At 44.6% G+C, this 71190-nt stretch overlaps 3 protein-coding genes across 4 annotated transcripts; 1 reads left to right on the forward strand and 2 right to left on the reverse strand.

The window, feature by feature from the left end:
- Positions 1-2829: 2829 nt before the first annotated feature.
- SCO1 (synthesis of cytochrome C oxidase 1) lies at positions 2830-17188 on the reverse strand. The gene is made up of 6 exons (XM_068530322.1): positions 16858-17188; positions 15699-15789; positions 12922-13119; positions 12087-12179; positions 8552-8667; positions 2830-3762 (listed from the first exon to the last, which is right to left on the reverse strand). The coding sequence occupies exons 1-6, from the start codon at positions 17140-17142 to the stop codon at positions 3628-3630; spliced, it is 918 nt and encodes a 305-aa protein (XP_068386423.1). The 5' UTR covers positions 17143-17188; the 3' UTR covers positions 2830-3627.
- Positions 17189-17241: 53 nt separating this feature from the next.
- On the forward strand, positions 17242-29103 carry ADPRM (ADP-ribose/CDP-alcohol diphosphatase, manganese dependent). Of its 2 annotated transcripts, none has more exons than XM_068530320.1 (4): positions 17242-17303; positions 23501-24118; positions 24959-25075; positions 28487-29103. In XM_068530320.1, the coding sequence occupies exons 2-4, from the start codon at positions 23518-23520 to the stop codon at positions 28795-28797; spliced, it is 1029 nt and encodes a 342-aa protein (XP_068386421.1). In that variant the 5' UTR covers positions 17242-17303; positions 23501-23517; the 3' UTR covers positions 28798-29103. The 2 variants fall into 2 exon arrangements, with proteins under 2 accessions (XP_068386421.1, XP_068386422.1); XM_068530321.1 differs by having other exon boundaries at positions 24959-25071; positions 28487-28747.
- A 2469-nt stretch (positions 29104-31572) lies between these two features.
- TMEM220 (transmembrane protein 220) lies at positions 31573-46100 on the reverse strand. The gene is given in 7 exon segments (XM_068530706.1): positions 31573-33076; positions 39657-39716; positions 41035-41158; positions 43038-43098; positions 44996-45025; positions 45725-45865; positions 45867-46100. Coding segments are annotated over 7 exon segments (786 nt in total). The 3' UTR covers positions 31573-32940.
- Between the last annotated feature and the right edge of the window lie 25090 nt (positions 46101-71190).

The raw sequence follows: 71190 nt of genomic DNA on the forward strand, positions 1-71190 counted from the left end.
CACACCTGCGGGGGAGGAGCCCGAGTCCGGCCAGCTCTGAAGGTTACTGGCCGTGTGGTCCCCAGTTCCACGTCACCATTCCCAGAGAACGAAGTCTCTCCACCAACACACCTGAAATGATGCCATCAGTCAACAATGGTGAGGGGACACCTGAAGTTTGCCCTGAAAACTGTTTTTTTTTTTCCCCCTCTAGTTAACCCACTACCTAACCTTGGCAAGAGGGGGCTATTTCGGGCTACCTTCAAGTTCAATAATATAATTATACAAAATACAACAAAAATAACAGCTACATAAAAACTGAGCAGCACCGTGCTCGTTTAACTTAAGTGTTCATAACTGGAGCCTGAGAACACAGCCTGAGTGGGTCCTTAATACTCTGGAATGATACCCACCCAACACTAAACAGCAGTTGCCTATGAGGAAGGTGGGGGAGTGCTGGTTAGAGACACTTGAGCTTGACCTGCCATGTCTAATTTTTTAAAGGAACACATTGGTGGATTTCCACTACAATAAAAGATTAATGTTGAAGATCCAAAGGAAATGCATCCAAATAGTTCCCTGGTGGTGGAACAATGGTGGTTTAAAAATTTCTTCAACTTTTCTGTATATTCCAAATTTTTATGTTATAATCATGGAAAGACAAATAAACTTTAAAGTACATTCTCAAATGAATAGAAAATACCTAAGTTCTAAAGAGGGTATTAAGGAACATGTGGCTAGAGGTTAATTGTACCTCATTAATAAATAGGAATAACCACCCATATCTTTACAGAGTAATGTAACTCAGAACTACGAGTAAAAAGTATCAGCTAAATGGATGAAAAATGCTTGTGTGACTGCTCTTTGAAAGGGTAGCTCTCTCTCTCACACACACACAATTTAAATTGTGCTATATGCAAAATAAAACACTTCTTTAGAGCACTATTGGTGATTTGAAAATTTTAATTTAACCTTGTATTTAAAAACAATGAGATATTTTACAATCTCTCATGCAGATGCATTCACAATTTCAAATCACGTACTGGGTTCACGTTAGCTGTCCAACCCACACGGGCTTTCTACTGGTATTCAGTGAGTCTCGGCTCTTACACCTGAGGTATCAGCTACCTCACAGACAGCCAGATGCAGAAAGTACTTCCGGGCCTGCTGCATGGACGGCATTCTTGTAATTTTCAAATAAATGCCATTTCTTAAAATATTAATTCCACTGAAGGGTCCAGCAAAAACACCATAACCCACCCAGGTCAAGGTCTGCAAGTGGCACTTTGCTGAGTGGCAGCCTTGATTTTAATTTCCCGAGATTCACAATGGAAAGGTTGCCCCATGGGTACACATTGCCCCCGTTTTGTCTGGATTCACAAGGTCCCCATGAGCGCCCCACAGCACTGGGACAGGCAGGGACCTGACTAGAAATTGGGACCCAAGTTCTAATCTAGATTCAGGAGTGAAGCCAGCACCTTAATCTCTGGGATTGTCCGCTCATGAGTAGAGAGATTTGTCATCTGAGGTGCCTTTCCCTGCTTCTAAGCCTTTAAACTTGACACTGGAATGAAGAGCAAATAAAAGCTTTCTTCAAAAGCTTCTGTTCCTTTTCTGGATCATGACACAAGCTCTAACCTGCAACAGCTGAGAACGAAGACTGAACTTTCTCCGGCACTAGCTGCTGCAAAGTGATCCACACAAATGTTCTGTGGCTTAAAACAGACCATCTTTTTAAATGTCTGGCATTTTAGATACTTAAGATCTTTGTTACATGAGAGTAGTCTTTTATTAAGTTCCTCACCTTCTTGACAAGGTTCCTAGGAAAGTCATTCCAAACCAACTACTCCTGAGTTGAAGTTTATATAAACTAAATCTTGGTATTTTTTTAGTAAGGGAACCTAAAAGGAGAATCGCACTGTATGAGTTCGCTAGGGCGCTGTCACAAAGTACCACAGCACCGGGGCTTGAACCACAGATGTTTATTGTCTCAGCAGTTCTGGCGGCTAGACGTCCCAGATGAACGGGTCGGCAGGGCTTGTTTCTGGAGGCCTCTCTGCGTCTTCACGTGGTCTCCTCTCTGCCTGTGTCCCAATCTCTTCTCGTAAGAACACCAGGCATGTTGGATGAGGGCCTTCCCTAAAGGCCTCATTTTAACTTTATATCACCCTTTTAGAGACTGTCTCCACTGGGTTAGGACTTCAACGAACACATGAATCTGGGGGAAAGTTCAGCCCATAACCACTACAGAGTTTATGACTTTTCTTTTTCACATGCCTTGACATAAATATCTATAGTAGGTTTTAACGTAAGTATTGAGAATTTAAAAACCAAAAGATAGCGCCATGTCACGTGCACAGAGCACAGAACTGATGTGCAAGGAAAGCCCATGTCTGATGAGGCGCCACACCTGTTACAGTTTGTTGAGACTTTCAGAGGCTTTGCAGCAGCTTCAGGTGGAGAATGGTGATAAACGGTCAAGTCCAGACAGCAGGGAAGTTAAATTCAGAAACAAAAGCCAGCATCTTCCTGAATGGCTGTCTGCCTAGCACTTTGTGGATGGATGCACCAGAAGATGACGCACCTAACTCACCCAGATCCAAACCTGCCCACTTCCACCCTCAAAACCGTCTCTCGAGGCCCCAGTCCCCCAGCCACCGCATCGGAGGCACCTGGGGTGGCACGTGTGAACGCAGGTCTTTGCATCCTTCCTCAGCTCGGTGAACCCAGCCCTGGGCCCGGGAACCTGCACTTTAACAAGCACCCACCTACCCGCCCCCTCGAGTCTGGGGGGGTCTCAGCCCAGAGAGCTATAAGCTGCCATCTCTGCACCCACGAGAAAGGCCATGGTTGTCCAAGCTGCAAAACTGAGCACACCTTTATTTCAGACAAGTGCAATCCAGTACAGGCAGGAAGGTACTCTGTACACACTCATGATTTGTATCCTCTTATACCCATTTGGCAGGTCCCTGAAAGCCTGGCACATCATTCAGCTAAAAATCACATGAAAGATCCCTAGGGAATCTGATCTAATGGTCTGCCCCAAACAACAGATTTTCTCTCCACTAGTAAAATCAGCACCTGCTGACAGGGGAACACAATGCAAACCTGACAGTGATTTTCATTAACAAGCAAGACTACACTAATGCTTTCAAGCATAAAGATCAACTGTGAATGTCAGAGAGCCTAATTTGATTGTTATCAGCCACCAAGAACTCAAAGAGGAAAGCAAGGTCACTATGGAAGTTACGCTCTTCCTGGAAATTCACTACAACCTGACAGAGCAAGAGTCCAAGACACTGCAGAGACAGCCACGCTGATCAGACGGCCCTGCTCACGTGGAGAGACCCCACGGCTGCGTCTTTTCCGGCTGTGTCCTTCCCTGAGGTCCATTCTGCTGGCTTCACGGAAACTTCGTCCTCTGGTCTCAAGGCGACCATTTGGGAGACTTCTGGTTGTAATCGTTACAGTTCCAAGAATCCATCCTTGCTGAACCCAAGAGTAGCATGCCCTGCCCAAAATTTAGGTGTTCTCCTGGTACGAAGGCCATTCCGTAGGCTGCATGTATATACATGTAAGTATCGGCCCCTATGGGAGACAAAGCTTCCTTCCTCTTTAGCAGAATAGCGCACGGCAGCACTGCTTTGGCTAGCTCTTTTTCCTGTGTTCCCTCATGTGCGCAGCAATCGAACCAGCTATTTCTGCATTCTTCTTGTTCTGGCCAAAATAATCTAGAAACTCACCATCTGGTCCAATCAAGTACATTATGATTGTATGATCCACCTGCAGAGAAAAGGGGGGGGAAGGAGAGGATGACAAAAAGTTCACCAAAATAAGCTGCTTATTTTACTGAATAAATGCTGCAGGATAAGAGACTTCACATTACTAGTTAAGCAACCTTTGTAGCATCTATTATTTATGGAACAGGCCTAAGTCTATTATACTAAGTACACAGCGAGGAATTATCTAAAATCTTTCCAGAAACGTGCCGACTGTTGCCTGACACGTCAGCTAGAACTTGGAATTCTTTTGGTTCAGTCCTTAACACACTCATCCACATAATTTCTGAGAAAAGAACGCACTTCTAAGAAACGGCCACTGCCAGCCTTCATTAAACAGCCAATGCTTGTGGAACAGCAAGGCCTGCTTGGGAAGAGCCTACATTTATGAGTAAAATATTTCATCTGACCCCTTAACCATACTATAAAGAGACACCACACGGGATTAAAAGTGTTGGTGAAAAATACTTTCTTTATTAAGTTCTTGGGTATATTCTTTTATGTTTTAGGAAGAACTGGTTATCATTCAACAGGCTAAATTCTGCTTACCATGTTATATTACAAACAAAAACAGAAAAGTAACCACTAAATATATAATATATAAATTCTAATACAGTATTTAGTCCTCATATTAGTGACTCAGATGGAAACATGAGAACGAGTGTTGTCCTCCCCTAAGAAATGTTACTACACTGAACAATCCTACCTGAAGCACATCACCCAGAAGTTCCTCAGGAGCCGTAAGTGCTACACCCCCAAGGAGTTACCTTAAATCCATTATCCACTTTCATGGCAAAGTTCTTAAAGTGTTCCTAGCTCCACCTAAAGTTTAGACTAGCCATCAATTTTTTTTAGTTATATGCTTCCACAAATCCAATTTTAAATGAGTTGAAGACTTGGCACTTAGAATTCTTGGAATTTATTCCAGGCTTGATTGCTGTTTGGCAAGACAAAAAGAAAGACAGGAATGCGATCATACATACCAAGCTGGAGACACCCCACATGTACCCAGACACACATGATGTGTCTGTTAGGTTATCGTGCTTTTATACACACACATTCATAAAGAGAGAGTAAATGGAAAGAGCCACTTGCTTATTCACATAAGGAAAGAATGCAGACCCAGAGGGCTCAGACAGCTGGCGATCTTGAGGGGGCTGCGAGTAATTCACTGCGGGAGGACAGGGAACCCACGTTTCTCCAATTGTCTGACAGAGTCAGAACCAGGTCTCCAGGTGTCTCTTAAAGCCCTACTCCACAGCTTACACCTCTCTTTCTCCCCATTTCTTCCTCTTTCCTATTCTTTCTATTCTCTCTCCCCCTTAAAAAACCAGAATTTCAGCGTGTGTTGGGCTTATTTTATGAGTGTTCTTCACATAAACTACTTTCTAATACATAATAAAAATATCGTTCTACACAAACTGTCAAACTTGTCAGTGGTGATCACGTCTCAGTGTTCACTTGGGTTGTGGGCATAGCAAATCATATGTAAATAAGAATGAAAGAATACACAGTAAACGTATACAATGAAGTCTTCCACTCCTTCCAGACTCCCAGAGTCCCTCAGTTCTCCTCAGAGGGCACCACTACCACCAGTTCCTGCTGTTATTCTTCCAGAGAAACCCTCTGCGTCTATTAGTGTGTCGATAACCACCTATTTCTTTTTAGACAGAATTAACAACACACTATACTTGTTTTCTCACTTAGCAACATACTGGGCGTTGTTCTGTATCAGTACATATATAGTAGCCTTTTAAAGAATGGTTGCTTGGTTTTCAGTCTTTTTTACAAACAATGCTATAGGTTATCTCTGTAGGACAAATTCCAAAAAATGGGGTCTCTAACCTAAAAAGTATTCCACTTTAAAGGCTGACGACACTGACAAACAGCCTTCTTACGAGGGCGTATCAGTTTAATTCCCATCAACAATGCATGAAACTGCCAGCCGGTCCAATTTCACTCCAACACTACAGCATTTTCTCTTTTCCTAAATTAGATTTTGACAATATCTTTGGCCTTTCTGATCTAACAGGTGAAAAATGGCATCACACTATACAATTCACATTTCTTTTATTGTGAATAAAACTGAACATCTTTTCTTAGGTGTGAAAGCTATTTGTATTCTTTTGCAAAAGTATTTCCTAATTAGTATTTAGAAAATAATGTAATACGACACACATAACGCAATGATGTGCACATTTAGCTTTCAGTGGAATCCTAAACGTTTGTAACCTGGGTTACATATACTATGGGTCAGAGGATGCCACTCGTATTCAAAGCCAGAAGCTCACCTCTGTTGCTATCGAGATTAAGAAAACTTCATTCCTTTATATCTCAACCTTTAAGGTACTCCCTCATTCCCTACATGTCCTTAAATCTTAAGAGAAGTTTCCCATACCATCTTGCGGATGAAAATCTGTAACCTCAAGGGACAGAAGTCATACTAATGAAAAACCCAAGAAGCTGGAGAGTGTCTCCCCCTACTGGCTGATTTGGCAAATGTACAGCAGCGAACTCACTGATTCTTATCAAACGTCACATTCTTATGGCAGTAGACCAGTATTTATTTGTCAAAATGGGGTCTGGGATGGGTTCTAGAGGATCCAAGAATCTCCATAAGACGTACATATCTACATCTTGATTTTTAAGACTAAAGAACTTAATATCCATATTCTGGATTATCTGCATGGCTACCTTAGAGTGCAAATCTCAGTGCCCAAACCTTATTTATGTTTACGAGCTCCCTGGCACCTCGCTGTATACTGCTGCTTACGGTCAGACAAGAAAAAGATGCATTCTTACTAAGTCAAGAACAACCAGTCCAGGTAGGCTACACGATGAAAGGTTTCAAAGTAATTTAAGTAAAAAACCACGAGGGGCGGCTGACTACAGAGGTGGGTGTCTCAAATCACATTCCTGTGGTGAGCAGCGCTTCGGTTTCAGCCAAGTATCTCTTATTACGTTAACTGAATGTTTTACTTGAGTTTTATAAGTTGTTTGCTCTAATTTTTAAAATTTATTTTAACTCTAGAATTATGAGCTATAAGCAACAAGACTAAAGGGTGTTACCTAGTTTACAACTGTACGTATGTAAACAATTGAATAAAACTATTCAGCACCGGAAGTCAGACGGACTAGCTCAACCGCTCCCACTACCATCACAGGTTAAACTTCAAAACCAGTCAATACAGCTCTCTTTCATAGGAAGAGTAAAGAATTCTGAAAAGCTCTTGTTTCTCCACGGCTTCCTTTCTGCTCTCCTCTCATTCTTCTCATGCTGCTGGCGTGACAAGAGGAAGCCACAGTAGGGTCCCTCTACTTTCCTTAAACTTAGGGTGTAAGAAGAAAATGCTCACTTTTCTTGTCTTTTTCCCCCTTGAACCCAAGTTTCCCTAAGTCTATGAGGCACCAGAGCTAGAAAATAAGATTACTGTGTGGGCTTAAGGCAAAGGGACCAGAAACGTGCTTTTAATTTAGGCCAAAGGCTACAGTGCTGGGACTTCCCTGAGGGCGCAGTGGTTGGGACTCAGTGCTCCCAGCGCATGGGGCCTGGGTTCGATCCCTGGTCAGGGAACTAGATCCCACACGCATGCCGCCACTAAAAGTTCGCGTGTCACAACTAAGAAGCCCGCCTGCCACAACTAAGACCCAGCACAACCAAATAAATAAATAAATAAAAGATTTAAAAAAAAAAAAAAAAAAGCTACAGGGGCACATGTGCTCCAGGTTCAAAAGTGGTGAGGAAATCACAGTGGGCCATAGAGACAAAGCACCACAGTGGGATGTCCCCTCTGCATGTCACTCTTGGGAGCTGGCCATGGCGTTGCTGGAAGAGAGCAACGACTCAAGATCCTGACCATCTTTCTTTCTACAAAACCAGCTCTGCGGCTGGAAAGGCTCTTATGATTAATCACTTTGTCTAACCAATACTATAGAGAAATTAGAGCATGACAACTGAGGAAAAAACCTGAAATAATACTAAAATACAATGTCAACTCTTCACGTGATAGGGAAAAACGTCCACATTGAGAAGGAAACTGGGTGCGTAGGGGTGGCGCTTATGCTTCACTGTGAAACCACTGACGAGAAGAGGAACAAGGTGACCCAGGACTCCTGGGCAGCGCCGATGAACGTGAAGACGGCTCTTTAATGTAAGAGCTACAGGAGAACAACCTGATAGAATTTGTTCATCATTAAAAAAACTTTATCAAGTACCTAATTATGTAGAGCATAATAGCTGCAAACGCAACTAAACACAAAATTATGCAAACGCATAGCTGGTATGAAAAGAAATCTTATGGGAAGTCTAGCTGCCTATGGCTTTCTTTTCTCTTGCTTTTCAGAATTCTTACTCACTCAACCCCAAAACGCAGTTCCCTATGGCCTGACACTACTTCTCAAAAGGAGTATATTTCTTATACCTCTTCATTGAGGGCAGAGAGAACCAATACAATGTTTATCAACTAAAATGAGCTTTGCCCCAAACGATTATATTATATTCTATTGAATCTAAGATATTCCTGATTTTATATTGCCCTATAATTTTATGTGCCACTAGAAAAGCAGGCAATTAAACTCTAAGAACAATGAATATAAATTAAACAATCATCCTTCAAAAAATATATATACTTCTTCTATCCTTTCAAACATCCCTAATTATTAAGGAATTTGCTATGATCTCAGATTATCTTTCGTTTTAATTTCATTTTTTAAAGCCAGTCGTCACGGAAAGCTATATGAATGTCTGGGACCTGGGAGCCTGTCCAGGTGTTGAAAGCAGTGCATTTGCTTACTATGTAGTCCTCATCTTCGTCCTTGGGGCCAGGGCTGTAATACACTCTGAATGCTCTGGCCATTTGATCGATCTCTTCTTTTGTGCCAGTTAAGCCAATCAGTTTGGGAGAAAATTCTAAATAAAAAATGAAAAAGACAGTGAAAAAGCAGCAAGCAAAACAACCATCCTTACACTTCAAAAAACAGTATCAGTTATACAGCAGCCCTACTGCCACTTTCTTCCTGTGAGTCCCTAAACATTTCTTCATGTTTCAAAGAAAAACAAATTCACATAGAACAAATGAAAATTCTCCTCTGTAATATATGTCACATTCACCAAGATAGATCACACTGGAATTAAACTAGAAATCAATGGCAGAAAGATATCTGGAAAATCCCCTAACGCATGGAAATTAAACACACTTCTAAATAACACATGGGCCAAAGAAGAAATCTCAAGAGAAATTTAAAAAATATCTTGAATAAAATAAAAATGGAAACACAACTTATTGAATACATATAGTAGAAAAGAAGATCTAACATCAGTAATATGTTTCCACCTTAGGATCTAGGAAAAGAGCAAATTAAATCCAGAGTATGCGGAAGAAGAGAATTAGAGCAGAAATCAATGAAACTTAAAACAGGCTATTAATAGAGAAGAACAATGAAACCAAAAGTTGGTTTTTGGTAATATATAAGTCAAATCCTTTCATGACTAGTAAAGAGCTGGAGGGAATATATTCTAATTATTTAAATCACAATTTTTGTTAATTTACTGGTTCTTAAATATTTAGCTGTAGTTCTGAGATATGCTGAAGTTTAAAGATATTATTATGAATTAAGCACAACAGTTTTCCATTGTATCATATGAGAAAAAAGTTTGCTGACAATTAGTTCATACCAGATCAAAATACCTGTATCTCATTTTCTAACACATAATCTCACAGCATGCATTTGCTATTAAGTTTTTGGAATTTATGTGAGTAAGCTGGGGAAGTCACTTAAAACACCTGGATTCATCAGACTACTGAGCCGAGTCCAACATTTAACAGCAGTACCTTCTTCCAAAGGTAGAGGAAGCCTATTTTTATTCTTTGGACTAATTCATTCTAAATTGAAAAACTGCTCAGACACTGAAAAAGCAAGGTAGCTTGTTCTTCTTCCCTACGCTCTGACTAAATGAAGAGAAGGTGAGTGAAGCCTCAATTAGTTGCACATCCAAACCTTTTCAAAAAATTGTTGAAATTGCAGTAATTTTCTAAATACCAACTTAAATATTTAAAAATCCCTCCCAAATGCATAGAAATGATCACATCATCAATCACTGTATGTACCTGCTGATGAAGAATATTACCGTAAGGTTTTGGTATTTCCATTAGGTACGGCAACTCAAATGTCTACTCATTTGGGGATTATCTAAGGTTTGGTTAATATGTGATAATAAACAATTGCCAGTATGACACACGTTTAAATTGGAGATCATTTATCACCCAATGAGTTATACCTGCTTTTTACTGCTTTAGAAAATAACGATGCTATTGCTCAAATTTCTGACATACCTGTAAACTGTGGACATAAATTCTGCTTGTATATAATAAAAACTCTAAAACTTCAACGAGAAAACAAACCTTTGTAACCTTGGGTTAGGCAAAGATCTCTCACATATGAAACCAAAAAATTATCTATGAAAGAACAAGCTAATAAACTGAACTTCATCAAAATGGAAACTGCTCTTCAAAAGCCATGGCTGACATGACAAGCCACAGACCGGGAGGAAATATTTGCAAATCATACACCTGATAAAAGACTTGTATCAGGACTATAAACAATAAATAAATAAGTAAAAATAAACAGCCCCATAAGAATGGGTAAAAGATGTGGAGATGCTTTACCAAAGAAGACATACAGATGGCAAATAACGGCATGAAAAGATGCTTAATGTTAAAAGTTATTAAGGGAAATGCATTAATAAAACCACAATGAGATATCACTAAGCATCTACTGAAGTGGCTAAAATTAAAGACTGACCCTACTAAGTGTGCGAGGATGTGGAGGAGCTGGAGCTCTCATACACTGCCAGTGGGAGTGTAAAAATGTACCACCACTTTGGAAAAAAGTTTGTCAGTTTCTCAAAAAGTTAAACATTCACCTATCACATGACCCAGCCACTCCACTCCCAGGTATTTACTCAAGAGAAATGAAAGCATGTGTCCACACAAAGACGTACGTGTACATGAGTGCTCAGCAGCTTTATCTGTAATAGCCAAAGACTGGAAATAACTCCAATGTCCATCAGTGGGATATTACTCAGCAATAAAAATGAATGAACTACTGACACATGCTACAACATGGATGAATCTCAACATAATTACACTGAAGGAAGTCATTAAAAAGAAAGAGCATATACTGTATAATTCCATTTACATAAACTTCTAAAAATGCAAACTAATCTATACTGATGGAAAGCAGATCAGTGGTTGCCTGGAGACAGGAGGTGGGTGCAGAGGAGGGACATGAAGGAGGAATTAGCAAGGGCACATGGAAGCTGCTGGGGGTGATGGATATGTTCACTCTGACTGTGGTGATGGTTTCCCAGCTGCACACATGTGTCAAAAGGTAACACACTGTGCACTTTAAGTATGTACTCTTTTTATATGTCAACTATCTCTCAATACATGAGTTAAATAATAAAATATACAGCATGTCTTACGTAAGACACATTTTAAAATAACTCAAAGTTTTAGTGGATATGCATTAGAAGGTATCATACAATAAAAATAAATAGAAAACTATTCATTAGTCCTTCTGACCAGTAGCTTATATCAATTCCACCATAATTAAAATGGAAATTCCTGATTTTTAAGCACGGCATGTTCCACACACTAGTACAACAACAAAACCTGTCTGATCAGATTTTTATTCTCATCACTTTTTTCAGCTGAAGAAACTTGAATTCAGAGAAATTACCCAAGCTCATAAGAACCTAAATATTCATCCTTAATTCTACCATAATTTATAGTCTTTAAAAGTACCTTCTAATAGTTTTTAAGTGCATGTTGAGATGTTTGAATTGAAATTCTTCCTTAAAATGGTTATAAATGTGTTTATCATTAATATTTTAGATTTATAAAATATATACTATGAATTCAAAATGTGCTTACATTTAATAATTTTTCTTTAATCTCCCAATGAACATACTCCCAGAATGTCTGTCTGTCCTAATTTTACAAAGGGAAGAGTGAGGTACTGAGCTGGAATCAGAAGCAATGTGTCCCCTCAATTCAAGGGTCTCTTTACTTTGTTGATATATGAAGGCCAAGTTCAATCTTTCCTCTGTGACAAAATAAAGAGCCCTGCACCAGGAACTGAGAGGCCTCTTATTTATTTACTTACCGGCCACAGTCACAATTCTGAGCCTCTTTTCATCCACCTGTAAAACTGGTGACAGTACCATATGTCCCCCGTATCTTACAAAGCATTCCAAGGTCTGAATAAGCTGATCTTTCAAAAACTTTAAGAGCTAAACAGATGTAAAGTATTGTGAATAAAACACACCTTTTACATAATTTGCGATGGCTTCTTTTGTGTCCCTCTCCGGGTCAATAGTGATGAAAAGTGGAGTTAAATCTGGCAGGGTTGGAATACTATCTGAAAGAAAGTTCTCATTAATCAGTATTCACATTCTAAGGGAAAAGACAAACAGCAATCACAGTAGCGTGTAGGGAGTGCTACAGCAAGGTGTTAAGGCAACACAGAGGGACATCTAACACGGATGGGGAAGGGGACGGGAAAGCCTCCAGGAAAGGCAGATATATACACATCTGTGGTGCAATCAGATAGATATCCTATCAAATACCTGCACCCCTGCACACATGCTGTTACTCAGAATCACATCACGTGTGATTCCTGTCTCTTAATCCAATGCAATGTTTGTAGGATTCCCCCGCCCCACCCACCATTTCTCAAGGGCAGAGAAACTATTAATAAGGACTGAATATCCTGGAACAGTTCATTTTAAGAAGGATGTACATCACAGACCATACCACAGATTTCCTAGTCTAACCATCAGTCACCAGGGAAAAAGCAATGGCAATGTCAGTGATGAAAGGCTACAAAAAGAAAGGGACACAAAGCAGAGTTAAGGGAGACCCAGACCACACCAACATTTTTAAGCAACCTAACATTTAGCATCAAAACAAGCTTCCTTTGGTAAAGGATAAGGTCATGGGAATCACAGCCACTAACAGCCTAACACTGAGATTTTATGTTCTCACAAACTGAATAATTACAACCCTCCACCTAACAGTAATATGAGAACGTGAAAAGCATAGTAACATTAGGGACATCAAGTAAACACATACTTTTTTATACGAAGAGATGGCTTTCTTACCTATTTCATCCACAACTTGAATCATTTTTTCTAGTTCTTCTGGACAGATATCAGGGCAATGAGTGAAACCAAAATAAATCAACACCCATTGACCCAGGTAGTCCTTATCAGTTTTGGGCTCGCCAGTATGAGCTGTGAGGGAAAACGGGCCCCCAAGTAAAGGCTTTCCGATGCTTCGCTGCCGTTCCTTCTCCAGCTCTTAAACACACACGAACACACACCGAAGGGGAAAAAAAAAGTCAGTCTAACCACAGGTACTCAAATGCCTGATCTGCGGTTCACTCTATACTACTGACTGAGGGCACAAAATGTGGAAGAAATAGCCTCAGTTTTCAAGAAGCTTAAAAAATCTTTTAAGAGAAATAAGCATAAAACAATAAAATAAAATCAAACGCTATTGTATATAGTAAGGACTACAGGAAAAGAAAGTGGTAAAACTATTCTCTTCCTCTTCCAGAACAATTCAGTCCTTAGCCATTAGGTGTGGCCACGACGGGGCTGAGGGCACAGCAGAGCAGAATGTCTGAGCCCAAGTGGGCGAGGTGGGTGGCCTGGCAGTGGGTGTCTGAGCCTGAGTGTGCTGAGGAGGGCAGCTGCATGGGGAGAGGACAGCAGTAATGGGAACTCAGTTACATACAGGGGCTTGACCAAATAAGTAAATACATTAAAGAGCTACAAATGAAAAGGGAGTTAGAACAATGGAAGGAGAGAAAACTAGAATGAACGCTGAAGTACTGGAAAGAAATGGGAGGTACAATACAAACTTATAGTTTCAATATAGATAGATACAGAAATAAGTATAGATGTAAATAAGCACATCTCTCTCCTAGCTCTGTCCACTGAAAGGACCCAGGGGCGGATACACCCCAAGAGCAATGAGCTCATATCCTGACTTCTAATATCCTCCTCCACTAAAAGGAAATGAGGCTTTTAGAGAAACGGCTGATACCAGGACTGGGGCAGAGAAAGTACACGAACCTAGAACATCCTTTTGTGTCAGAATTAAGTTCGAACCCAAAGCACATAGGAGGCATGTCAAAAGGAAACAGAAGCCTGTGTCGAAGGGGCTCCCACTGACCAATCTGGGACAATGTGAGCGTCAAAGCAAAGACAATAATGGATTACAACTCACTGGCTTGCTAGGAAATCATGAATCACACTGATATAAATAAATGAATTGAGAGTTTGATGGGGAACAGAATATTTACATGTATAAATACATAATATTTACATGTGTAAATGTACATCACAAAATACACATTAATTACATTTTCAGTAGAGAAGCCTGACAGACACCACCTTAATCAAGTGATCAAACTGAACTTAAATCAGTAATGGGACAAACTGAAATCATATGACACCTGACTAAATGCAATGAGAACACAGCGTCCTGAATCTAACCATGAGGAAACATCAGACAAACCCAAACGAAGGGACAGTCTACAAAACAGCTGGCCTGTAATCTTCCAAGCTGTCAAGGTCATGAGAGTCGGGTAAAGGCTGAAAAACTGTTACAAACTGAAGGAGACCAAAGAAAAAACTAGGTATGAGGTGTGGTTCTGAACTGGATCTTTCTGCTATAAAAGGAGGGCATCAGTTGGGACTTCCCTGGCTGTCCAGTGATTAAGACCCTGTGCTTCCACTGTGGGGGGCACAGGTTCAATCCCTGGTTGGGTGTATTGATATTAATTTTCTGATTTTGATGGCTGCATTGTGGTTATGTTGGAGAACGTCCTTGTTTGTAGAAAATACACAACAAAGTATGTGGAGATGATGAGGCATCATGTCAGCAAATACTCTCAAACAACTTAGGCACACTTTTAATGCTGTTTCATAATACAAGTTTTTATAAAACAAAATTATTAACTGAAGGTGAAATTCCAAACTAAAGTCAAAAGAAGCTTGGCTTTTTCTACAATCGTCTCTACCATTACTTTCCTAGTTTGTCAGGTTTCATTTTGAAATTGAAGGAACTTAACTGCTTATTAAAATATGAAAATCATATCAATAAAACACTGCTTGTTACACAAAAGAAAATACCTGTGTATCAATATGGATCTTATATTCCTAAAGTTCTAAAGCCTATGAATTTTCACTCCCAGATGTAAACATTATCCTTTGTATAATGTCATCAAAAGAGACTCTCTAAAGAATCAAAACAGAGTAAGTGATACTTTAAAGATTTACTGGAAACTTCTAAAACAAATCTTAAAAGTCCTGAAATTCACTAAAATATAAAGTTCTTGTAAACAGTTTCTAAACACTCCGAGTGTTAGTCCAGAGCAGTTCCTTGCCGTGAAATTCCCTCTGGCCTGGCAGAACCTCACCTAGTGAATCCTTCACTTCTGTGTCTGTTTCACTGTCATGGGTGCCTGAGTGGCTGGACTGCACCTTAGTCATCTTTGCACCCTCTGGACTTCTTACTATCTACATCCAGATCTGTCCACAATAAGTCTTTTCACATGGTTAGACAGTGGTGCCCTGAACAGATAAGACAGTGGAAAAACAGGTGAAATCCAAATAAAGTTTGTAGTTTAGTGAACAGTACTGTATGAACTTTAATTTCTCACTTTTGATAAATTAGCCATAGTTATACAAGATATTAACATTAGGGGAAGAAAGGTGAAAGATACATGGAAACTCTGTCATTTTTACAACTCTTCTGTAAACCTAAAATTATTTCTAGATAAAAAGCTTAAAAACAACAATGACAAAAAGATGCCAGTCCACAGCCAGGAAGGATTTTATTCAGCGCTGACCAGATGATATCTACTTACTCTCTGTCTTTTCTTTCTTGAAGTACTTCATCCCAGCCAGTAAAACTCCTCCAATAGCAAATGTGATGGCTAAGGACTTCCAGGAAACAGGCTACTGGGGCAGAGATTTCAAAAATAAAAATACTAGAAAGATGCAAACATTTAATCACACTAAATTTATTACAGTAGTTTTTAAGATACCTACACACAGGCCTCGATCTTGTTAAATGGACAGCATGTTTCACGTTACTTTGGGATGAGAAAATACTGAAAGTTTCTGGGGATGCAGTTGCATCTGGGCTCCTAACACAATTACAAAGGCACTTCTTTCCAAGGGAAGGTTCCCTAAGTCGATTTCTTTTCATGTGGAAAAAAAGACCCAAGGCTCAATCAAGCACCAAGATTGTTACCACGTGTGACCCAGATCCCAACTGCTGATTTAAAAACCAGTTAATCACCTGCTTGTGCTGATATTGAGAATACACAGAAATAAACCAAATAAATTTAGGAGGTTAACCTAACTCTGGCTTCCAAAAGTAACAAAGCCAAAGTAGAAGACAGCTAAAAGTGGAACGTCTTGCAAACTGCATCATTATTTCTTTGTACTTTTTCCAAGTCCCAAGATAAAATAACTCATTAACCTTCCCCCAGCTCCGAAGACCACTTCTCTTGTCCATCACTAGAGCCTAGTGGCTCTTAAGTTCTTCGGGGGTCAGAACTAGAACCCGGGAGAAACCAAAGAAAAAAGGCATATCCAGCACGCCACTACGGCCCACATGTGCTCAATTTCAGCATATACACACCAGGCCTACCGAAGGGAGAGCCAAGTGATAAATAATAAAAATGCTCTGACGCTTCAATCATGGGAAACTTAAGGTTGAGACCCACCCCCCGCTTAGAACACCTGAAACTTATTTTCTTGGCGCAAAAGCTAACTAAAATCCAAGCCCGGGTATCTAACCACGTGGAGAGGGTGGCGGTTCTGAGGTTCTCTTTACCGCAGAGGGTCCGTGCAAACCGGAGGGAAATGCGGGATGAGATTCTGTGACCCAGGGAGGTCAACCGGCGGAGTGGAGGACAACTTGAGGCCGAGTGGTTTCTGAGGTTATGACCAAGTGGGATGGGAAGGGCGCGCAGGGTTGACTGTCGAGCAAAGGCAGGGCTCCAGGTGTGCACTCACCCGGGGCTGCGAGGGACGCGTGGGGTCTCCGCCGCCCTTCGGCTCCGGTCCTGACGAGCCGGGCGAGGGCGGCCTCGCCGTGCTGAGGAGCCGGCACCGCAGGCAGCTGCCAGCGAGCCCCGAGGCCCGCCACGCCTCCTCTGGTGGCGCGCGGAGCCGCCCCAGCATGACCTTCGCGGTCCCCTCCCCGGGGCCCCAAACCCCGAGTCCGCGAGGCAAGAGAGACCAAAGTTTGCCACCTGGAAGCCGCATTATTCTGCCGGGCGCGCGCAACAACCCCGCCATGAGATCGAGAGACCGCGCCTCCTTTGCCCCGCCCCTCGACTTCCGGTACCGTTTCCGCTTCCTCCGAAAGGGAGGGAGAGCTAGTCTTTCCGCTGCGCTCGATGGTGACGCGGTCGCCTAGCCGGTAGTCTGGGAGGCCTTCGCCGCGGAGTCGGCGCGCGGTAGGTGGTTCCTCGCGGCTGGAGGCGGGGCGGGGCGGGGCGGGGCGGGCCGGGCTGGGCTAGGCCTACGCGGGCGGGCGGGCGGCAGGGCCCTCGGGAGCTGGCAGGGCCCGGAGGAGGGGGCCGCGTCGGGGACCGGGCTGCGCGGCGGGAGCTGGGCCGGGAGGCCTGAGTGCAGCTCAGGGGCCTGGGGCTTCGGCGACAGCAGCCTCTCCTCCCCCACCGGGTGCCCCCAGCCTCGGAAAAGAGAAAACGGCGTCCGGAGGCGGCCGGGACCGGGCAGCCCCCGTCCCCAGCCTGGAGGCCGGTTGTTGACCGCTTTGCACCCTTAACGTAGAAGCGGACCCATTGCGCTTGAAATAATGTGCGACTTTTTAAACACATTTGCTGATTAGGATATTTGAGCGGTTAGGGTGACAAGGACTAGTCAAGTATGACTGAACTGCCTGGGACTTATATTCCCAGGGTACAAGGAACCTGACTAGAAATACCGGCCCTGTACGGAGTGGTGTCTCTCCTGCGTCGTGTCCCAGCCCTTGACTTGGGCTCTCTGGGCCCTAGGATTTCTACAAGCCTGTATTTACATAAGCCCCCTGTTAACTAGGCGGAGAGCGTTCGTAGGCTGACTTTTCATTCCTTGCGCAAGTTTAACTCGCGTTCATTCTGCCTTGCCTTTGTTTTTGTCTCAGCATCTGCAGTGTTAATCTCTCTCTTCCCCGCCTCCGTGGCAGATGTGCAAAATACAGAAAAAGGAGAGAAAAAAAAAAAGCTTTCTAACGTCCTTAACTTTGGATCCCACTCCCCGGGGCCTTTTTCAGGGCTTCGGCTGAGCGGAAGCATCCGGTGCCTGGTGATGGTGGCCCCGGGGCGGGGTATTTTTTATGAACTGGCGTCATCAGCCAGTGTGCTCCCTCTGCTCGCCCACCGGGAGGTTTGTAGTAGTCTGTAATTACCTGTGTTTCTTGATTCCTGAATTGAGCTGGAATTCTCTGGAATATCGGCTCAAAGTAAATGTTCAGCACTTCAAATGATTTTTAATCAAACTGATTTTTCTGTCTTGAACTTGCCCATGCTTCAGATCTTCTCCCCCCCTCCCCGCCTTATTTCTCTGTGTTTGTTTCTCCAGGGAGAAGGTAGTCCTCAAATTAACAAAAAGACACAAAAGTACCCTGCTTATTCAGGCAGTGAGTGTGTAAAATTATTGTTCACCTCTTTGCTCAGTTGTAGGTTAATTGATCAGACAGCCGTCAGATACATTAAAATTGAATTCAGGGTTTTTTTTTCAGCTGGTCTGTTAACTTCTATTTGCCAGAGTGATTGTTTTAATAGCTGGACCCTTTATTTGTTTACCAAAGCATTTTTATACAACTTCTTCATATTAAATTTATAATGTTAAATAAAATACTAGCTTCTAAAACAGTTCCTGGCTGAAAGTAGGTGTTTTATAGATGTACACTGGATGAATTGCTAACACCTCTGAGCCTGACTTCATGCATCTGTAAAACTTTAGTGTTAAAAGATACCGAAAACACTGTCTAGTGTAAACCTGTCACTTGTGAGAGGAAAATCAGAATGGTGTTGGTATTGCTAAGAGAGCTCACTGAAATGGAGCCGGGAGGCCCTTGAGGATGTGTGACTTAGGCATGTCTCAGCCTGGATGGAATCTGACCTTTGACCATTTATTGTCCTAATGAAGTCATCCAGAACATGTGCTGGAAACTCACGATACCTAGCGGACCCGTAGCCTGGAATAATTCGTGATTCCTTAAAGACAAATATTTCTTGACTTGTGTCAGAGTCGATCACGGTTCTCAACAGGCAGCTAACTCTGTGGCTTTTCGTATTTATGAGCCCCTGACTCTTTCCCTTCCCCAGAACACTCTCAGTTTTGCCTGAATCTGTGTCTCCCGAATTGCAGTTTCTTAAGACCCCAAATAAACTCACTTCTTACTTGTAGCCTGCTGCATTGTTTTTTGGTTGACACACTTTTATTACTCCTCTTAAACCACCAAGATCACAAACGAGTTTTTTTTCTTTTTTTTCCCAATTTAGATACTTTCCTTGAACGAGACAGGATGTAGATATTATCATCTGATATTTGTTCTATCAATAGTGACAAGGCTGATCAAATTTTGTGCTTGACATAACCTTAGGCTGTTTGACTAGGACAGCTAGGCCTAACTTCCCGGCCCTGTAGTTCACTTGCTTCATCTCAGGTACAGATCTCCGCCCCACGTGTCTAGCCACAAACATTTCCTGCCTCACCTTGCCTGTTACTGCTGTATCTAGCACAGTGAGTTTCAAGGCTATCCCCCCCAACCCCTTCTTTTTCCACAGCTACCTAGCCCATGTGGGTCTATGTATTAAAAACTTGGCTCACGCATCCCTTCCCTGAGATGCTTCTGGCTTAGGCTTTGAGCATCTCTTTATTGCAGTACTTCCCCTTAACAGTCTCTCCTTAGTAAAGTCTAGACTTGTCACATTTTTTTCCTTTAACAGTAGTTTGAAGGGCTGTCTTTCTTCACAACCTCACCATAGATTCTTGAGGGCTTTCTACAAGGACCTTCAGCCTTCTGCCAGTCTTAATTATCATAGAAGTTTTTTATATCATCTTGTAGCAAGTTTTCAGCAAGTAAGCATCCCTGGGCATTTCCTCCTATTCTTGAAAATCATTGGTGCCTAAGGTGGTTTTCGCAGAATGCTGACTGCTTATCCTGCACCATGAATTTTTGTAGGACTGTTTTTGAAGAAATCTTGTGAAGTTTTCTACATTATCCTGGTCTATAAAAAGTTGGGGTAGTTTCATTTATCTTGAGGTTCACTAGGCAGATATATAATTAAAAAATAATTTTCTTAACACGTATAGAGTGCTTTATGATTTACAAAGTAGACCACTGTGCGTTAGAACTCAGTTGAATCTCACAACGAGTGATGAGGGTTATTTTGCTCTAAGAAACTGGAACTGCAATCAGTTCTAGGTTTTCAGCTTCACGGTTTCCAGCAGTTCATCATAATACCTCTTAACTAAAACTTAGATAACTTAGCGTATATAAATGGTGCAGGCAAAACTTCCAGAACCAAGTTCACTAAAAACTTGCTATTTTGCTTTCTTTTCAAAAGCAAATTATTTTCTTAGATCTTCTAATTCTTCCAGACTTTATTTTTCCCTAAACTTTAGAATGCTTTTAAAAAACTTCATATTATAGACATTTAAAAACATGCATAAAAGTAGAGAGAATAAACCTCATGTACGCATTTTAGCTTTAACAGTTATTCTCTACTCATCTACTTGTTTGTGTGTATTTGGTGAAGGATGGGGAGTATTTTGAAAAAGGTCTATGGCACTGGAATGCTTGTTAATTTTCTAAGTCTGCCCACTAGAGGTGTCTTTGAGTTTTTGATCTCTCTGTCCACCAGGATCCGTCTTTCTGAGCTCCCTCGCATCTCCCTGAACCATAAAACAGAAGACTCTAAATGAGCCACAAGAGTCAATTCCCGGCCCACTTGGTTCTTTTTTGCCCTGACTCACTCACTGCTGATTCCAATTGTCTTTCCGTGAATGTGATCTTGTCCTCCCTTATCTCTTATCTTTTCTTTAACAGATCACGGTATAAATTTAAGTTTCTGTTTTACAAAATAATTTCTGTGTTTAATAAAATGCGTATTTTTTTCTGTCCTTAGCCTTATTTTTAAAAGCTATATGTAATGAGCATTTTGAATCTCTTTTCTACCCTAGAACACATTACTGCTTTGAAGTATGTGGCCCTTGCTGGTTCTCTTCACATTACTTAACTTTCTTTAAAAAACTGGCAAATCTTCAGATACCCTGGAGTTTCCCTAAACTAAACTGTGTTCCAGTGGAAGGTGCATCTGATAGGGCTTTTGGTATCGCATGACAGAAACCTTAAAGCCAATTCACTTTGGCTTTACTCAGAGGAGATTTTGTTGGCTGATAGAACTAAATGACCAAGAGTAGTTCTAGCAGGGACAGGTGGATCCAAGTGTTCACCTAGTGTTTCCAGGACTTGACTTCCTTTCATCGGTCACATTGCTTCCTTCTAGATTGGGTTTCTTCTCAGTTAACTTTTCCCTAGCAGCTCCAGTCTTAGGTATCAGTTTTAGCAGAAGTAGCTACAGTAGTTTTGCTAGTAGTTCCAGTGAAAGTCCCAGGGCTGATGCTTATTGACCCCCAACTGACCAGAGGGAAACTGGGCTTTTAGAGGCCAGGCCTGGGTCCTGGGTCTGCCCCTTCCCAGCCAGGAGGTTGAGGTTAAACCACACAGACTGAGAGTGAGGGTGGGTAGGTGCCTAAACAGACATTGGGATGCTGTGACCAGAACAGGAAATGAATGCTGGGTCGGCAGTGACAGGAGTCTACTGGACAAGATCAAATTAATTGGGACCAAATATCCTCTAGGAGATGTACAGTACATATTGTTACCCTAAAGGCACTGAAGTTAAAGGTAAAAACAAACAAGCTTGTTTAGCAGGGGATAAAAGCATTCCCAGAAACCATTTTCTCTTAAACTCTGGTGATAACGTTCCAATGATAACACTTGCTAAATTATCTTCTGGTTTGATTCTCTTATTAATCTGTACTCGGGATCCCAAATATTTGAAGCCTTAAAAGACTAGGGGTTTTCAGCTTAAATGAGTTTTGTATTTATTTTAATTGTATCTCACCTTTCAAATCAGGTTATCTCATCTATACTATCCCTCGTACATATTAACTGAGTTGGTATTTAGTGGGGTTTTCAGATGGGACTGCAGGAAGAAATGAACAACAACAACAAAAAAAAAGTATAAGAACACCAAGGAATTTTTCAGGGTTTCCATTGCTTTTTCTAGTTCTGTTTTACCTGTTTTGGGGCTCATTCTACCCAACCAGATTAAGGAAGGAATTTAGCTCATAATTGGGTAGATCACATAGAAAGTGTGTCATTAGTGACAAACAGTTTTAGACCAAAAAGAGACCCTTAATTCTCAAAAGTGTCAAATAGAAATCTGGCCCTTACTGCTGATTGTGGAGTTGTCACCTCCACCTCATAGGGGCACTCTGACAGGATTTCACATGTCTGTAGAGGGTTAAAAAGAACTCAGTAGGAATATTCAGCAAATGACTGGAGACCAGGAGTCTGAAAGTAATTATAGAAACTACAAATGAATTTTTAGAAACAACTAGGTTTTAATAACCTAGACATCACAACACAATTTATTACTGTAGTTTTTATAGCAAGAATAGTTGATAATTTAGGGTCCCAGCCTTTGATTTTTATTTTAATCCTTAGTGTTCTTGGCACTTTTAAGAGATTACAAATGATTATAAATTTAGATTGTAAACAATCTAATAAAGTAATAGCTTTTTCAAGTCTAAATCCCTAGCACTTGTGGTCCACTGAGGCAGGGCAGAGATCATGTATAAGAAAAAAAGAATACATATTTCCTGTCTTGGTTAGAGAGAAGGGGAATGTGTATCCAGGTTTTAAAAAGCTGGTACAAATCTGAATCCAGCTTTTGAAGAACCAGGAATCACTACTCACAGAAATGAAAATAGTCATATCAATGTCATAGTTTTTGTGCCAGATTTTTTTGTTTAATCCTCTCATCTTTTTTTCCTCTCTCTGTTATTGCATATATAAAATATGAGAAAATTATTTGAGGTGACCTACCCATCAACAAAGAGAAAAGATCTAGCCTAACATAATATACTCCTAGTGGGAACTAATGTATAAAGTACAATGAATGAGTGTAATATACAACTCCCCCCCCCCAAAAAAAATCTTGAGCTTTTGATAGAATTATTTTGGTGTTTGTGGAAGAAGGGGGGTGTGTGTGTGTGTTTGTTTAAAACTAGTGTATATTTATTAAAAATTACAAATTATACCAGATTTGAATTTGACTTTACTAGAACTAGAATGCCTGTTCATGAATAGGATAATACCCTTTTGTAAATTGCTGTTCTTCTGCAGAATAGAGGTTATCATCTATTTTACAGATGAGAAAACTGAAGCATTTTGAGGACTTGGTAATTTGGACCTAAGACCATCAGACTCTGAAGCCCATGTACTTTTCTCTGTACCAAGCTACCTAGTGGATTGACTATTAAGTTTAATATTCATTTTACCATTTTCTTCAGTCCAGTTAGAAAATTAGATGTTAATAACTTTATCTTTTTCACTTTCCTTAACTTAATTTAGAAAACTATTTGGAGATTATGGATGCTAAGCCCGAACCTGGACCCCTCAGTGAGAGTTCAGAACTTCTTTTCTCCTTTGGAGTTATAGCAGATATTCAATATGCTGATTTGGAAGATGGCTATAATTTCCAAGGAAGCAGACGGAGATACTACAGACACAGTCTTCTTCACTTACAAGGTGCTATCGAACACTGGAATAAAGAAAGCAGCCCACCCAGCTGTGTACTTCAGCTTGGAGACATCATCGATGGATATAATGCACAGCATAAAGCATCAGAAAAGTCACTAGAACTCATCATGAACACATTCCAAAGGCTGAAAATCCCAGTTCATCACACGTGGGGAAATCATGAATTCTATAACTTCAGCAGAGACTATTTAACAAACTCCAAACTTAACACAAAATTTCTGGAGGACCAGATTGCCCATCATCCTGAGACTGTGCCTTCAGAGAATTATTATGCTTATCATTTTGTACCATTCCCTAAATTCCGGTTCATTTTACTCGATGCTTATGACATGAGTATCTTGGGCGTGGATCAGTCTTCTCCAAAATACCAGCAGTGTCTGAAGATACTGAGGGAGCACAATCCAAATACGGAATTGAATAGTCCTCAAGGTGAATTATTCCTTTGAGCTGAGAATCTAATACATTGTCTTTAAATTCTTCAGCTACCTTTTATTCAGCAGGAAGATGGACGATTAAGGTAAAAGTATATTGTCCTGTTGTTCAGGGTCAGGATTTCTCACACGCCTCATGGCACATGGATTGGTGGCATTTCGTTCAAGATTCATTTTTTTAACAGATATCTGAGTGCCTGATGATCTGGCCGGGTACTTTTTCTAGGACAGCGATTCAGAGGCGTAGGCAATACTGACAGTCCCACTTTTTTATGGATGGAGTGGAGGAAACAAGAAGAAAGTGGACGGGACAGATAATAAATGCAACAGAAATAAGTGATCAGTGCCACCAAGAAAATAAAGTACAATATTATAGAAAAGGACTAGAGGTACCATTTTAGTCAGGTGGCCAGAAATAGCCTCTCTAAGGAGAAAAGCATTTCAGCTACGTGATGTGAAGGAAGAGCGGGTGGGGCAGAGCACTCAAGACAAAAACCAATGCATAGGCGCAAAGCAGTGTAAGACGCTGTTACTGAAGAGCACAGAAGGGCCCATGGAGTGAAAGGTGATTTTATAGTGGCTCAGTGGACATAGAAGACAGTCTGTTTTATATTCAGTGTAACGGGAAGCTGGGGAAGTAAGCAGAGGAGAATTGAGAGTAGGAGTAAGATACAGTGTGATTTACATTGCTCTAAATTGTTATGGTTTCCTATTTTAAGTCAATTGCTGCCAAATGTTCCTAAAGAAAAGTACAAGTGTCCCCATGTTAGCTAAGTTTGAATGCCCAAATGAGGGAAAATCGACATTTGATGGGTCTAAATTACTAAATTTGTTTCAGGACTTGCTGAGCCCCAGTTTGTCCAGTTTAATGGAGGATTCAGCCAAGAACAGCTGAACTGGCTGAATGAAGTTCTTACATTCTCTGACAGAAACCAAGAAAAGGTGGTGATTGTGAGTAAGTATTTAAGTGATTTGATTACACTAGCATTTTAGAGAATGGGTCTAGTTAGGTTTTAAAACATACTAACAATATTTAATATTGTGATATTTTTTTAAAATGAAAGTTTAGTTTAAAATTTTTTATTGAGAAACAATCTGAATGTGAAATTAACATTTAAGCTTGAGTCAGGAAAGAATTGTAAAATAAAACATCTTGCTATATATTAGAGCCTGTGAGTTGGCCCTTTAAGTTTAAAAGTAGTATTTCCCCAAATGGGTTCAATTTGTGTAGTAATATATATAAGTGAAAAACTCCATCCAGGCCCCAGACCAAATCCCAGCCTCAGGAGACCTACCTGTGACCTCTGCTGACGAGGTGAAAGCAAAGCTGGTGTCACGGGACAAGTGTGAGAGGCTCATCTGGCAGGTCTGTAACTGTGTCCACCATATGATTGCAAGGAAATAAAATGTGTTGTTTTAGTTTAGAATTATTTTTCACAGACATACTGCCATTAGAGGTTATAGGAACCTAGAGGTGCTTAAAATAGACGTGTGTGTATGTGAGCGTGTGTGCGCACATGCACACACACGAAGAACTGAATTTGGATTTGCAGTATGGCTGGTGTACTTGGTTTGGGGGCTGAGATTAGTTCTCTCGTTTAAAATCGATGTGGCCTGATGGATGAGAAGATAGGACTGAGGGTCACAGGGACGGCATGCCATTCTAGCTCTTGTTTCTATGACCTGTGTAACTGTGGACAAATGTTGAATGTGCAAACTGCAGTTTTCTCAGTATTGTATCAAATGAACTTATGAACATGAAATCTCTTTGAAAATGACAGGCTATTCAGGTAGTTGATAATATAAAATTATATTTCAGGGACTTCCCTGGCAGTCCAGTGATTAGGACTTGGCGCTTTCACTGTCGAGGCCCGGGTTCGATCCGTGGTGGGAGAAATAAGATCCTGCAAGCCGCTCGGTGTGGCCAAAAAAAACCCATTATATTTCTATTAATCAGTTTTTACTTATTTATCTTTCACTGATGTGGTAAAGATACGAGATGGAGTAGGGGTATTTCTAGAATATCAAATGTCATTCAAGGCTTAGAAAATTATAAGATGCCCTCAGGGGTTATAGGCATGATGTGACACTGTTTGGCTCTGTAATGAGTGGTTTCCAAAATGGGATACTTCTTGTCTCTGCTTTTTAGTTTTGACTGCCAAAATGTACCTATTATTGTAGAGAATACTGGAGCTAAAAGGGACCTCGAGATCATATAGTCAAACCTTTTAATTTTAAAGATAAGGAAACTGAACCCAAAGAGATTAAACTACGTAGGTCAAGTCATAGAGCTCCTGAGACTGGAGTCCCCTTTCATCGTCTCTCCCTCCGTACCGTATTCTTCCCGTTTCTTTGCACTTCTGTCAGTGCACCTGTCTGCGTTAGCATCTCGTACATTTCTTCCATTTTGCTCCAAGCTCAGACACTGGATGAACAACTGAGTGCCTCGGGTTTTCTTTAGCAAAGTTTAAAATGGCTAATAGACATTTTCCTTTTTTTTTAAATAAAGACAATGAAATAGAAAGTCTTTTTTTTTTTTTTTTTTTTTTAATTTATGGCTGTGTTGGGTCTTCGTCTCTGTGCGAGGGCTTTCTCCAGTTGTGGCAAGTGGGGGCCACTCTTCATCGCGGTGCGCGGGCCTCTCACTATCGCGGCCTCTATCGTTGGGGAGCACAGGCTTCAGACGCGCAGGCTCAGTAGTTGTGGCTCACGGGCCCAGTTGCTCCGCGGCATGTGGGATCTTCCCAGACCAGGCTCGAACCTGCGTCCCCTGCATTGGCAGGCAGATTCTCAACCACTGCGCCACCAGGGAAGCCCAGACATTTTCTTTTGTTTCTGTTTGCTTCTTCACTTTCATTTTGGCTTCTCAGAGGTATTTGGCCTACTCAAGTTTTGGCCATGCAGTTGGAAGGATAGAATTGCTATTAGCTGAGATATGGAACACTGCAGTAGGAGGGGTTTTGGGTGAAGAGTTCAGGAGTTCAGGTTTGAAAATATTAAGTTTCAGATGCCTATTAGACATCAGGAGAGATGCTGAGTAAGCAGTAGGGACATAAGAGTCGGAAATTCAGAATAGGAGTTTGGGCCAGATATATAAACGTGGAAGTTGAAAGAATACAGATAGTATTTAAAACTGTAAATTACTAAGAGATCACCAAGCCATTGGGTAGAGACGGAGTAGTGAAGCCTGAGGACCAAGCACTCGGGCACTCCTGACGGGACACTGGGGAAGTGAGGAAGCAGCAGAGTGAAGATCAGAAGCCGCTGAGGTTGGGAGAAAACTAGGGGGACAGCCATGTTCTGGAAGCCAAGTATTTCAGAGAGGAGGAGCGGCTCATTGTGTCTGGCGAGTCCAGTGTGGCGTCTGGGTCTGCAGAGTCACCCAGCCTCCTGGGATGCTCGGCCCTTATCACAGCTTGAAGGGTGGTTTTGTGTGTGTGTGTGTGTGTGTGTGTGTGCGCGCGTGTGTGTGCGTGCGTGTGTGCGCGCATGCGTGTGTGTGCGTGTGCACGTGCTCTGTTACCTCCCCTTTTTTTACTTGTATTATAAACTAATAGATATTAAGCAGAATAAAAATACTCAGAATAAAATTTCAGGATAAAAATAAACAGTAATAGAGAAAAAAGGAAAGTGATTTAATGGGAAGAATCAAAGATCAGTGAGCTGTTGTACCTGTACGTGGGAGTGAAACCGTGACCTGATGTTGATGTGGCCTCGTAGGTGCCTTGAGATCAAGAATTTGAAATTCTCTTGGCTGTATCTCTGGTGGAAGCTAGTATGAATGTTCCCTGCTTTAACTTAGTTTTCTCATCTGTAAAATGGCTATGGCCACCTTGATCTCATGGAGGTATTTCAAGGAGCATAAGTCAGTTCTTTATAAAACGTTGAGTGTTTATATAAATGACATATACATATAATCCATTGGTCCATCCCTAAACTGTTCTACTTGGGAGTAGCTCTTTCTGTGTGTATAACACTCATACTCTTAGGGAAATCAGTGAGACTGGATTCTAGTGCAGCATCTGCCTGATCTCTGGCTGCCTTTACGGACCGCCCTGCCCGGGATGCCCTCAGTCTCCTGTGGTGTTGTTTGTGCATCTTGAGACTTTGTAGGTCATAGATCTCAGGGTTTCTGCCTACACAGCAGCCTCTCTCCCGTCAGATGCAAACGGTCTCGCCCTTCTTTATGCTCCAGAGACGTGGCTCTAGATTATCTAGTTTTTCATGTATGTGGATTCTCTCTGGTCTCGGTCCATATGAGTAGCAATACACATTTTCTTTATCCTGAGTACTAGTTTTTAGCCTTTTTTTGGTGAAAGAGGTATTTCTTAATTGGCTCATAACTCTTCTTCTCTTTAACTAACAGGCCATCTTCCCATTTATCCCGAGGCCTCTGACAGTGTGTGCCTGGCCTGGAATTACAGAGACGCCCTGGCAGTCATTTGGTCTCACAAGTGTGTGGTGTGTTTCTTCGCCGGTCACACTCACGATGGTGGCTACTCTGAGGACCCTTTTGGTGTGCACCACGTCAACATAGAAGGGGTTATTGAAACGGCTCCAGACAGCCAGGCTTTTGGCACAGTTCATGTCTATCCTGACAAAATGATGTTGAAAGGGAGGGGCAGAGTTCCAGACAGAATTATGAATTACAAGAAGGAAAACGCTTTCCATTTTTAGTCTGATCTCATTTGTTTACTTTTATAGAAAGAGACTGACTTGGCTTTGTGGTTTTGTTCTGCCTTCCTCTCCCCAAATCCTGAGTCTCATTGTTTAGTATTCCGTTTGCATAACAGATAGCCATAACTGACTTCAATGTGTGTTAGCTCATAAGATATTCTGAAATGTCATTTTTGGATAATATATCCTGTGTTGAAAATTGGAAAGGAAATGAATGAAAGTAGCATGAATAAACCAGGGAGGAGACTGAGGTGGGGGGGATATAGTCCTCCAAACAGACTCTATTTAGCCTTACCTGAGGTTTTTTTACTTTTTACAAGGAGAATGTATTCATTCACTGTATTAGCTATGTAAGTTAAAATTCATAATAAAAAAGAAATAAAATAAGCTCAGGTAAACTTTTTCCGTTTACCCAGCTGTGTGAATGAGCTTTAGACATTGTTTGCTCAGAGTACCTATCATATTTGTACTTTTATAGGTTTATACTCCTGTTTCGTAGGCCGGAAACATCACCAGTTACTTCACAGGTGAACGAATAGCACCCCCATTCACACAGGTGAACGTGTCGTCTCCCTTGTGAACCTCTTGTGAGTTCAGCCAAAGCAGGACCAAGTGCCAGGGCAGCTGTGTGCTTGCCAGCATGTCTGTTTGGGCCCCCAGCTGGTGCTATATGAGACTATCGTAGGTAAATGAATTTACCCTTGACTCCCTTTATAGACAAACGGGGCATGTTTAACTGAGCTGTCATATATTCTAAGACTTATTTGCAGAAACACTTAACTCAGTGGCAAATGGGGACTGTTCAAGTGTAGAAAAAGTTTGATTCAGGGCCTGAAAAACATGAAGACCAAAAAACCAGTACTAGTCAACGTAAGTGTGTCTGCTGAGTACCGAAGCACCGTGGGGCTACAGAGGCGTATCAGTTTCCGCTGGCTGCTGTAACAAATTAGCACAAACTCGGTGGCTTAAACAACATACATTTGTTCTCTTACAGTTCTGGAGGTCATAAGTCTGAAATCGTCTTCACTGGGCTGAGATCAAGGTGTTATCAGGGCCATGCTCTCTCGGGGGCAGAATCGGTTTCCTTGCCTTTTCCAGCTTCTAGGGCTGCATCTCTTGCATGTCTTGGCTCATGGCCCCTTCCTCCATCTGCAAAGCTAGCAGTGCAGCTTTTTCCAGTCTCTTGCTGCTTTGTTGTCACAATGCCTTTCTCCTCTTCCGTCTGTAGTCAAATATCCCTGTGCCTCCCTCTTATATTGTAATTACATTGAGGGCCCACACAGATAATCCAGGATAATCTTCCCATCTCAAGATCCTTAATCACATCTGGGAAGTCTATTTTGTGATGTAAGGTAACATTCAAAGGTTCTGGGGATTAGGACCTGGATACCTTTGAGGGTCATTATTCAGCCTACTGACGTGACTTTAATGCGTGAGAGAGAGAAACAACCCTGCATACAAATGTATGAAAGAAAGGGCAGTGGCAACATGGAGGAGGGATTTAATTTTGTTTGAAGGGAATAGGGATGACTTGAAGAAGGAAGAAAAATGGTTTAAATAGGTGTGTGGGTGCATTTCATGTAGACGGAACAGCGTAGCGTCATAGGATATGCTGAGTTCAGGAACTGCAAGTCATGCTATGAGCATTCACCAAACGGCGCTGGGGGATGGCAGGCGGTAAAGCGGGAAAGGACAAGGTAGGGCTATGTGGTGAAGAGCCCTGAGTGATGGATGAGCCAGAGTTAGAACTAAACTTGTCAGGCAGTGAGGAACACTCCGGTGTCCGAGCTGGGGAATGTGTGAGGAAATTTGTGTCAATTCCAGGCAGTGGATAATGAGAGGCTGATATAGGAGAATGACAATGGGGAGAAAAAAGATTGTGAGGGTGGGAAGACAGAGATTTTGACAATAGAACTATTAAACTTACTAATAATACTTAAATTCAATTGAAAAATAGAGTTGAAAAGCAATTTCAGTAATACTCTTCAAAAGGCAGTACTTTACCAAGTTACTGCCTTTTACGTGCTTCTGGAGATATGAAAGGAACTGTGTATATTCACAAAATTCATAGTGTTATATGGGAGGTGCAAATATGGTGAAAGTGTATTTTGGACACTTAAAAAAAATTGAAACATTACAGTCTTTTAAGCACAGAATCAAGCATTACTTGGAGGATGGGTAGGTCCTATATAGAATTTGGAAATAAATCTGTTTCTTCATGTCTAATAGTTATACTAACGGAGGTATAAAAACCATAAATATACTAGAAAACTGAAATCCTTTATTTGTATTTTACTGACCCTTAAAATAAATTTGACTTTAATTGCTTTAATATCAACTAGATTTTTTTTCCTTTACCCTCTAAATCTTGATAGAGAATTTCTGACTATCCAGTGGCCATTATGTAAAACAAAAAACATGCCTATCTCCTTTAACAAATATTTATAGAATACTTAATATCGTATTAAAGGCTATAAAAATAGGCAAACTACCAGACTCATTTTCACTCTACTAATACTTTTTGAGTCAAATATTTCCTAAATCTCATGAAACTGTCTTCACTATGGAGTTTGATGCTAGCATATGTAAAAAGAGTTGCCATCCAGATGCTCTAAGACAGCACTGACCAAGAGAAATATAATGTGAGCCACATACGTAATTTGAAATATTTTAGCAGTCACATTTTAAAAAGTAAATAGAAATAGATAAAATTAATTTTAATTATGTATTTTATTTACCCCAATACATCTAACATATTATTTTAACATGTAATCAATATAAAAATATTTTACATTCTTTTTTATACTAAGTCTGTAAAATCTAGTGTGTATTTTATACTTATAATCCGTCCATTTGGACACTAAATTTTCATTGGAAATACTTGGTCCATATTTAGATATAAAATTTGCAGTTGAAGAAGTAGATTCACATATCCAAGTTGTTCCAAACATACTTAAAACAAGTGTTCCAAACACACTTACAAGTTTTCTCATAACTGAATTGATGTTTTTAAATAAAAATGAAAAACTTCAAACTTCTTCAGTGTACATTTCAAGCGCTCAATACAACATGCAGCTAGTGGCCACCAGACTGTACAGCTCTGAAATGGTCTTCTCTCCAGGGCTACTTTTTTTTTTAACGAATTGACATGTTTTTATTTATTTATTTATTTTTGGCTGTGTTGGGTCTTCGTTTCTGTGCGAGGGCTTTCTCTAGTTGCGGCAAGCGGGGGCCACTCTTCATCGCGGTGCGCGGGCCTCTCACTATCGCGGCCTCTCGTTGCCGAGCACAGGCTCCAGACGCGCAGGCTCAGCAGCTGTGGCTCACGGGCCTAGTTGCTCCGCGGCATGTGGGATCTTCCCAGACCAGGGCTCGAACCCGTGTCCCCTGCATTAGCAGGCAGATTCTCAACCACTGCGCCACCAGGGAAGCCCCCAAACCAGGGCTACTTTTGACGTTAAAAATATGTGTATAGATTTTGGTCTTATTTTTCATTTAAAATGTAATTAATATTCTCTCTCTCCTTCTTTTTGGTCCCACATTCCTTTATTCTAGCTAACTTTCTTTCCAAGACATGCTTGTTCACTTGGTTCATCTGGAGTCCTCATTTAATTCATGGCACTGTACCAGTTCAGTATACTGAGGTTAGTTCAGGGGTATAGCCCTCTCTTGAACTCTTTCTGTCATTATCCAAACCCTGCTTCCCTCTACGTTATCAGGTGCAGCCCTTTGTCAGCTCTTTATATTTTGAATGCTCTCACATTATCTCGCTTATAAACCTTGCAACTATATAAATAAGTAGGAGGTCTGGTAGTAACCCTATTTTATAGATAAAGAATTATCCACGGGAGGTTTATACATTTGCCCAAGTCATATGGATAGTGACGTAGCTGAGTTAGAATTCATATTTCTTAACTTTTGTTTTGCCTTTTCTACTACACTGTGACACACCAAAATGCCAGACTCCTTCTCTCACTAGTCCCTTCCAGTCCTGTGTTGTAGGCAGCCTAACTTGGGATTTTCTTAAAAAATCATCTCTAGTATTAACTCAAATTACCTGAAATAAATTCCTAGGAAACTGGCATGTTACAATCATGTTTACAAGAAATTGAAAACTCTCATCTTAAGAACAGGGTTCTTCATTTAAATTACTGTCTTGCAGTGAGTTGGCCAGGAGGACCGCATCTCCTTGTTTATAGATACATAGACCCATGAGATAAATGGGAAAAGAGCAGCTGTGATAGCAATAGCCAGCTGAATTCTTCCACCAACTGGATTCCTATAAAGACACAAAAATTATTATACATAAAAATCCAATAAAAATTATGAATTGCTTTGGTAACGAATATGAAGATTGATTTTAGTAAAACACATCATTACATTTTCGTACGGTCTTTTTAATTTTTTAAATTGAAACATAATTCTTATATTCCATATAAGAATTATATAAGAAATATAATTCTGTGTTTCAGTGACCTCAGTTGAAGGTCATTGATAAAGCAATGTTAAAATGGATCTTTACGTAATGATTTTTGTGTCCTGTTTAAGAAAACTTTTCTTCCCCAAGGTCTTAAGGATACTAGATTATCTTCTCTAAAAGTTTTATTGTTTTGCTTTTCACATTAGATCTATAATCCACCTAGAATTGATTTTTATGAAAGTTTTAAGGTGTAGGGATTGTTTCACTTTTTTCCATATGGATATTCAATTGCTCCAGCACTATTTATTGAAGAGATTGCCTTCTTTTGCTACCCTGGAGTGCCACCATTGTCCTAAGTAAAGGCCATATACATATATATATATATATATGGATCTGTTTCTAGATTCTATTTTGTTTCATTCATTTATTTTGCCAGTATGGGTTTATCTTATACTGCCATAGGATAATTATTTAGGTGTTCTTTATTTTAATATTGAGGTCTTTAATTTCTCCCATAATGTTTTATAGTTTTTATAGTTTTGTATGCAGAGATTTTGCATATCTCTGCTAGATTTATTCCTGGGGAGTTGATTTTTTGATACTATAAATGGTAACTTTTTGTTTTTATCATTTTCTGTTACTCGCTGATAAAAATACAGTTGATTTTAGTATATTGACCTAGTATCCAGCCATCATGCTAAACTCACTTATTTGAGTAACTTTTTAGATTTTTAGAAATTTTCTACATATGTGATTTTGTCATCTGTGAATAAGGAAAATTTAATTTTGCCTTTCCAATCCTTGGGGGCTTTTATTTCTTTTTCTTGCCTTACTGTACTGGCTAGGACAAGAGCTAGAACAGTGTTGAGTAGAAGTGGCAACAGTGGCTACTTCTCATTCCTGATCTCAGGAAAAGTTTTCAGCTGCTCACCATTAAGTATCATGCTGTGGTATAGATACCCTTTAACAGGGTAAGTTCCTTTCTAAACCAATTTTTATGAGCTTTTATCATGAATGGATGTTGAATTTTATCAAATGCTCTTTTTGTATAGACTGAGAAGATAGTTTATTTTCTTCTTTCATTCTGTTAATGTGGTGAAAAACACTGGTTGGTTTTCAAATGTTAAACTAACTGTATTCCTAGAATAAACACAACTTGGTGGTTGGGTCATGAATTGCAGGACTTGATTTGCTAATGTTTTTGTTTTTGTTTTTTATTTTTTGCTAATGTTTTGTTTAGGGTTTTTCCACCTGTGGTCATGAGTGAGATTGCTGTGTAGTGTCTTTTTTCTTTCGTGTTTTTTTTTTTTTTTTTGGTGGGGGGGGGTGGGTAATGTTCTTGTCAACTTTTGGTGTCCAGATTTTTCTGCCCTCATAAAATAAACTGGAAAATGTTTCTTCTTTTTCTGTTCTCTGGAAGAGTTTGTTGAAGGTTGGCATTATTCCTTCCTTAAGTGTTAGGCAGAATTCTGCAGTTATGCCATTTGGTCTAGAGTTTTCTTTTAGGAAAAATTTATATTATATACTCAATTTCTTTAATAGTTATGAGACCGTTCTGAGTGTTTCTTCTTGTGTCAGTTCTGGTAAATTGTATCTTTCAAGGAATTTGTCCATTTCATCTACATTTTCAAATTTATTGGGAAAACGTTGTTCATACTATCCTCTTAACGATTTTTGCAGTATCTGTTACATGGGTAATAACTTTCTCTTTTTCATCCCTGAGCTTAGTTATTTGTGCCTTCCTTTCCTTGCTCTCACTCTGATTATTTTTCCCTTGTTAGTCTTGCCAGGGTTGATCAGTGTTATTAATCATTTCAGAGAGTGAATATTTGGCCCTCTTACTCCTTTATTTTTTTAATGTTGATTGTTTCATTTCATTGGTTTCTGCTCTTATATTTATTTTCTTGTTTCTTTGGGCTTCATTTACTGTTCTTTTACTGACTTCTTGAACTGGAGAGTTCCTGACTTCTTCACAGCTTATTAGCTCATTGACTTTCAGCCTGCCTAGTTTTTGTTTTGTTTTGTTTTGTTTTGATGTCTGTATTTAATGCTATAAATTTCCCTCTAAGCATGCTTGTTAGCCACATCCCGCAGATTTTAACACGCAGTCGTCTCCGTATCGTTCAGTTCGCGATATTTTCTGATTGTCACTGTGATGTGTTCCAAAGATTATTTGGAAATATATTTCCTAATTTCCAAACATACAGTGGTTGTCTGATTATTACTTGTGTGAATGATTTCTCGCTTAATTGCACTGTGGTCACAGAACATATTCCATAAGAGTTCAGTTCTTTGAAATTTGTTTCATGAACTTATTTCACGGCTCAACATAAAGTCTTTTTGCAAATATTCAACGTTTACCTGAGAAAAAAAGAATTTGAATTCTGCCATCCTTGGTGCCGGCATTCTACATATGTCCCTTAGGTCAAGCTTCTTATCGTGTAGCCCAAACGTTCTACATCTTTATTGCTTTTTGAAATCTTCTCGTTCTATTCGTAACTGAGAGAAGTACATTAAAGTCTCCCAAAATGACTGTGTAAACGTTTTAGTTTTTCCTTTTCACTCTGTCAATTTTTATGTTATCTGTTTTGAGGCCATGTTATTCGTTATGTATGCTTTTTGATAAGTGGTGTCGAGATCGCCAGAGAGCCAAAAAGGAAGAAGATAATACTGGATCCGTCCTTTTTGCTGTTACACTAGGATAAACTCTAAAGCGGTCAAAGATTTAAATGTAAAGATGAAGCCATACCTGTATTAGAAGAAAACTTAGGTAAGTTACTTACAACCCGAGAGGAAGGAAAGTTTTCCTAACTATGACTCCAGATCCAGAAGCAATAAGGGAATGGACCGATAAATTTGGTCACCTTAAAAAAAAAAATGTTTTTTTTTCATGGCAAAGTGTACTTTGCATAAGCAAAGTAAAAGGACAATAAGAAACTGCAAAATAAATTTTTCAGCTTATATCACAGACAGCGGGTTAACAGCCCTAGTATGTAAAGAGCTTCTAAAAGTAGAGAAGACCAACAACCTTAGAAATTGGTTAAACCTATACTCTCAGAGATGAACCAATATTTATAGAAAAAGAAATGCAAATGGCTCTTAATCATACGAAAATATGCTTACCTTTGCTCCTAATAAGAGAAATACAAATGAAAACTACCCATTTCTCAACTATCGAATTAGTAAAAACTCAAAAATTTGGCAATACACTTTGTTGGCACTATTTTGAATCGCAAAAGATTGGATACAGCCTGAACAGTAGAGGACTGGATGAATATACTGTGGACCTATCAGCAGAATAAGGAAAGTCTTTATACACCACAGCGTGATCTCCAGGATGTAGTAAGGGGAAATCAAGAATACAATTGTGTATAATGTGCTATCACTTATCTAAGACAAGCAGGAATACCAATGAATGTACATATTTGCTCCATTAAGAAACCATGGGGGGCTTCCCTGGTGGCGCAGTGGATGAGAATCTGCCCGCCAATGCAGGGGACACGGGTTTGAGCCCTGGTCTGGGAAGATCCCACGTGCCGCGCAGCAGCTGGGCCCGTGAGCCACAACTACTGAGCCTGCGCGTCTGGAGCCTGTGCTCCGCAACAAGAGAGGCTGTGATAGCGAGAGGCCCGCGCACCGCGATGAAGAGTGGCCCCCGCTTGCCACAACTAGAGAAAGCCCACGCACAGAGACGAAGACCCAACACAGCCATAAATAAATAAATAAATAAATAAATAAATAAATAAATACTTAAAAAAAAAAAAGAAACCATGGAAGGATAAACCATAAAGTTGAAAAAAGTTTCACCTATAGAGAAAGGGAGGACATAGGGTTGCGGGATAGAGAAGTTAGAGTTCTTTGAATGTACCGTGTCTTGTAGATTTGACTTTGGAACCACGTAGATGTTTTATATAATTATAAAATAAAATTAATATATTTTTAATAAAAGTATTCCTAGAAATTGAAAGTAAAATGAAATAAATGAACTTAACTGTCTATTCACTTGGTGGGATTAGCACACAGAGTAACTATTCCAAGTAATTTGAATGTACATCCCTTAGATGTTCCCTAGAAACAGCAACACAAAATCCCTATTTTCAGTAATTATATTGTTATTCTGAGATTGTGTTTGTATTGTGGGATGAGTCAGATGAGTTATGTTGAGGTCACTGAGACTAGAGATTTTTTGACATGATTAAAAGTAAATACAGATTTAATATTGCTGATAAGGTCAGATGAAAACTTGTGCTCCTGAATTTGAATTCTAGGATCGATATGAACTCGTAAGGGATTTTATCTTTAACTATATATGTTAAAAAAAAAAAAAAAAAAAAAAAAATATATATATATATATATATATATATATATATATATCTTTATATACGTAATACACACACATATACATATGTATATATATTTATGACACACATACATATATATACATACCTGTGCACATATATGTGAATTTTCCTAGTTCTGCCCACTAAAAGAACCCAACTCAACCCAGTAGCAGTGAGCACCATTTGTGCCCAGAATGTGACCTCTAAATACCATTATTACCTACTCAAAGTAATGAGGGCTTTTTGGAAAAATGGTTGATTCCCAGGTCTGGGGCATAAAATGTACAACCTTAGCTTGGAACATTTTGTCATACCAGAAAGCAAGGAAGCAATCAAAGTTTACTAGGGTTGTGTCAAACAGAGTTCTGGTGCCAACCTGAATAAGTGCCCCTGGTCAAAGATGGGACAGTTTAAGCAACTGCCATGGACTGAAAAACATCAAATATGTTGAAATCCATGACTTTATAATGGTACTATTAAATAAACAAAACTCATTGGTCACTTTTGGAAGGTGCCCAGGCAAGAAAAACTCATTATTCTGAAAACTGGTAAATTAAGAGAGTCAACTCCTTTTCCTCTTATGATCTGTGTCTGAGTAGTCCAAGAATTGATAAGTGGAAGTTTTCCAGATAATAATCAAGGAATGGTATAATTAGATTATGACCATTTTGCAACTCAAATGGATTAGTGGATTTAGGCAGTGATCATCAAAGATTTTATATTAACGTTACAGAGAAACAGCTAGGTTACGCACATTATGATGGAAGTACATAACACCACCCATGAAGTAGTCTTGCTTAGTGGTGATGATGATAAGGAGGAGGAGGAGAAGACGACCAGAATGTGGCCAAGCTTCTAGATCTTACCACCGATTTATAGGAAATATGACGCACAGAGGAGCAAGCATTTATAATACAATTGTGAAAATATACACATTGGCTGGAAAACTCATAATACTGAGGAATTACTGTTTTGTTTTTTGTGTGTGATGATGGTAGAGTGGTTATTTTTTAAGTGCTTATCTTTTAGAGATACATACTGAAATATATAAAACATAAAACAATATGATGTTTGAGATTTATTTCAAAATAATCAGGACAGTGATAGATGATAACAAGATTGGATATATAATGATAGTTGTTGGAGCTGGGTGATGAGTACATCTGATTCATTATATTAGTCTCTCTGCTTTTGAATGTGTTTGAATATTTCAAAATAAAAAATTAAAGCAGAATTTTTTCTAATTACCAAAAAGTCCTCCTTTTTTCTAATGCTGACCTTAAAATCTACTTTTTAAAATGAAAGTATCTATACTGGCTTCCATTTTGTTGGTGTTTGTATAGTATGTTTTTTCTGTCTTTTGACTTTCAGTCTTTCTGTTTCTGTATATTTGTGTTCTCTTTTGTAAGCAGTGTTTAGTTTTTAATCTTTTACCCATTTTGAAAATCTTTATTGGAATATTTGGAACAATTACATTTAATGTAGTTTCTCATATATTTGAGTTTAATTCTCTGTCTTAACATCTGCTTCTTATTTTCCCCATCTGTTCTTTTTCTCATCTCCTTTCCTGCCTTCTGTACTCCTTTTCTTTCAGTGGTTACCCTAAGGATTACCACATGAATCCTTGACTTATCAAAATCTAATATAATTTGATACTTTTACCCTTCCCAGATAATTCAAGGACCTTAGAACACTTTAGCTCCATTTATCCCCTTCCAACTTATATGCTACAGTTGTCATGTATTTTTTATTTTTCTATTATTGTTTTATAAAGTTAATATTCACTTACATGTACCCACAGTTTTATATTTTGTTTGCTATTCACTTTTCCCTAAATATCCAAGCATCCTTTTGAGATCACTTTCCTTCTCTCTGGAGAATAGACTGGCAACTACCTGTGACGACACAGGAAACTGTGGCATTCATAAAAGTATGAATGATCATGAAACACTGAACCGACTCTTGTTAGCTTCCCTTGCGAAAAGGAAAGATTTCTCTCAAAAGATTCCTGTTTACAATTGTGCCAGTATTCTCACTTACCTACCTGATCTGACCAACCTTAAACGCATCCGATTTTAACAGCCGAGCTGAAAACTTACTTTGATGTGCTGTGGCACAGGCTCAGCCACGCTGTGATAATCACCAGACCAAAGAGCTCCCTGTAAAACAGCATAGATTTCATACTTTGAAGTGGCTGTGAAGGGTCATTTTCTCCCTGACACTTGATTCTGCTGACTGTCTGATGACTTCCTCCAAGATATATAGCATCTGCAAAATATTTTCAAGTCTAACCATGACTCATAAATTACTTTTTTCAGACCTTTTAAAGCCCTATATGAAAATAAATTTCATCTTATGAGGCAGCTATGAACTTCATGACTGTTCCCCAATTTACAGGTGAACAGAGAAACAACAACAAAAAACAAACAAAAACATATATAAATCACCTACTTCATGTCATGGGGAGGAATACCACAACCAAGAAGACAATCCCAGATTGGATCAGGCACTCTTCACATTGTTTTAGAGGGGCCACTGTTAGGCAGGTTGAGCTCAGATCAGTAATTTAAGCACAGATTGCAGGAGATTGGGTCACGTCTTAGTGGAGTGGAATGACTTGTAGTATGAGTCTAATGATTTTGGGGGCGGGTATATGTTTCTAGAAATATGTGTTAAAAGGTTGTATCTTTTACATAGCGTAGAAAATAATCGTATTTGGCCAGATACCACCGGAAGCCCCCACTTTGATTCCACTGCGCCTCGTGGGCTTCAGGTTGGTGGAGGTGATTCAAACCATTTGGTCTACATTCCCGTCAACTGACCCAACCTGATCTAGTTTTCCAAAGATTAGGGCCTATAAGGTAGCAGCACCTCACCAGTGAGACTTAAGCTACAGGTCTCTCAATTTTGGTGTTGGCAGGTGTTACCAGTGGGATAGAAAGGAAAGGAGGGGGGCTATTTGTGAGACCAGGGAGTCAAGGGTGGGAGGAAGCAAAGGAAGAGGTGATAAAACAAGAGCCAATGGTGGTGACAAAAGGAGGAGAGGACATGAGATATATACGGGCAAGGCTGGCAGAGGTTGACCTCTGATGGGGCTGATCACACTTGTAAATAAGATTCTGGCTTGAACCAGGACTGAATCCGAAGGCTGATGGAGTTTTCACCTCATTAGACTGGACTGAATATTACTGTACGCGATCCTTGCTCGTTGTTACGAGGGGGTCAGGGTCCAACTGCCCGACGATAATATAATGCAACGTGTAGTAGTGATCACAGGTTTGGCAGGCAGTGCTGGCTTTGAATCCTGGCTCTATCATTTCCTCAGTTTCTTCAGCTTATAAAGGAGATAATATCTTCCCTGCTCCTTATGGTGTTGGGGGAATTAAATCATCATCATGCAAAGATAAGGTGTCATAAAGGAACAGATTTCTCAGTTCTTCCCCACCCCTTCCAAAGAGCAAAAAAATCACTGCTCACCTGCCTTCTTCCTCATGTAAGATGTTCTGTTTTGTATGAAGCAAGAGGTTGTATGCCAAGCCAACAGCCCACACGATACAGAAGAATATGTGTATTGCAGAGACACTCTTCCAAATAAAGTTACCTAAAAACAGATATCCTGGTGCTGTTAATCGTGGAATCACATCCCAGAGAAAAATGATCTCTTTGTATTGCTTTGCCATAATCTGCCTTCAAGTAAAGCATTCAGAAAAGGCTGGGTTTTTTTTGTTTTGATTTGCCCTCAAATCAAAAGGTTAAAACAGTATTTATAAACTTAAGTGGACATTTATTAGTTTGATTGTCCAGCATCTCCCCTTCCTATGATGACGACCCTTATTTTTTCTGGGGATCCACCCTTTCCACACTCCTGGTCTATGTGTCCCAGACAACTGGACCTTAGCGAGGTCAATCAATGTATTCCATCCCCTCAGTGACAGTGATTTGTCTCAGGATGAACAGATAACGAATCAGGGCCAACAACTCCATTCTGAGCTTTTGTGGAGCTATCAGGGAAGTGGCTTCTAGATTCTGCTGGACCCAGCGTGGTGAAGCTGTGACCTTTGTGTGGCAGGGCTACCACGTGGAGCCCAGGGCTGAAGTGCAGTAGATGTGGAACTAAGACTGCAGACAAATTTAAGTTCTGAGCCGCCACCAGTGCCTGAAGCCAGCACCATCCCAGACTTTTCAGTAAAGGATCCCAGTACATCTCCCGTCATCTTACAGGCCACTTGAGTTTTTTCCTTGCTTGCAACTAATGGAGTCCTAACTGATACACCTTGAAGATGTAAACAGAGATCTAGGGACCTTGTACAAGGAGCCCGAGCATCTGGGCGATGGGAGTTTTCCCCACCCAGGTGGGAATCATTAGTCTTTATTTCTAAGGTCCTGAGAATTTTCAGGCCCCACTAGTAGAAGCTGATTTAAAGAAAGTGACAAATAACCTGCCGGACTACTATTCCCCATTAATAAGAGAATGTTAGTAAACAATGTTAAAAAAATTTTTTTTTCTGCTCTAAGACACTGTTTCGTGGAATGAAACTGTCCAACTAAGGTTTACTGAGTGTTTAGGGCCATAAAAGGTGAAGCAGCTACGTTTTGCCCCTAATTGAGGTAGGTGGCCTGTGGGCAATACAAACCGCTATTTTAAGTGAATTTTTTATGTATATACTCACCTGGGATATACATGTAAGGAATCCAAGGAGCAGGTTGCAAAACAAATACATGATAACGCCTCTGTGTTAGAGCCATTCACTGACTCAACGAACATTAGGTACCTGCCATATTCCTGGCCATGTTTAAGCTAGACTTGGGCAAAGATGGGTTAGACATGATCCTTTCAAGGGGCTTACAGCCTAGATGGAGGAAACATATATAAAAGTGTGCAAGAAATTGCTGGAGTTACTGTGATGGTACATAAGGAGATTAGGGAGAGCAACATGTTTCAGTGAAAAATCTAAAGATTTGTTATAGACATTATAGACAGTTTCTCTACAAAAGTAGCAGTTCAGATACACAGGCGTTGAATGAATTCAAAATCAGAAAATGATTAATGGGAGTGGTACTGGGAGAAGAATTGTATAGAGTAAATACATAATAGACAATGATCACCACTAAGTATGGAGACAAGGTTAGCAGTTTGATTGTTGCCCATCTTCCATTAGCTTGGTGGCTTAAGAAATCAACGCGGTGACTGAAGCCCTTCTCTCTCAGGGGCTAAACGGCATAACTACTGTACCACATCAGTACGAGATCCTGGGTTCCAAATTGATAAAGACTGTCTTAGTGTGGCACGTCCTTATCAAGTTTTCCTGAAGATGGGTGAGGACGATCTAGATTAGAATTCGCTTCCTCTTATGATCGATCAGAAGGGAGAAGAAAGACATGGAGAGCTCCAGTTTTCTCCTGGGGGTTGGCAGATAGACTCTCGTCATTGAAAGGAAATCAGATTTGCTGTATCTCCATTCAGAATCCAAGGTTCATACCTGTGACAAGAGGGTTAAGTCCAACAAGCAGGGTCAGACCGGCAGGAATTGTATACACAACCTGTTAGCAGAAAAAGAGGAAATTATATGGGTTAAGAAGGATGCCCAAAAAGAGATGAAAAAAAAAAAAAAAAAGAAGGATGCCCAGTATAGGAGATGTTCAGAGGTGTGTCGGAAGTAAAGAAAGATGACAGCAGTGGCCACCACACTCCGTGACTTACCTCTAGCTTTCAGTAGCAGCTGAGGAAGTGGTGACCTCTGCTTTATGGCATTTACCATGTCAGGTTGTAATTCTGTATGCCTTCCTCCTAGACTATAGGCTATTCCAGGAAAGACTTCTTCATCTTCAAGCTCTAGCATTGAGCGGAGTTTTGGTCTCAAGACACAGTGATCTCCTAATCTCTCCCAAGCAACATCCATGCCTAAATGGCCTTTCCCTACTTTTCAAAAAATGCTCTTAGAAAAGCAGGGCAGGAGCAGCCATAATTAGCCACATGGCCCTGCTGGGTCTAGCTCCATGGACCATCCAGCCCCATATTCCATCTCTGCGAGTGAGACCACATAAAGTTTACTAACAGTGTACGGATCAGATGTGCCCAATAAGATCAGGCTCTTCATTTTGGAAACTGTTGTAAGTTGGTTTGGAGTTGGGAAGGCTGGCCCTGAAGAGGCCCTATTTTCAAGCCTCATTCACGGCAAGCAGGCAGACTCTGGAAAAACCTATTGCTTGTGTGGTGTAGGCAGAGGGCAAGTAGTGGGTGGTGGGTTTATAAGAAGCATGGGGCCTCCCCAGAAATGTAGCTGCTTAACATCAACTGTGAGGCTTAGTTAGAAACCTTTAGTTTATAAGGAAGTTGTCAGAGCCCAACATTTTAAGTGATTTGCTGTCACTATGAAAACATGATAAGCAATTAGACCTACATTGTTTTTGAACTGCTTTGTTCTTTGTTTTCTGAGGGGATCTCAAAGACAGTGGTAAGAAACAGAGATGTTAGAGATGGCTGAGGTTTTGAGCAAGGATGACTCAGAATGACTGCTGATAACAGAAATGGTGAGTCAGAAGGAAGAGTGGGCACTGGAGGGAAAGATGCTGGGTAGGACCTTGTGTGTATCTGAGGAGCCACTGCGACGTACAGGTGGACAGATCTAGCAGTCGTTTGGAAATTCAGCATTAAGCTGGATGTTTGGAACTGCAGGAGAAATAACATTTGGAACTAAGGATATGGATCATGGTGCTGAGGAAGAGGCAGCGGCATGTGAATCTGGAGAGTAAGAATATCAGAATGTGGTTATATTTATACCCATATATATATATATATATATAATATATACTACATTATATATATTATAATTCCAAATGCTTTCACTTGTTGTTACTCTGCACACAGTCAACATTATTCCAAAGCCTAAAATCATCTCATCGGTGATACTGTACAGTATTGTATATCTGTATTGAAAGAACCGAAATTTAGATATTTCCAGAAATGTGTGGAATGAACTCCCCCTCCTCTAAATGGTTCAATCAGAGCATTGGTTCAATGTATACTGTAGGTTTTATGGGCTTTAATTACTTTTTATGAATGTAACTCACTGAATTAGCAGAACCACACACTTTAAGCCTGCCATTTTCTCGTCAAATGTTTGTTGGAGTTTCTGGGTAGAAATTCATGAGGAATGGTTCACTTAACCTTGAGAGGTCTACTCGGTGTCTTCAGAAAAGTGTCCTCAGTTGGCCCATTTTATTCAAAGGGAATACTGCTGAAAGGCACCTATATCTCTGGAAAATTCTGACTTCTCAATCTGATCCTTCTCCTAATATTTTAGGAAAAAGCACTTACTAAGGATTTGATTTCTAAGTTTTTAAGTAGACGAAGCAGGGAGGAGGGCAAATAGATGAACCTGCGTGTTTCACGCAGTTCCCCAATTCTTTCAGACGTGGGAAGGCAGCTCCTACTCACCATCCACACTTCCGCATCGGGATCATTCACCTGGAAGGCCAAAACATCAGCATTAGCGACATGCTGTCGTGTTCCATTCCAGTATTTGGTCTGCTCTTTATTCATTTCAGTCATTTTCTAAACGCTGCAGTAGGGACCGAGGATGCAAGGAGGAGTGAGACACAGTGTAGCCGATGGTGACGGGGGAAGGGGCTTCCGGCTGAACCCAGCACCTAGTTTGAACACACAGCCACACCTACCTATTTGTAAAGAAGGGCACAGGGGGCCCGCAAAGGGCGAGCCAAGCCCAGAATGGGTATCTTAAGGGCCCTCCAGTCTCAAGGAATGAGGAAAGCAATCACAAAGGGGCCCCAAAGCAGGCTTGGAAGGATAATTAGCTGCAAAGGGTTTTGCTCTGCTTCCTCTCCTAGGCCGTGAGCTCAGCCTCGCCCCCAGGCTGCCTTTTTAGAAAGGTGCCAGGGCCGCTTCTGCTCAGGTCCCTGCAAAGGGACACGCGCCGAACCAGTTCCTTCCAGCATGTGAGCAAACGCGACCATATGATCACACCTGTCTCAGCTGGAGCCAGAGTGCGGGTTCCCGTATCACCAACCCTGACTCCAGCCCTCCCCGTACGGGGCCGGCTCCTGCGACCCCGCCGGCCGCTCGGCCTACACCGCACGGGGCCTGGGGCGGAGCTCGGAGCCCGGGGTCCCGCCGCCCGCCGCCCGCCGCCCGGCCCGGGGCGCTGACCTGCACGAAGGCCGCCAGCGCGAAGAAGGCGCCCATGAGCCAGTTGCAGGCGCGCCACAGGCCCGGCGCCCCGCGCCCGGCCGCAGGCGCCATGGTCGGGCGGCGCGATCGCCGCCGCGGCCCCTCCTTCCGCCCGGCCCGGCCCGGCCCGCTCCCCGGAAGGCCCTCGCTCGTCCGGTCCCGGGGCCACTGGCCGGCGCGCGCCCGGGTGGGAGGGGCGCCGGTCGGGCCTTCCTGTGGGGCCCCATTCGCTCCTCTTCAAACGTAGAGAGGCGTAGGTATCTGCCCATTTCTCAGACTCGTAGAGTGAGTCACAGAGCGCTTGGGAGGCTGGGTCAGCGTCGCACAGCTCGTCCTTGGGGGCAGGAAGTCGCATTTGAACCCAGAGAGGTGCAACTCCAATGCCAGTTTTCACTAAAGCTGCCTTCTTCACATTTAAAAAAAATTAGAGGAAATTAAAGGGGAGGGAGGGAGGAAAGAAGGAAAGAGAAAAATAGAGGCGTGTGTGTGTGTGTGTGTGTGTGTGTGTGTATGCGTGTGTATGCGTACGCGTGCGCGCTTTCTGGTTAGTGTTCATGCATTTCTTTCCAAAGCTCAGAAACTTCCAAAGCCCTGTAAGCATTATGGTAATTTCTTAGAGTGACGACAGTTACATTAGCATCTCATACAGCTCACAGCTTTTCTTAAGACAGCCTCATTTATCTTCATGGGCTTTTATTATCAGAGGTATTTACATATTATACATATTTACAATTCTTTCCCACCACCAAAACCAACAAATTCTCCACACACGTTGCTCATGAATTTCTTATGAACCAAAGACACTTGAAATATTCCCTTTTCTCTCCTCGCTTGTTTTACGGTCTTTTTCTGTTTTGTAATTTACCCTTCTGGTTAGTTCCTCCCGGGGCTCATTTACACATCCATAGGCCTCATCATTTTTGCTGTTCTAAAGAGTCTTTATCACTTCGCATCACGAGCCTGTTCTCCGGCGCTCCTCTCCTTTCCGCTAAAATCTCCTAAGACTCTTTAGGAATTTTTTTTTTTTCTTTCTCTGTTTCATTCCTTTCAAATAATGCTTATTTCAGGAACGTTGCCTGCTGGATGCCTGGCCCCGTGCTTGGTGCAGGGAGCATGAAAGGGACTTGCTGTACGCTCTCCGGGAAAGTTTGGAAATGGGGTCTTTAAAGAGATAATTAAGTTAAAATGAGGTCATATGGGTGGGCCCTTATCCAATATGACTGGTGTCCGAGAAGAGATTTACACACAGACGTATACAGAGGAAAGACCACGTGAGGAGAAAGCGAGAAGGCCACCGTCTGCAAGCCGAGGAGAGAGGCCTCAGGAGACACCAACCCTGCTGATGCCCTGATCTTGCCCTCCCAGCCTCCAGAATTATGGTCAGAAAATAGGTGTTTGTTGCTTCAGTCCGCCAGTCTGTGGTACTTTGTTATGGCAGTCCTAGCAAAGTAATACAGGAAGTGATCATTGCCAGCCAAACGGAGGTGTGGGTGGCAAGGAGAGAGTGGTATGAAAATGCTTTGTAAACTGTTGTGTGCTGTGCAACTACCCTGCAGTTTATATTTTTCAGTGTTGTCTGGGGCGTTCATGGTCACTGTGTGGACGTGTGTTGTTTCTGCTGGCGCAGGGTTCGTTCCCCTTCTTATGGGATCAGCATCCCAGTTACTGGGGAAGGACCCTGCTCCCGCTGTCAGGGCATGTGTACCAGGAGGGCTGGCGTGCTGGCGCCTTTCCAGAGATGGGCGGGTGACCGTGGCCAGCCGGTTGGCGTAGCCCATCCCCCTGACCACAGCGATTGGGTCTGGGATGGCATGTGATGCAGGTTGCCCAGATTCAGTCCTGTGCTGGAGGGAGGGTTGCCAGATAAAATACAGGATGCCTAGTTACATTTGAACTTCAGATCAACAAGGAATAATTTTTTAGTATAAGTGTGTCCTAGATATTTGCTGAATCCAGTAACCCTAGCTGGACCATTAAAGAGAAGCTTTGTTTTTGCTGAGTGTGTTGAACTGGTAGCATGTAAGCTGGAGCTGCCAGGAGAAGGCTTTTCTGAGGGTGAGCTCAGGTAGAGGAAGCAGAGCTCAGAGAGAAAGACGGCAGGAACCTGGTAACATCGCGTGAGTGAGGCTCTGGGTCCAGCCCCACCGACCGCTGGGCACGGCCTCACCACCCTTCAGCTTTGTGAGCCACCTCAGTCCCTTCCTCACACACAAGCCTGTGTGAGTCAGGTTTTTGTCACTCACGACATAGAATGATGACTTGTAAAATCACGATTCAGTAGCTAAGCCGATGCTTGAAATCCTCTAAATCCTCCCGCTGCATCTTTGTCCAGATTTTGCAAACATAGGCTCAGCCTGAAGAGTCATGAGAAATAAGTTTAAGTGAATCCAGTATCGCAGAGAGCTCTGCTTGAGAAGTCACTCCATTTCCCTCTTTAACCGCGGCGTCACACGCTGCAGGGATGAGGAGGTTTGGAAGGGAGCGGGGGCCTGTCGACGCTGGCCTCCCCCCCTGCCGAAAGGGCGGCACGCGGGACCTTCATCCTGCCAGGCTGCTCCCGGGCTGCCAGGTCGGTGGCAGCATCATGAGAGCAGTCAGAGCCACTGGCGCCCGGCAAGGGGGACTCGCTTCTCCACCAGAACCCGCCAGTGCCTGGGCGGCAAGCGGACGTCTGTCCTCTGAGCACTTGGAACTAGAGGTGCTTGCTTGAGCGTGGGCGTTGGTGATGGCCACTGGGCGATGCGTTTGGGGACAGGGGTGCTGGAATAAGAGTCCCGCCCCGTGCCTGATGTCGCCCGTCCACCGCCCCCCTCCCAACCCCGGCTCAACAAGGTTCCCCCTCTCATAGGCTGCTGGTGCTGTGTTGGGGAGGAGCTGGGGTGGGGAGGGGTTTGGAATAGGACAGCAGAGGGACTCTGCCTGGGCTGTACCGGCTGCTCCTAAGGTCTCTGAACTCAGACACGCACCTCACCAGGGCAGGGATTGATTTGCTTCTGCCAAACCCATCTGGTCTCTGTGAAGGACTCAGGTTTCTCCTGTTAGCAAAACGTAGACCATATCATGAAAGCCCTAAGTTTACTCATATCGATTGACACTGAAAGACACCTGGCTCAAACAACGTTCCTCGAAATCCTGGCCGTCCCCTTACACCGCCAGTAGGAGAATGTGTACTGGTTCAAGGCACCCTCCATGTGTGTTTCCCTTCATCACCGTGTCCCTCAATGAGTGAAGCACTCATTGAGTCATTTATTTCATCTGTTCACTGAACATTTACACAGGCCTTACTACGTTCAGGCACTGAGCTGATAACTGATTATGTGACCGTGAACAGAAGAGATACAGGCCTTGCTCTGTGGAGCTTACAGACCTCACAGGAATCACCCAAACAGTCAGGTGGTCCCAGCAGTTCGAGCTGTGAAGGAAAAGCCAGGGCCGCTCGGGGAGATGTGTCAACGAGGGGAGTCGGACCTCTATCAGGGGCTTCGAGAAACTGTCTGGGGAGGTGACTTTTGGGCGTGGCCTGAAAGATGAAGGGGTGAATGCGGTGATGCTGGCCCTGAGCTGTCCAGGGCCGGCATGGGCATGGGTGGACACAGAGGAGGCTGGAGAGGTGCCGCCTCGGGGGGTTGGCTTACCCCGAGTGTTGGGAGAGCCCAGAGCAGCAGGGGGCTTGGCTCTGAGGTCCCTGCAGGAGACCAGGAAAGACGCGGTGCAGCACGGATGAGCCGCCTTGATGGGGTAGAACCACAGGGCTGTGTGCGGGGACATAGTTAAGAGTTTGGGCCTCATGGCTGAGGACTGGCTGCAGGAGGAGGTGGCCTCATCTTGGCACCTGCCCATGTAGGGACCCCTCCTCCCTGTTGCCCTTGCTCTGTGCGGTTTCCCTGGAAGGTCAGCGCTTGTTAGTAGTTTATCTCCCCATGTGGGGATGAGAGTCCTCCTCTCCTGCTTCTTTTTACGCTTGGCTTTTGTTGCTTTTGTAGCACTTCTTAGTTTTTCCCTTGCACTGATTGTTACGTGTGTACGTGTGTTGTCCACACTCCTGGACTATCCCACAAACAGCAGGAGAAAAGGTAGCTAAGTTATAGCTATAACTTAGCTATTTTTATTCCCCTCCCACAGTACCTGGCACACCTGGATGCCAATGGCATCCAACAGTGAGTGGGGATGCCTTGAGGCGTTGTAAGAATATTGCTGAAAGTTGGCTTTGATGGGGGCGGGGGGTGTGTACTAGTTAACAGGTATTGGGCCTGCTGGGTTAGGCAATAGTCTAAGCACTTTGTCTAGATTAACTCATTTCATGTCCACAACAGATCAATTAGGTAGATACTATCATTACCCCCATTGAATGGATGAAGAAACTGAGGCATAGACTAGCTTTTAAATACACTGGTTGAGAAAGACCCCAGCTCTCTGACCTGCGAGTCAGAATTGGGCTTCTCCAAGTCCATGGAGAGGCCTCCTACGGGTTTATGGAAGCAGCGAGCAAGGTAGGCCCAAAGCTCTCCCACCTGCGAGAGAGAGAAGCATTTCACTGAGTAGCTGCTCCTAACCAGAGCTGGGAGAGGGAGGCCTTAAGGGGTCATCCAGAGACACAGGCTGGAGGGGCAGTCCTTCAGGGCCTGCTTTGATGCCAGCTTGCTTATCTCTTAGCTATTTTCAAGACCAGAGGGATTTTCCACCCAAACCTTGACTTTTAGAGGCTGATTAGATGAAGCTGTATTCGGAGGTAGGAAAAGGTGAGTGTCTTTGCAGCCCCCTTCTTCTCCAATCCTGACTCTCTGAGTTTGGACCAGGCTGAGAACTGTGGGTGTCCACAAGGTGGCGGGCTTCTGCTTCCAACAACTCTGCCGGGAGGAGGGCACAGTGGGCCGGCCGTGCTCCCCTCGGCTCCGCCTGCGTGGCTGTGATGTAGCCTTTCTGGGTGGGTATGATGTTGGTATCAGCCTGAGGTGAAGAGGTACAAACAGAACTTTGTACCAGGAAATAACGTGGCTCCCAGCAGGGGTATTGCTGACCTGGAGCTGAGCTTGGCTGTGTCCTGGCAGAGCTTCAAACTGTTTGCCATCCCAGGATTCCAGGAAAATCAGATATGCTTAAAGAGAGCCATCACTTCTAATATCGGAGCGTTCCAGAAGTCAATAATAATGACAATAGCTATCAATTATTGAGTATTTACCGTGAGCCCAGCTGCTGCCCTTTCAACATCTTACAGTCACCACAAATTGTGCATTTCCGACCCTAAACTCGTCCTCTTCCTCTATCCCACAGGGCCCGCCCCTCAGGCTTCCCTCCCTCCATGAGTGGCACCGTCCCCTTTTCAGTGACTCTTTGCGTTTCTTGCGTACGGCTGCCTTAGCAAGTGATCACCAAACTGGTGGCTTTACACCACAGACGTTTTTTCTCTCATAGTTCTGGAGACCAGAAGTTCAAAATCGAGGTGTCAGCAGGGAGTGTGTCCTTTCTTGCCTCTTCCGGCTTTGGGGGCCCCTTGTGGCCGCATTACTCCAGGCTCTGCCCCTTCACCTTGCCTCCTCGGTGTCTGTCTTCTCCCCTCTGTCTCTTATAAGGAGACTTGTCCTTGGACTTGGGCTCACCTGGGGAGCGCAGGATCATCTCATCTCGAGATCTTCAGTTATATCTGCAGGACCCTTTTTCTAAAAAGTCACATCCACAGACTCCAGGGGGTGGGACGTGGATGGGCCTTTTTGGGGCCACCATTCAGCTCACTGCAGTCACGGGAGCCTAGGAGTTACCCTTGACACCTTCCTTCCCCTCCCTCCTCATTTGGTCCACCACTGGTTCTGGTAGACTCTTCTGCCCACGGTCCCTTCACCTTCATTGCCAACAGCTAGTCCAGGCCGATGGCATTTCTGCCCTAACCTCCTGACTGGTTTCCCGGCACCCACCCTGCTGTGGACTGAATTGCCCCCCCTCTTCATGTATTGAAGCTCTAACCCCCAATGTGACTGCCTTGGGAGAAAGGGCCTTTAAGGAGATGGTTATGGTTAAATGAGGTCATAAATAGAGCCATAAGGGTGGGGCCCTAATCTCATGGGACTGGGGTCCCTTTAAGAAGAGGAAGAGATGTCAGAGATCTCGCTGTCTCTGTGCACGCACAGTGGTCACAGTGGCCATGTGAGGACAGGGCGGAAAGCTGCCGCCTACGAGCCAGCAAGAGAGACCTCCCAGAGACCAACCCTGGTGGCACCTCCATCTTGGACTCCCATGCCCAGGACTGCGAGAAGATGCGTTTCTGCTGCTTCAGCCCCCGAGCAGCCCCGGCAGGCTCTGAGCTTCCTCGCACTCGGGCTCCGCATGAGACGCATCTCAGACTTCTGCTTGCAGGCCCGCCTCCCCGTCCCTTCCTCAGATTGACGCAGGCAGCTCTGAGCACGAGGGATGGAACAGTGAACAGTCTTGTGTGACGCCGACGGCTCTGAGGGTGAGGCCCTACATTTGGAACACGGTCCACGAAGCGTGGCCTGTCGGCCTCCATGCACGCCCCGTCCCCCTCCTTCCCCACCCCTGCCACGCGCAGCACCTCCTGCACACAGCCTTCCTCGGCTCCTGCAGTGGGCAGTTCCCGCCTGGAAGGCTCCCCGCTGCCCGCCTCTCTGTGGCTCGTACACCACTCTCAGCGCCTTGAGCGACCCTGTCACGTGCCCTCAGCAGCTGTCACAGCTCCCCCTGCAGCACCGATAACAGTGGCACTTAAACAATTAATTATGCAGTTAGTTGTTTGGTGTCTGTGTTGCCCACCAGACTGAAAGCACCATGAGGTCTGGGCCTGTTTTTGTTTCCTGTCGTTTTCCCAGCGCTTAGCGAAGTCAGAATAGCAGGCACTTGTTAACTACTGCTGTACATGAGTGAGCACAGGAGTGAACACACGGCTCTAATCCTAGGAAGCATCTCACTTCCTTTAGATATTTGTATTTCCAGTGTTCAGATGTGAGAAGTAGGGCCCAGTGTGGCTCGGTAACTGAGCTGAGGGCTCCCCGTTAGAACAGCTGGAGCTGAACTTGGAAACCAGAGCTTTCTGATTTCACAGACAAGGCTCTTCACAGCCATGACTCAGACCCAGTCTGCTTCAGATGATGAGTGGATTCTTAACATCCTAACTAGAAATTCATCAAAGGATAATTTCCTTTATTAAAATAATCATTGCAATCAGCAGGAAGATGGATAAACAATCTGTGATAGTCATTAATGGAATACGAGTAGCAAGAAAGGGAAAAGGACTACCAATAACAACGCTATTGCGTTGATGAATTGCAAAAACGTTATGCTGAGCTAAACAGGCCAGACACGGAGAGTACATGCTCTAGGATTCTACTTAGGTGAAATTCTGGAAAAGTCAGTCATCTATGGTGAAAAACATCAGATCAGCGGTTGCCTCTGGTGTGGGGGTGGGAACCGACTGGGAAAGGGCACGAGGGAACTTCCTGGGCTGATGGTGATGTTTTGTATCTCAGTAGAGGTTTCAGTTACCCAGGTGCGTATGCGTTTGTCCAGATTCAGCATATGTATGCGTGAGATGTGTTAACTTCTCCGTTTGCAAACTTTATCTAAAAAAAAAAACAAAACCTCAAGCAAATATTGAACTCTAGTTAATGATATACACACCAAAGTGTTTAGAGGTGGAGTGTACTAACATCTGCCTCTTACTTGAAAATGTGTCAAAAAATAAGATCGATTGATAACGGACAGAGGGATGAATAGATGGATAGATGTGGGATTAAGCAAGTAGAAAAAATGTTCAGTGTAGACTCTAGGTGGTGGTATTTGGGTGGTCACTGCACAATACTTTCAACTTTGCTCTGTGTTTGAAAATTTTCATAATGAGCTGTCAAAAAAAAATAACATAAACTGGAAAAATGTATTTCAAAAGTAGCTGATGTTTGCTGGAATCAATAAGACAATCCAAAGATGCAGGAATAGACAATTAATCCTTGTCGTTTTGCATTAGTTTCAAGGGAATGATGAGCAGGGAGGCACAGAGAAGGGGCGGGGAAGGTTGGGACCAGGTGGGACCGACTTTTGGCAGGACCTGGAAGAGGAGACTGCGGGTGGGATTCTCCTCGGGCTAGAGTGGCTGTAGAACTGAGGCTGAAGTACAGACAGCAGCCACTTCCTCCCCTGGTCATCAAGGGTGGCAGAGTCGGCCCTCAAAACTTGCTCACCTGTGGTCCAGTTAGAGACAATGACATTTTTAAGATGTCATCTTAAAGCTAAGCTGAGAGAAAGTCTAGTAAGTTTTAGGAGTAAAAACAATGAAAATGAAATGCCAGGCTCACGTTTTGAACCGGATCAAGCTACTTTCTAGAAGGACTGCGTGCTGACACTACCCCGTTGGCAGTAAATTCAAGGCTGCCTTCTCAGGGGCCGCGGATTGAGGAGCCTGGATGGCTGGGGTGTGATGACTTTGATGGTAGAACGGATACCTCCGCGTGCCAATCCTGTCCCCACCACTCACTAATTACGTGGCCCTGGGCGCATTACTCAGCCTCTCCTGGCCTGTCTTGTCAATTCCAAAGTCTATCCCCCGTTTTCTGTTGCTCCGTTTACCAGCAGCTTTGGACATGGCTGATCAGGCCCTTCTTGAAATACTCGCTTCCCTCTGGCAGGGGACACCTGTCTCTCTTAGGTCCCCCTCAACCCTCCTGGCCACTCTTTCTCAGCCTCCTTTGCCTGGTCCTCGTCTTCCCCGTCACGCATCGAGCTACCCCCGGCTCAGTCTTCAGCCCTCTCTGCCCTCTCTGCGCCCAGCCCCGACGTGCGATAACCCGTCTGAAGCCAAATCCTCCATCCCTCCCCACGGGCTCCTCCCTTGAGTCTTCAGTTTGGAAATGGCACCACCAGTTCTCCCAGCTGTTCAAGCCAGACTCCTTGGAGTCATCCTCGGCTTATTTTTCTCTCCTATACTTAATTCAGCAACGAATCCTACTGCTTCCGCTTCTGAAATCCATCCTCCTCTCCACCCTTGGGGTCGTCACTAGTGTCTCTCACCTGGATGATTGCATTTGCAGCCTCACTGATGCCTCAGCTTCCGCTCTTGTCCTAAACTCTATTTTCCCCACAGTAGCTAGAACCGTTCTTTAAAAATATATCAAGATTCTCCCCATCACAAAACTCTCCGATGATACCAGAATAAAGGCCCATGTCTGCATCCTTCCTACATGGCCCTTGACCTCCCTGGTCTCGTGTTTTACCCTTTCCCCTTTGCTCATTCTGCACCATGCCTACTGACTTCCCAGCTGTTCCTCCAACAAATCAATCAGCTGTCACCTTTCTCGGTGCTATTTCCTCCACTTGGACTGTCCTTCCCTCTCCTGTGGATTGATCTCTCACTTCCTTTAGGGTTCTCTCAAATTGCATCCTATCCTAAAGATTGTACTACTCTATCAGAAATGGCATCCTTCTTCACTTTCTATCCCTTTACTCTGCTTTCTTTTTCTTCTAAGCACTTCTCATTGCTTGATATTCTGTATTTATTTACTCATTTTTAAATGACCTGTCTCTTCCTACTTGAATGTGAGCCCAATGAGAACATAGGCTTCATGTATTTTACCCGTCACTGTATCCCCAACACCTAAAACAGAGCCTGGCACACAGTAGTTTGTCAGTAAAGAACTGTAGAATGAATGAACAAGTGAAGAGACGCCCAGCTCTGTGCTGGCCTGGAAAATGCACCCACAGAATGATTTTCTTTCTTTCTTTTTTTAACTTTTTATTTTATATTGGAGTATAGTCGATTAACAATGTTGTGATAGTTTCAGGTGCACAGCGGAGCAACTCGGCCATACATATACATGTATCCATTCTCCCCCAAACTCCCCTCCCATCCAGGCTGCCACATAACACTGAGCAGAGTTCTCTGTGCTATACAGGTGGTCCTCGTTGGTTATCCATTTAAAATATAGCAGTGTGTACATGTCAATCCTAAACTCCCTAACTATCCCTTCCCCCAACCCTTCCCCCCTGGTAACCATAATTTTGTTCTCTAAGTCTGTGAGTCTGTTTCACCCACAGAATGATTTTCGTTACCATAATGATGGTCCTTTATGGAGAAAAAGGGCAATTTGTGGGGAAGGTCCTGATTCTGGTCCCAAAGTTGGGAGCTGAGTGTAAAAAATCTTTAATCCCTTGGGCAGGTTCCTTACGGGTATGGGTCAGACGTTGCTTTGGTGACCTGGAATTAGAGTGTCACATGACCCAGAAATGACTGCCCCTGCTTCCTGGTCAATAGTATGTCCTCCTGCCTAAAGCCCCTTCCTCACTTGGCTCCTGATTCCCTGTTTCTGCCTGGGGAGCATTTCTTTGAAATGACCCTAACATACCACCACCCAGAGCACAGAGCTTTCCGGTGGCTGCAAGACAGTGCTATTACACATTTCAGCAGAGTCGGTTAAAAGACTTACCAGAAGTCTGCTGGGCGTGCTCTGAAATTAGTTCAGCTTAGATACTGGCCCTTCTTATCTCTGCAAACAAACAGATACAGCCCTGTGTACCACCTGCAGGAAGTGGGGCCTTTGATCTCTGTGAGGAGACCTGCGTTATGGCTCTTTTAAAAATTGAATTACATTCTAAGTGTGTTTTAAGACATTGTAGTCTGTGGAAAGAAGCAGGATTCGTTTATCAGAAAGGAGATTTTAAGTTCTACAATCATGCAACAAATATTGAGTGCCTGCTTTGTTGATAATATAGTAGCTGCGTTTGATAAGGTTCAAATACCTAATAGAAAGCAGCAAGGCAAAGAGAGAAGGAGATGGAGAAAAACACACCTGCATGCGGAGAGAGAAGGGGAGGGAGGAGAGAGGGAGAGGGAGAGGGAGAGGGAGAGAAATCCCAAGGATTTGTGACCGTTGTGGGTGTCACTGTATTTCGTTTCTGCACGTTGTTGGTGAGCTGGGAGCTTGGGGCAAAGTGAGGCTTGCTCCTTCCTTCCTTTTATTTTCCTTTATTAGATTCTAAACTATCTCAGCAGAAGATAATTTGCCTACCTTCCTCAATAGCTGATTCATTCTTGCACCTGCCTGTGTGTCCATCCATCTGTGGTCATTCATTTCTAGCGGGCATTTGTGTTTTCCTCTCCCTTCCCTTTCAATACAATCCCAGTTTCCTCTGTGAATTCATCTATTCTCTATTCTCACTCTTGGGGCTTGGCTGGGGTTGACCCCACCGCAGCTCTAGCATCCCCTTGGCCACGGGGATGGGTTCAGAGAAAGGCATGTACCCCAGTTTAGGCTAAAGAGAGGGTGACCTCTCCTTCCCACCCCACCCCCACCCCCTGGAACATATGCTGCAGTTATTGAAAGTGATCTGCTCTCTTCCCCTGGACCATGTGGTGTAAGGACATGAGGTCTAGTCTACCTGGAGGACCTGGGCCACCAGGAGGAGCCTAAGGGTGCCACTAACACCACACAAGATGAGAGAGACAGAGACAGAGGCATGGAGCAGAGATTGATTAGGTCCTAGATGCCGTGGTTTGAGTTACTGGGTCAAGTCTCATTTGAAGCTGGAACTATTTCTGAACATCCCAGATTTTTTTAGCTAATAACAGACTTCTTGCTTTAGCCAGTTTTAATTGGGTACTTAATTGGGTGACTTGCAACCCCAGAGTATCCTGGGGGACATGCCATCTCTCCAGCTGACGTTTATGGGGTGACTGCCATGTGCTGGGGTCTCTGTCCAGCAGGCACAGTGAACCTGGTGAAGTTGGGTGCCGCCCACACGGAGGCGAAAACTTACTGAGAAAGGCAGACAATTGCATAAGCGATGACAATAAAGCATGTTCATCCTACTGTTAAAAAGCAGCGTGGATGGTATGACCGGCCCCGTTTTTTAAAAATGATATTTATGGATCTTTATGCACCTGTGCTTAGAACAAAATATGATAGCATGCTTTGATCTCCGGGCGCTGTGCAATGCCGTCTGCTTTCTTCTTTTACATTTTGCTTTATTTTTGCAATGAACTTTCATTGGTCTAATAATCAGAAGGGGGAAATGCCATTAAAGTCAAAACGAGAAGCATGGTAAGTGCTATGCCGGGAGAAGGACTGGATGCTATTAGAGAGCTTAGCAGGGACCTGCTTTGGGCAGCTGCGAAGCTGTGCAGGGAGCAGTAGAGGAAGCCCAGGGAGACCTTCCTGCCGCGGCCTGTACGGGCTCACCCTTTGCATGGCCCCCGGTCAGGGGAGCCAGCTGCCGGCCCTTTCCCCAGGCTCTCTGGAGCAGGTCCCCGGCTAGGCCAGGAAGGGCGTTTCCGCAACTCATCCTTCTGTGTTGCCAGTGTAGGGCTGGTTACTGGAAACACAAGGCCCTTTCCTCTCAGGGCTCCAGAAGCTGAACATTAAGAAACCATTGCAAATAGAGTAATTGCTCAGAATGAGCATTAGCGTCCTCTTAAAAAGAGGCAGCTGCTGTGACTATAACCTCGAATTCAGCAGCGCTTCCTGGGAACCATGTTAATGTGATTTGTGCTGATTCCCTCCTTGCTGCCTGGGGGCCCAGTCCAGAGCCGTCCCGGCTCCTGCCCTCAGTCTCTGCGGAAGCATGAGAATCCTTCACTCCTCTTCCTGGCGGGGGTGTTCCGGAGGCCCAGCTGGCAGGCAGGCGTCATCCATCAGCAGACTGCTGTTGGCCATCCTGTCTTGTGCCTGACTTCGGACTGGGTGCCGGGGGGTTGGGGAGGGGATGGGAACGAGGTGGGGGAGGGGATGATGCTTATTAAGTCTCACTAAGTGCCTTTGAGGCGTTAGGCATGTGTCCAAGGACTCAGGACAGCTGTGCTAAGAAATGAACGAGCTGGGGAAGAGCGCAGCACAGTATCGAATGTACTCCTCGCTCATTTATTCACCGTGAACAAGACAGCTCCGGTCTCCGTTGTCCTGGAGCTTATATTCTCACGAGACAGACCTTGAATCAGCAATTGCACATCGACTGATTTAGCTACAACAGTGATTTGTGTGACGCATGAGTACAGGGTGCCATGAGAGAATTAAAGGGGACAAGGTGTGGGCTGACCTGGTCTGGCGGTGGTGGGTGGGTGGGGTTCCAGAAAAGCTTCCTGGGGAAGAGAGATCTGAAGAATGAACAGGATCTCACCGAGCTAAGAGGAGGAAGAGCCTTGCAGGCAGAGGAAAGAATTGGTACCATTCGAGAAGCACGGGAGGCTGGACATGGAGCAAAGTGCAGAGGTGGCACCAGCTGGTGCAGGGCTGCCCCTGTGGTGGGCGGGGTGCCTGACGGGAGACCCCCAGGCTCTAGTCCCACCTCTGCCTCCACTCCCTTTGTGTCCCCACGTGAGTTACTCACACTTCGTTGGGACCCACTGTGTGCACTGGGGTCTCTCCGGGTCTCAGCGCCTCAGGAGAGCACCTGGGAGGCTGCTGAGGTTCTGTGCAGTGCTGAAGTCCCATGATTCTGTAAGTTCTAGGTTCTGGGCCTTGCAGGGGTGAGATGGGGCCCGCGGGGGTCTGCAGGGATTGCTGCAGGGTGAGGGAGTTCAGTGAGGCCAGTGGGGTCGCAGCGTCCGAGGGTGTGAAGGGGGAGCCCCTGTTGTGACCAGGATGGAGTCCTCCGTCCCGGGCCTGCACCCTGCCCACACCTGGGTTCCTCCGTCCACCCTCACCCTGCAGCTCCTGGGCATGCCAGGATGCATTAGCCCTCCAATTGGGGAGGCTCCGTGAGTCCTTCTCCTGGGGCCCCTCGGCCCTCATGTAATCAGGGCGTGAAGGTAGACTTGGTGGCAGGGGAAAGGGTGTGGGCATGGTTCCAGCTCTGCCCTTCATGGGCAAGGTGACTGGGGTGGGCGCTGACGTGCACCCAAGCCCCTCTTTAGGGATGAGGAACATTTCCCTCCAGCCGTGGGGCGTGCTGCAGAGGTGGATTGCCTCACTTGAGCAAAAAAGCCTTGCCCAAGGTCACAGCTCCTTCCAGGGGCAGTCTGAGGTCAGTGACAGATCAAAGCCGGGTGCAAAGGCCTGGCTCTGTCTATGAACCTTGGGACGACGCCAGAGGGCCAGCTCAGCTCCTGAAGTCCCCACAGGGGTGACTGCAGAGCAGCTCAGCTTCGTCCGCTGCCCAGTCCTGTTCCTGTCCTGCACACAGAACTTGTCTCCAAGTCTGCTTCCCGGGAACCTAACCTGCGACAAGTCCCCTCCATGCTTTCAGCCTCAGTTTCCTCATCTTTAAAATGGGAATAATAACACACACACACCACAGTTTGTTGTGAGGATTGAAAGAACTAATAGTTATCAAATTCCTGGTGGTGGGATCGTTTGTAAAGATATTCCTTTGTGTTCTGTCCTGTCCTCAACGCTACGGTGTTCGGCACCCCTGTGAGAGGAATGAGGGGTTTCCTCCGTTCTGAGTAGGGGCCACTTCACCTCAGGGGCTTGCAACCCATTTTGCTCCTCAGGGAGGGAAACAGACGTTTGCCAGCACCCGGGAGAGGACTCTCAGGTTTTGCCTGAGACGCAGAGACTCGTGGTGGGGAAGGGGAGGACGGATGGAAAGAGTGTTTGCTTCTCCGAGTCTGGTGAAGCTTGGAGGTTTTCTCTTTGGGTGAGAGGAGACTCCTCTCCCCGCCTTCCCTGAAGCCCCCATACGGGGGCGGTGGCCCCCTGTGCCTTGAGGCCGGGGGGCAGCAGGGTCTCCTCTTTGATTGGGGCTCCACTCCCTGGAGGTCCACCTCTGAGCCTGCCTGGAGAATCAGAGCTTGGCAAGACAAGGAGGACAGGACTTGCTGACAGACGGTGTGTCAGGTGGCAAACACCGCAGGCGCCTCAGCCCGAGACCATCCTCGCCCGTTTCTCTGGCACCGTGTAATCCCTCTCTCTCCTTGGATTCTTGTATGAAGCCAGTTAGGGGCAAAGGGCCTTCACACGTAGCTGAGGTTGAATAGGAGTGCAGTCCCACATTCTTGAATTTCTATGGAATCCGTACCCTCTAGTCTAGCCTGGTTCCTGGCACATAGTAGGTGCTCAAATAAGTGTTCTCTTCTCCTCCCTTTCTCCACCTCATCCTCATCCCTGCCCCACATCCACTGTGGTGATATGTATGTGTCTGTATATATATGTATATAGAGAGAGAGCTACAAAACAATACAGAAGATACCTACGTAGTACCGACACCTGTAATTTGTATAGCACTCAGATGTTGGTTACATGCTTTCATCCATTCATTTAGTTCAGGGTTTCTCAGCCTCAGCACTACTGGCATTTAGGACGGGTTAATTCTTCGTTGTGGGGCTGTCCTGTGCATCGTAGGATATTTCAGGCGCATCCCTGGTCTTTAGTCACTAGGTGTCAGTAGCGGCCCCCAGTCATCACAGTCAAAAATGTCTCCAGACACGGCCAAATGTCCCTGCAGGGAGCAGAGAGGCGAAATTATTCCTGGCTGGGAACCACTGATTCCAGTGATTCTGAAAGGAGAGAGGGAAAAGCAAAGCATTTCTCTACTTCCCTCGGGGATTTCACACCAAGGAACAGACACCACCCGGCACCTCCCAGCGTCCCCACGAGCATGGCCTCACCCTCACCACCTCCACCGTCGTCTTTCCCTGCTGGACAGGGCAGAGTGCACGCTGCCCGCTTTCCTCATAGGGGAGGGACCGGCAGCCATCGTGTCCTTCCAGGAGGACCTGGGCATCTAACTTTCCCTGATCCATAACTTGACAGACCCCAGAGGAATACCTCAGTACAGGCGATGGTCCAGGTGAGGTCGAATCTGCTCCCATCACAGGTCTCGGGAGCTGGGAGCAGGCGCGGCCTTCTCACTCCGGTGACCGTGGGTCTTCCGTTCCCTGGAAGCTCAGTGAGATGGTTCCCTAGCAACGGCACAGGCCTGTGGCAGCCCCGGGGGAGCACTGGATGTGGACAAAGAGCACAGGATACAAAGGGTCTTGCATGCTCATTGTGGGCCATTGTGTACGTGTTTGCTCTGGGAGCTCCTGGCCCCCTGTGGGCTCTCCTTGCTGGGGGACAGCAGACTGGCCTCTGCCCGCTTCAGGAGGGCTGTCACTCAGAGCTCTGAGTTGCAAACGCTCTGAGAAAGGACCTTAGGGAGGAGATGACCTGCGTCTGCCTTCTTAGGAAGAGTACATGGAGGCTAAATTCATTCATTCACTCACTCATTCATTCAATACATGTATTTTGTGCCTCTGCTATGTATAATAATCGAGCCACTGATCTGTGTACATCTCTGGAAGTATCAAGTTGGTTGAGACATGGGTCTAATATGTTGTGCAGCAGTATGGAGTTTAAAACATGGACCTTGACCTCCAGGAGTTTTTTATCTGGTTGCGTAAACCGTACACTCCCAGGAAAGCTATAGAACAATGTGAATATCCCATAAAATGTAAGCACCAGGCAGTCTGTGATGGAAGGGGTGGGGCACGGGGACCTTTATTGCCAGCTCCTGTGTAGGAGACCCTTGGCACAGTTCAGTCCCATGAAGGGCTGTAACCGTCCCACTTTCCAGACGTGGAAAGTGGAGCTCAGGGAGGTGAAGAACGTGCCCAAGTATGTCTCTACCGCTAGAAACGAAGAGGGCTTTGATGGGCGGAGGACCGGTCCCCCTTGTCCATCACAGCCCCGTTGCCTGCCTCCAAGTGCTCTCGGACCCAGGTGTGAGTTGCTGGCCTTGGCATCTCCTCGAAACCCCTCCTCCACTTTTCTAGACAATGTGCTCTCCTGATGCGAGGACTTGGGACTTACTGGACCACAACCGTTCAGGCCAGCTGATGCGCTGTATCTCCCCACCGCTGGGACCGGCTGGTCTGCAGCTGGGTGAGGATGTGCGAGTCACCTTGGACAAAGAATGATCCAGGAGCGATATGTTTTGGACACTGCCTGCTAGTCTCCTTTCTGACTCTGTTTCAGGCAGCTGCCCATCTCCGTGATCTTCAGCTGTTCCCAGGAGTTTGTGCTTGTCTCCTAAGGGGCTGGCCCTGGAGACAGTTGCTGCTCACTCTTCCCACTTATTTCATCTCCCATGAGCTCAAAGCCATCCATTAGGGAGGCCATTCCTGCTTAGGCAATTTCCTTCCGCCCAGAGAGCAAATGGTATTTGCACGGTTTGCTCTTCTGTTGCACCCAGCGCTTTCTCCTTTCTGGTTCATGTGGGCCCCATGAGGGGGAAGGCTGTACTGAGGTGATTCAGGCCGTGGGGGGCTCTGGTGAGTGCCTTTCTTTTTTTTTTTTTTTTTAAACATCTTTATTGGAGTATAATTGCTTTACAATGGTGTGTTAGTTTCTGCTTTATAACAAAGTGAATCAGTTACACATATACATATGTTCCCGTATCTCTTCCCTCTTGCGTCTCCCTCCCTCCCACCCTCCCTATCCCACCCCTCTAGGTGGTCACAAAGCCCCGAGCTGATCTCCCTGTGCTATGCGGTTGCTTCCCACTAGCTATTTTACATTTGGTAGTGTATATATGTCCATGCCACTCTCTCACCCTGTCACATCTCACCCCTCCCCCTCCCCATATCCTCAAGTCCATTCTCTAGTAGGTCTGTGTCTTTATTCCTGTCTTGCCACTAGGTTCTTCATGACCTTTTTTTTTTTTCCCCTTAGATTCCATATATATGTGTTAGCATACTGTATTTGTTTTTCTCTTTCTGACTTACTTCACTCTGTATGACAGACTCTAGGTCCATCCACCTCACTACAAATACCTCCATTTCATTTCTTTTTATGGCTGAGTAATATTCCATTGTATATATGTGCCACATCTTCTTTATCCATTCATCTGATGATGGACCTTTCTGGAAGAGCCCACATTCCCCACCCGCTTGGGCTGGGCAGCCCTGGGCGTCAGAGGATCCGTCAGAGGGCTGGAAAAGGGCATTTGAAGAGGTGTCAACAGTGGTGAGGCTCGTCTTCCTTCACCGTCAAGCAAACACGTTTTAATTAAATCACAAAGATAAAAATCTCTGCTTTACTCTTGAAATCTAGCAGAAAGTGTGCCAGGGAGGAAAATTTACCCAGGGAGAATATCCCAGGAAGAAAGAAGCGTTTTGTAGCTTAGAACATCAGCAGGGGTAGATGGGCTGGGGGAGAAGCACAAGAGTGGTTATCTTTGCGGGCCCCGGCCAAGTCTCTCGCAGAGAAAAGGCTTAGAAAAGATTTCTCACCTCCCAGGGTTATGTTTATTTGAAACTTGGAATAATTGTTTGTCTCAGTTGGCTGATCCTCCTCTAAAGGAGAAATTATAGGGATTAAGACGGGGAAGGGGTGGGGAAGCACTGAATGGAGTGGGATGCTGGAGATTTAACGGTTGCCGCCATAAATAGATGGCTGTCCGCTCTTCCAATGCAGACCCCTGTGGTGAAAGCCAGGCTCCGAGTCCCCTCCTGATTTCTAGTCACTTCCATGCTCCAAGGGCATGGGCTCCTTCCCGAGGACTTTGAGTCTCAGCTTTGTCATGTCCTTGCTGTGTGACCTTGGGTAAGTTACTGAACCTCTCTGAGCCTCAGTTTCTTCATCATTAAACAGAGATGATAAACAACTCTACCTTTCAGAGTTGCTCTGAGGAGTAAATAAGACTGTCCAAGATGCCCCTCTTCCCCTTCATCCTTATCTTCCATCTGGGGCTCTGCTCTTCCTCCCAGCAGCTTCCTGAGACTGGCTGCACTCTGCTCCCCTCCCTGATCTATCCGTGCCCTTCGGTTACATCACGGTCCACCTTTGGCTCGCAGTGTTGTTTTATCTCTTTACGTTCCTGTTTCTCACACTGGAAGGCTGATCCCCGTACAACCCCCGTCTGAGCACAGACCCTGGCACATCAGAGGCCTTCCTGTGGCAGTGAGTGCTTTGCAGACTGTGAAGGGCTTCCAACCGCCCTTAGGCGTCATCACCCAGGGCAGCATTTGTCACAGCAAAACTGAAAGGACCTCGCCAGAGGAGGGAAGTGAGCCCGGGTCCAGGCTGCAGAGAGACACCAGGCTCCGGGGGGGAGCAGGTGCAGAGCCCAGTTTGTGCTGCTTGGGAGAGGGGTCCGGAACAGCCCTCACCGAGTCCAGCCCTCTCCAAGCCCGCTGTCCACTCCCTGGTTGGACATAAGCCAAAGTCTTCTTGTTCCTTCCTCCGTCATCCTCCTGCAGGTCAAGGCTGAGTTACCATTAAGCTCCCTGGCCCTGGGGACTGAGCTCTGCTGGCCCCTGCCTGCCAGCCCCGGAGGCCTTTATCTCCTGTCTCTGAATACAGGTCTCATCACCGACTAGCTCTGTGACTTTATGCAAGCCTCCTAGTTTCTCTGTGCCTCGATGTTCTCATCTGTAAAACGGGGTAGTGGGGAATCAAATGCGATAATGGTGTAAATTGCTCCCCTTTAAGAAAGATCTTCCCACTTCCCTCTGGTCACGGTTCTAACTCAGGTGCTCTCAACCCTGGCTGGCCATTAGAATCACCCAGGAGCTTTAAAAAATCTAATGATGCTCTGCGGGTCTCCCCCACCCCTTTCTGACTCAGCGGCTCTTGAGTAAGAGCTGGGCATTGGTATTTTTTCAAGGTTCCCCAGGTGACCCTTGGGTTGCACCAGGGCTGAGAACCGCTGTGGGCTGCTGGGCCAGTAACAGTGCCCTTCTGTTCTGGCTGCTGTCGCCTCGTCCAGCTCCCCCCACCTCTTCGACATGTGCGGGACATCTTGCAGTTTTCTGGAGGGAACACTCTCCCAAGGGTCTCTCTGCCTTGGCCCACACTGTTCTCCCTACTCCTCCCTCTGGAAGCCCCCTCTCTTCCCAGACCTTTCCTAAGCCCTCTGTCCGGGACTGGCACTCTGGATGCCCCCCACCCGCCAGCTCTATGTGCTCCCACCTTGATGCTTATCTCTGTGGGTCACATTCCCTGTGTCTTACCGCCTTTGAGGCCCCTCCCCAGCGCAGAGCCTGGCATGTGTCTGCTTCCAGCTCTGCCCACCCTGCCCTTCCTCACCTCCCTTTCCTTCGGCCCCTCTTGATCTCTTTCCCCCAGCGGTTCTCAAGTTTTAGTGTCAGAATCACCTGGAAGCGTCAGAACCACCTGGAAGGCTTGTTTGCTCTTGTTTTTCCGCCCTACCTCTATTGGGGTATAATTGACCATTAAAAATTGTATGCACTTAAGGTGTACGATTTGATGATTTGGGATACGTATACATTGTGAAATTATCCCCACAATCAACACAATCAAGCTAATTAATGTACGCGTCACCTCGCATAGTTACCATTCTCTTTCCTCTATTTATTTTTTTGTAGTGAAAATACTTAAGATCTACCCTCTTATCAAGTTTCCAGTATACAGTACAGTATTGTTAACTATAGTCACAATGTTATACATTAGCTTTCCAGAAGTGCTAAGGGGTTAACATCCAAAATAGAAAAGGAACTCACACAATTCTATAGCAAAAATACCAAACAACTCGATTTAAAAATGGGCAAAGGACCTGAATAGACATTTCTCCAGAAAAGACACAACAGATGGCCAACAGGTACATGAAAAGGTGCTCAACTTCACTGATCATCAGAGAAATGCAAATCAAAACCACAATGAGCTATCGCCTCACACCTATTAGCACAGCTGTTATCAGAAAGAGGAAAGGTAACAAGCCTTGGTGAGGACGTGGAGAAAACGGGGGGCTTGTTAAAATACAAGTTGCTGGATCCCATCCCATTTCTGATTCAGTCGGGATGGGAGGGGGCTGAAAATGTGCAGCGCTTACAATTTCCCAGGTGACACTGCCCACACTTTGAGAACCACAGCTTTTGAGCAGTTTCTCAACTTCAGCACTATTCATATCTGGGCTGGATAATTCTCTGTTGTTGTGAGGGAGAGGAGGCTGTCCTGTGCATTGTAGGATGTTTCGTAGCGTCGCTGGTCTCTACCCACCAGGTACAACCAAAAATGTCTCCAGACATTGCCAAATGTCCCCTGTGTGGGCACAGTCACCCTGACTGAGAACCATTGCTCCATAGAGAGCCCTTTGTCCTGGGGCTGGGGGTTGGGTGGCTTCTGCCCAGGTCTCGGCAGGTCCACCTCCCCTACTTTCTAGCCCATCACCTGTTTGTATAACTCAGGGCTTCTTGGAGCACAGCCGCACCCATTCACTGATGGGTCACGTGTGCTGCTTTCCTACTATCATAGCAAAGTGGAGCAGTTGTGACAGAGACCGGCTGGCTTGTTAACCTCTGAAATGTGTACTATCTGGTCCTTTACAGAAAAGCTTTGCCAACCCCTGTTCCGAGCCTGCAGGGGTCTTGTGGACCGTGATGAGCTAGAAGGACCCAGGTCTGTGCCCTCCCCTAACTCACCACATGTTAAAGAGGTAGGGTGGGAGCAGACGGGGGCTCCTGGGTGAGGACTGCCTGCCGTCCAGGCCCCCCAGGCTGCAGCTGGACAAGGAGGACGGGCTCTGAGCTCCCACCCCCAGCACAGCGTCCAGGCCCGGCGGGCTGCGGGCCAGGCTGGGGATTTTCCACCGCTGCCTCGTTCATGACCGAGCTGTACTCAGCTGTCTTTGACCAGCCCTGGCCTCTGCTTATCTACCAGGGCAAACAAGAGCCCTGCACGCAGCCTCCAGTGAAAGAGCCGAGACGGCAGATTTTCTGGGGTTGACAAGCCACACAATGCCGTGTGTAGTATCAGCAGTCAGTTCTGATACTTAAGTGGAAAGGGGGGCATTGGGGCTACTTGGCAGGAGGAAGGACCGCTCATTCATTCATGCATTCACTCATTCATTCATGCATTCACTGATACTTTTGGAGTGCCTGCTGAGGGCTCGGCACCACGTGAGGGACACAGTAAAGATACTGTCCTTCCCTCTGGAGTCTGACAGGTTTTGGGGAGACTGTCAAGGAAGCAGTGATTACTCTGGGGAAGCACAGGGGTGATGGGAACCCAGAAGAGGCACCTAGCCTAGTCCTGGGGTGGGTCAGAGAAAAGACAGCGAGACCTGTTTTGTTTTGTTTTTTTCTTAACATCTTTATTGGAGTATAATTGCTTTACAGTGGTGTGTTAGTTTCTGCTGTATAACAAAGTGAATCAGTTATACATATACATATGTTCCCGTATCTCTTCCCTCTTGCATCTCCCTCCCTCCCACCTTCCCTATCCCACCCCTCTAGGTGGTCACAAAGCACCGAGCTGATCTCCCTGTGCTATGCGGTTGCTTCCCACTAGCTATCTATTTTACGTTTGGTAGTGTATATATGTCCATGCCACGAGACCTGTTTGTGAGTGGTAAATCTACTCTGTTCCCCTCCTTCTAACAGGACAGCTTTTAACCCCCAGATGCATCCCTAAATGCTCCAGCATCAAATCTTTGCTCCGATCTTCACGTCCCCATGAGCTGAGCCCACTGCCCCTGAAACTAAGCAGGACCCTGCAGGGCCTTCCCAGTGATAGACCGCTCTCTGCGTCCCCCACCTCTTGTCTGTAGAAAAGCTTTAGCCTCCTAGGCCTTCCCTGAGTTCCAAAGAGCAAATTTAATCAGAGAAGTGAGAAAATGAAGAGACAGAGGGAGACAGTCAAGCAAAACAAAACATTAATAGTTTAGCTGTAACACAAAGTCAAGGACCTTTATATCCTGGAGCTGTTCTGCAGATACTAAAACCCCCACCAGGTGGAAGAAGTTCACAGCGTGCCGACCACCAGCACGTAGACCCCGGACCAGGTGCAACCAGGTTGATGCCGTTGACTCCTGAAGTACCACCTGGTTACCTCACCACGAACCAATCAGGAGAAGGTCCATGAGCTGATCAGGCACCCTGCAACCCTCTCCTTCACCTTGCCTTTAAAAACCCTTCCCTGAAAGCCATCGGGGAGTTTTGGTCTTTTGAGCGTTAACTGCCTGTGCTGCTTGCTTGGTGCCTTGCAATAAGTGCTGTATTTTCCTTCACTGAAAGCCGGTACCAGTAGATTGGTTTTGCTGTGCTCAGGCGAATGGACCCAAGTGCGGTTTGGTAACACTCACAGGGAGGGCCTCAGCCTCCCCCCACCCGTTTCTGTTGCACAAACCACGAGAACGCCAGGCTGCTTGCAGCGACTGAGTAGGGTGGCAGAGTTGCAGCTTCTGCGATGTCACTTATGCCAGTCCCCCTGCCTGGTCACCCTTCGCCCCTTTCTCCTGGCCCATTTCGATCCAGATCCATTTTTCCAAAGCCATCACAAATGCTCCCTCACCTGCAAAGGCTGTTGGTAGGTCGTGTGGGTTGCGGCAGTTCGGGTTAATTGCTCCGTGTGTGGGTGGTTTCAGGGCCACGCAGCCTTCACCTCTGGGCTCTTTACAGCCTAACCCACACGGTGCCTCCCCTGAGGGTCTCAGCAAGTCTCCGCAGTGGGGGAATGCGTGGGATCCTAACACTAACGGATGCAAAGGGCCTGAGGGAGAGGGTATTGTTGTCCAGTTCTAGCTCTTTACATCTGACCGGCACTTTACAGTTTGCAGCGCACTTTGAAACCTTACCTCCTTAATCCCCAGATGTTGTGAGGTCAGCAGAGTGGCTGTTATTTATCAGTCCGAGTTCTGCGGTGGCAAGCAACAGAAAATGGCTTTGGTTAATTTAATCAGGAAGGACGGGGATCGGGAAGCTTGCTGATTTAGTGGAAAACTGAAGGACCAGCTCTCTGGAAGGATCCTCCAGAGCAGGAACAGGACGCTCTCCAGGGCAGCCCTACAGAATGAACGGTCCTGTGTCCTCTGCTCAAGGCTCCAACCCCAGGGACAATGTCTGATGGGCTTCGTTAGGGTAGGTGCCCCCCGTCTCAGGCTACGTGCTGGACAGAGGGCCCCCTGAGGTCCAGAGGCATTGTTGACTCACGGTGTCCAGCCCTCAGCTCATTCTCTCCACTGGCTCTGCTTCCCCGAACAGCGAAATCTGCATCTCCCCCCCCGCCGCCTTTTCCCCATCATCCTCCTGGTCACCCACAGTGGGAACAGGGGAGCCCTCCCCCTTCTCCTCCAAGCCTCCAGCTAATTGGTGCCGACTTTACCTGTTTTGCCTGTAACTCTCCTCTCCATTCCTACGAGCACTGCCGAAGTTCAGGCCCTCAGCATCTTTCCCTCTCCCGAGGGCTCGTTCCTCCGGTCTTACCCCATCCAACCAGCAGCAGAGGCATCTTTGTATAGTGCAGATCTGATCGTATCATTCCTCTCCTTTAAAAAGCTTCAAACAGCGCCTTTCTGACCACAAGCACAGCTTTCAAACTTCTGTGACCTTGACCCACAGGAAGAAATTTATTTTACGTTGCACCTGATTTTACAATGCGCTTATTTGTATAACTGAAGCAAAATTTTCAAGAGCTGATACTACCTGACTTGCTATCCTATATCACTTTTAAAACTTCTGGCCAGGACCCACTAAACTGATTTCACCATCCCCTAGTGAGTCATGATCTGTTTGAAAATCATTGGCTGAAAGGAACAAGCGGAGCTCCCCGGGAATGGCACAGAAGGCTCCTAGGTGACCCAGGCCCTGCCCATCTCCCGGGCCTCACTCTCCCCACTCTCTGGCTCTAGGTTCTGGTCTCCGTTTCTCTGAGTTCCTTTGTACATCCCACGCTAGGCCTCACTTTGGTGCTTTTGCTGACCCCATTCCCTCTGCCTGAATTGTCCTCCTCCCTGTCTTTGCGTCCCCTCCCCCTTGTAATCCAAGACTCAGCTCATCCCCGTGTGTTAGGTGTGTTAGGTCAGAGCCTCCTCTGTGCCCTCAGAGCACGTGGGTCATGGCGCCAGCGTTGGCTTAGCGTCCGCACCAGTGTGGGGACCACCTGCCTTCGCATCATGTATGTTCCCCCATCACAGGATGATTGGATCAGAGTAGTGTGGCCAGTCTGCGTTTTTACCTAGTTACCCCGGTTGACTCATATGCACATTGGCCTTAATGTTTGACAATTTCTGGTCTGGAGACTGTCAGTTCCTCCAGGCTGCAGGCCGTGCCGTTCATTCACGTACACCCCGTGGGAACGGCTGTCCAGCATCTCCCCCCGCCCCCACCTGTGTTTGGGGGATTCCCGGCCATCTTGTCCTGATAGGAGACAAAACCCACTTCCCCACAGAGGCCGAAAGGTCCAGGTACTGCCCTCCCAGCCCCCAGCACAGGGGACATGGGCACGTGGCCTAGACTCAGCCAAGCAGTCTCACTCTCCTGACAATTTGAATCGGGAGCTGGTGACCCAAAGAAGGAGGGACAGGGGAGAATGCATGTGGGTGGCGGCACCTGCAAGATCTGGTTCCCAGGGGCAGCAAGCGAGCTGGGGAGCCTGGGACTCGGGTGGCAGGAGCCACGTGACCTGCTCTTTGGCATGATTTTGGCTCAGCCTCCCTCTGAGCTGCCCGTTTCCAGAACCTGGTTCTCCAGGTTCGTGGCCATTTTGGCACCCACTTGATGGCCCCTCAATTAATTACTTTTCTCCTTAAATCAACCAGAGTTGACTTCTTTTGCCACTGTTGGGCACAAACCCTCA

The sequence above is a fragment of the Eschrichtius robustus genome, chromosome 20, assembly GCF_028021215.1.
Source record: "Eschrichtius robustus isolate mEscRob2 chromosome 20, mEscRob2.pri, whole genome shotgun sequence".
NCBI classification, from domain to species: domain Eukaryota; kingdom Metazoa; phylum Chordata; class Mammalia; order Artiodactyla; family Eschrichtiidae; genus Eschrichtius; species Eschrichtius robustus.

Bases quoted from the DNA above. Each gene is read 5' to 3' on its own strand.
- SCO1 (XM_068530322.1), bottom strand. From the start codon at position 17,142: ATGGCGGGGTTGTTGCGCGCGCCCGGCAGAATAATGCGGCTTCCAGGT. The intron at 12,180-12,921 runs GTAAGAAAGCCA...ACTTTCTTTCAG, and splicing joins TCAAGTTGTGGATGAAATAG to ATAGTATTCCAACCCTGCCA. The intron at 3,763-8,551 runs GTAAGCAAATGC...TTTTCTCTGCAG, and splicing joins ACGAAGATGAGGACTACATA to GTGGATCATACAATCATAAT.
- ADPRM (XM_068530320.1), top strand. From the start codon at position 23,518: ATGGATGCTAAGCCCGAACCTGGACCCCTCAGTGAGAGTTCAGAACTT. The intron at 24,119-24,958 runs GTGAATTATTCC...AATTTGTTTCAG, and splicing joins GGAATTGAATAGTCCTCAAG to GACTTGCTGAGCCCCAGTTT. The intron at 25,076-28,486 runs GTAAGTATTTAA...TTTAACTAACAG, and splicing joins AGAAAAGGTGGTGATTGTGA to GCCATCTTCCCATTTATCCC.